The sequence below is a fragment of the Urocampus carinirostris genome, chromosome 19 (assembly GCF_059441175.1).
Source record: "Urocampus carinirostris isolate Australia breed hairy pipefish chromosome 19, RoL_Ucar_1.0, whole genome shotgun sequence".
Taxonomy (NCBI): Eukaryota; Metazoa; Chordata; class Actinopteri; order Syngnathiformes; family Syngnathidae; genus Urocampus; species Urocampus carinirostris.
The window spans coordinates 26,971,619-27,043,471 of record NC_142367.1 but is presented as its reverse complement, the minus strand read 5'-3'; the positions used below and the strand labels follow the sequence as shown (position 1 = coordinate 27,043,471).

At 43.0% G+C, this 71,853-nt stretch overlaps 2 protein-coding genes across 4 annotated transcripts in view; both read right to left on the bottom strand.

The window, feature by feature from the left end:
• LOC148347877 (dnaJ homolog subfamily C member 7-like) overlaps positions 1-13,553 on the bottom strand; it is a 14,051-nt gene extending 498 nt beyond the window's left edge. Inside the window, exons 1-14 of the mRNA XM_088323822.1 lie at positions 13,427-13,553; positions 10,932-11,020; positions 10,404-10,528; positions 9,189-9,302; positions 9,043-9,117; positions 7,798-7,916; positions 6,359-6,512; positions 6,122-6,286; positions 5,076-5,167; positions 3,513-3,586; positions 2,311-2,457; positions 2,084-2,239; positions 1,877-1,951; positions 1-124 (exon numbers count right to left, since the gene is read on the bottom strand). The exon at positions 1-124 is cut by the window's left edge and continues 498 nt beyond it. Coding sequence (XP_088179948.1) covers positions 87-124; positions 1,877-1,951; positions 2,084-2,239; positions 2,311-2,457; positions 3,513-3,586; positions 5,076-5,167; positions 6,122-6,286; positions 6,359-6,512; positions 7,798-7,916; positions 9,043-9,117; positions 9,189-9,302; positions 10,404-10,528; positions 10,932-11,020; positions 13,427-13,533 — 1,530 coding nt within the window. The 5' untranslated portion in view covers positions 13,534-13,553 and the 3' untranslated portion in view covers positions 1-86. The remainder of the gene's footprint in view (positions 125-1,876; positions 1,952-2,083; positions 2,240-2,310; positions 2,458-3,512; positions 3,587-5,075; positions 5,168-6,121; positions 6,287-6,358; positions 6,513-7,797; positions 7,917-9,042; positions 9,118-9,188; positions 9,303-10,403; positions 10,529-10,931; positions 11,021-13,426) is intronic.
• Positions 13,554-16,521: 2,968 nt separating this feature from the next.
• On the bottom strand, positions 16,522-71,498 carry LOC148347876 (zinc finger protein 385C-like). 3 transcript variants are annotated; one of them, XM_088323869.1, is made up of 9 exons: positions 71,401-71,498; positions 46,371-46,610; positions 36,305-36,456; positions 35,148-35,255; positions 31,299-31,446; positions 26,145-26,462; positions 23,731-23,939; positions 21,960-22,064; positions 16,522-20,444 (listed from the first exon to the last, which is right to left on the bottom strand). In XM_088323869.1, the coding sequence occupies exons 1-9, from the start codon at positions 71,441-71,443 to the stop codon at positions 20,214-20,216; spliced, it is 1,554 nt and encodes a 517-aa protein (XP_088179995.1). In that variant the 5' UTR covers positions 71,444-71,498; the 3' UTR covers positions 16,522-20,213. The 3 variants fall into 3 exon arrangements, with proteins under 3 accessions (XP_088179995.1, XP_088179996.1, XP_088179997.1); XM_088323870.1 differs by lacking the exon at positions 46,371-46,610 and having other exon boundaries at positions 23,731-23,942; positions 71,401-71,489; XM_088323871.1 differs by lacking the exons at positions 46,371-46,610; positions 71,401-71,498 and adding an exon at positions 44,034-44,253 and having other exon boundaries at positions 23,731-23,942.
• Positions 71,499-71,853: the final 355 nt, after the last annotated feature.

Sequence of the window (71,853 nt, the reverse complement as noted above, 5' to 3'; positions counted from 1 at the left end):
GTCTTGAGAAAGGTAGGGAAAGTTTTCCGAGGAGGCTGTACACGGGGGAGAGCTGTGTTTTCAAATTCCAGGCACCTAGTTTATTTTCAGCCGAATTGGAAGAAAAAATTTCCGGGTCCGGAATCTTGAGGGGGAGGCAGAGTAAAACAGAGTCGAGTTTAGGGCATACACGTGAGAAATTGGCAACACGCAAACAAGTTCAAGGTTCATCAAGAAATTATAGACAGTGGCTTGCCAAACTATTTGGTCCCCTTGAACTTTGTGACCTTTTGCCACATTTCAAACATCAAGATATAAAACTGTCATTTCTTGTGAAGCATCACAAGAGCTTTCCTGGTTTTCCAGCATCAGGACCTGCCTGGTATGTTCCTCGATCTTCATCGTGTTCTCTGCGCTTTAAACGGACCTCTGAGACTATCGCAGTGCTTTTTCGTTTATTTCTTTGTTAAAAAAGTTGAAAATATCCAACAAAGTGATTGTGTCCCACTTATTGTTGATGCTTCACAAGAAATGTTTCATATCTTGATGTTTGAAATGTGGCAAAAGGTCCCCAAGTTCAGGGGGGAGAAACAGTTTCGCAAGCCACTGCGTTTTAATCCAAAGTTAGACTTAAAACAACATACTGCACTAGAATGAAGTAACATTTTCCCTTAAAGCCTTAGAACAATTTGCTTCACTCTTAAAAATCATCCTGTTGCCGGTGTTGATTGTATGCTTCAAAATTCATTTGATAGTATTTTTTTCTGCAAAGCAATAGATAGCATTTTGAATGAAACAGTTGAAATAAACCTTATAACGCTAGTGCAAAGAAAGTTATGGAAGTTGGATGGTTTACACTAGAAAAAAAAATTGTGTCAAAAATATTTTTGTGGTTGTAAATTTCAAAAATAAAATGTTTTTATCACTTTAACATTAAAAGGGACGGAATGTATTATTTGACCACTAGATGTCACTGCATTGTGTAGCGCAAGAGAAAACGAGTGCTAAAAAGCACAAGGAAGACGACAAACTACAGAGACTCAAAACCGAAGCGCACTATTTTCCTTCTATTTTCTCTGCCCATTCGAGGGCTGCAATGAACGATTCAAATGGGTCATTTATTTTGTCAATGGATCTGATTTTAAAAACATTTTGAATTCCCTCCTATTCATTCAAAGATATGTTTTGGACAGATTGAAAAATACTACGCAAAACAAAAGAATGTTCAATAATACAATACAAAAAAAACATGTGTTTATCAAGTGCCTTAACAAACAAAATCTATACAAACATATGCTATACACCTGCAAATACGCAAGATCCTTTTTTTTTTTTTTTTTTAAATAAAAACTGTCAAGGTGCCCTCAGCTGGACCAAAGTGCTACTACAAGCATGTCCCCTTCAACTCCACTTCTATTTGCATTGAATGAACTCGCTAAGTGGCGCATAAATCGCACGACACAACGAATTGGGGAGAACATTCGTTGCCAGCACTTTTAATGATCGATTTGATCCATTCGTTGTTGGAGCCCAAGCTCAGCCTATCAAAGGTTTTTTTTTTAAAATTGATTTACAAGGAAATTATTATTATTATTATTATTATTATTATTTCAGGTGGAGCTGTAGTAGCAAGATGACTGACAATCGTGTCAGCTCCCTTGAGGTGAGGCCCATGCCATGTAAAGGAACTAAGAATTCCTCAACCTTTGAGGATTTAAAAAAAAAAAATGCACGTTTATGTGATAGTTCATGTATTTTTTTACTCATCTTTCAAAATCAATCTTGCCTTTTTCACAACTAGGAGGCGCTGAATAATACACAAGGTCCCTTTTATGAATATTTGATCAAATTTCGTTGATTTCCCTGAAAATACTCAAAAAGAAAAAGAAACCCATACCTGCATTGGACTCAAAAGGAAATCCTCCACCATGGCCACCAAAGAAAGCCCTGAAGATGTAGTTTGCGTCGACATCTGTGGAGAAAAATGCACTTTTAAAAACAATAGCCGGACTGAGAATCACGGCTCCGCCAGGGTGGTAGGGTCAATGAACGAACGATACGGCAAGTGGCGCCACCTTGTGGCTAACCGCCATTACGGACGTACCTCCGCCGTCATATGTACCGTCGTCCCCGAGGTCGTGGCCGTTGTCGTATCTGGTCTTCTTTTTGGGGTCGGACAATATAGTGAAGGCCTCGCCCACTTCTTTGAACTTCTCCTCCTCCTCCTTTTGCACCTCCGGGGTGGCCGCACAGTGGCGATCTGGCGCAAGAAGAAAAGGGCGCTTGTCGAAAGAAATTTCCATTTGTGTCACGAGAAAAGAAATGGCCTACCTGGGTGGTGCATGAGCGCCCTTTTGCGGTACGCTTTTTTAATCTCGTCGTCCGTGGCGTTTTTGCCCACGCCCAGCACTTTATAATAATCTTTCCTCTTGCTTTTCTTCAGCGCCAACTTGGCCACCTTCAGGAGTTCCTTGTGGTCTGGACGCAAAGGTGGAGGTTTAGTACCTGACCTCACTGGTTGTCAAATTTTCAGACTTGAAGCCTTTGGTCGGACAACTTCAACACTGCGACCTATGTAGCAGTGCGGCTAGTCTATGGTTTATTATCTCCTTTATTATCAATGTGTCGCTACAAAAAAATCAGGGATGCACTTCAGTTGGCGGTATATACGGTATAAAATATAATATATATATAACGTATTCACCTCTAATATTAAGTAATGACATGTCAAGTTTATTTGCCACACCCTTAATCACAAGGAGTCTCAAAGGGCTTCACAGATCACAGACTATTGAAGACTACACCATCCCCTGATCTGCAACCTACACGAGGGCAAGGAAAATCTCAAAAACCTCAACATGAGGAAAATGAGGAAACCTTGAGAAGGGACCGCACGACAAACATGAGATGATTCGTCACTTTGATAACACAAGCAGCACCTTTTTCTGAAGTGAGTGAAATGGATCAAATGTGTGATACAAAATCACCTATGAGGTAAATGGCCTTCTTGCAATCGGCATTAATCCCGAAAGATGAGAGCAATGTGCTTATGACGATATTCTCAATGATTTTGCATCAAGGAAAGCCAGAAAGTCAGGGTTTAGTTTGTTTTCTTTTCATCACACAACTACCTCTAAAACAATATATACACAACCGGGGTATTGCACTTTAAACCGTTTCAAGTTTCTGTGCGGGGCGCTCCAGCAGAAAATGTAAGAGTGAGACGGGTGGCGTCGATGAAGTCACAATATCGGAGCGTTTAAACGCACGGTAACTCGCTTTGTAGGTGAATACAATTAGCATTAACTGACCCTCATCGCGGGATATACAAATAGAAAATGATACGACGCAGCATTCGAGTGAAAAAGACGGAAACGGCTGCTGCACGTCAACTTGGATGGTGAGACGATGGAATAGCTCGCGGGAAGAACTGGAGTAATGTCTAAGTCAGAAAAAGCTTATGTATGTATATTTGAAAAATGAAATGGGTGCAGCTTATAGTCCAGAAATGAAGTGAGTCCACAAAGACTCACCTGAGGTTTTTTCAGTCTGGTACACTTTCTCGTAGTCTCTGACGGCATCTTCATACTGCTCGGTGTCCATGAAACTAAGAAACAATACACATAACATGGTCTCAATCAAGGTACTCTATTCAACATGTACTTGAACTTGGGCTTATTAAAACTATCTTGCCAAAATAATCATATTATAAATTCCATATAATGTCCTCTCTTTTGAAATCCTTTATCGGTTCATTTTTCGATTCGCAAACATAGACAGAAAACTATTTAACCAAACATTCCCAGGGACAATTAGTCAACCTGCCACGCACGTTTTCGGAATGTCAAAGGAAAGCGGAGAGCCCGCAGAAAACCCACGCAGGCGAGGGAGAACATCTCTGAACCGAGAGGCAGATGTGCCGATCGTTGAAACACCATGCTCCCCCTATAGGGATCAGCCCTGGAAAAAGCTAACCAGGTATTTTCCCAGTTCTAACCAGTTGGACAAAGCTTCCATTTTAGGGGACGGTAGGTTTTCTGAACTTTCCATTCATCAGGGTTCCCACAGCTTAAGGCAAATTTAATTCAAGACTTTTTAAGACTTATCTAAATCCAATTCAAGACCAAGTCGACTAAAAAACACAATTGAAACGAGCTAAACCAAAATCCATAACTATTTCTTCCACACAAAACGTGGAGCCTCGTGCACATGACCCGGCATAGCTTTTAGCCACGGCGAAAAACGTTTGTTGGACAGCCACTTCCCATGAAACGGACACTTTCCGGGCATGGTCCAAAGTAAATATCTCTGTCCAAAGCTTGCTATGTGTACTGTGGTTAGACCCAGGACACGAGTCTCCTCCGAAAGGCCCGACTGAAAACACATCACCGTTTTGACGGTTCGATTATTGTGATCTCACGATGTAGCCGAGAAAAAAAATCAGTAAATTATCAAAAAAGACAATTGGGAAATGTTACTCAATCTTTTGAGAGTTCAAATCAAAATAAATCTTAATAATGTCGCCATGTTTTTAAGACTTTTGAAAATTCAAGAAAGCCAATCAAGGCCTTATTTTTGGGATAGTAAATTCACTCTCTTTTAACATTTTTTGAAGGATTTGCGGAAAGCAAAAAAACCATCATGTGTTAAGAAGTTAATAAAATCCCACCATCATTTTTTTAACAACTTAGTAGATTTCTTTTTGTGTCAAAAGCTCAGTTTAAATGGTAAAACATTTTGAAGGGGTACAACTGTACGTTTTTATTAAAAAAATGAATGAAAAAAGCTTAGTTTTGCAGAAGTTTTCTCCTATCTGATTTAGTCTTATCTGGAAAAAACAGTGTCTCAAACATTTCTTAAAGTCATTTTTGAGTTGGAGAGAAAGCTTCTCAAATGGAACAAATCAAACCACCACGTTTGGATTACATTGATTTTGGGTATGACGTGATGTCATTGGCACTCAAATGTAAATAACGTTTAAGCAAAAAAACAAACAAACACGTGAGATCAAAGAAAAAGCCATTCAAAATAATAACACACGCCTTCAAAAATCGAATTAGAAAAGGAAGAACGACTGAGAAACTTTGAAAACGCACCACTGCGCTCTTCTTAAGTAGGCCGCGATGAAGCTGTCGTCTAGCTTGATGGCACTGGTGCAGTCTTCGATCGCCTGATTGAATTTTTTTACCTGTGGTGAAGCAGGACAGCAATGAGAAGGTAATACGTGTCAAGTTCAATTTCCTCATCTAATACATCGAAAAATCAGATATTCAAAAAAAAATATATATATATATAAGTGTTTCCCATAGCAAAAATCAAGAAGCTAGATCTATGACAAATGTGTAAGCAATGAGGCAGCAGACAAGTCACACCCACAGAGCGAATGAGAGAGGAGTTTGAGATCATTGCTATGAAAGGATACCGGTTCTTCTTCAACGGTTCACAGGAGGTTATTGTAATGCACAACTTAAGAGCTCCAGTTAGGGCCTGTAGTCACAAAAGTGCTTTCCTTCTATGAGCACATTTTTTCAATCGCCTGCAGTGGCAGATTTTCTGCACAGCACACTGGGCGCTAAACCTTTTTTCTGGCTTAAGAGAATTGAAACAGATCCATAAACATTGAACTTGGGAACTTGCCACACCTGTCAATGTCACATCTGACCCAGCCGTCTAATCACAGTGAAGGCGGGGTGGGACAAACACCACAACAAACCAATCGGTGTGCGCTGTGCACTTTGGAACGGAACCAAGGTCTGTATGACACGGTGTTTTTATTTTTGTATCGTGACAAACAAACCATTCATCACCTGCAATTGTGTGATATTATTTGTATATCATCTATAGTTGTTATCATGTTACAGTCTTATACTCTCAGTCAGCCGTGTAGAACCCCTTAGGGGGCTTTGATGAAGGTGCGATACGACGTACCGGATTTTCTTTTTTTGTGTGTGATTGTGGGGCCCGTTAACTGCAATAACTGAGGGATCACTGCATTTAAAAATGGAATGTTTTTTATAACACAAGTTTATGGGCACCAGCTAAACCCTGGCGGCCTGCCAAAATCTCCTTATGGTATGGGAAAGTAAGTTGAAAATAGGATTTTTTTTAAACAGGCTCGGATAGCGCGCGAGGCAAGTGTTACCTTGGCTCCCGCTGCCGCTCTGTTGTAGTAGAGTTTGGCGTTGGTCTTGTTGTTGTTGGGGTCTATCCTGAGACCTTCGCTGTACAGCCGATAGGCGGCTTCGTAGTTGTTATTCCTAAACGTTAGGTTTCCTTCCTTCTTCTTGGCTATTAAGGCTTTGGCGTTCTAAAGAAAAACACATTTCTTTCAGGCCTTTCGTCGGGAAGCTAAAAAGAGAGCCGTCGGCCAAAATCCTACTCTGCACGCGAGTCGGGCCTTTTCGTGGTCCGGCGCCATCCGCAAAGCCTGCACCAAGAACTGCACGGCTTTGTCCGTGCAGTCCTCGTAGTAAAGGCACAAACCTCGGACGTAGAGCGCGTCGGCGTTGGTGGAGTCCAGTCTCAAGATGTCGCTGCGGGATAAGGAAACGCAAAGTCACGGGATTATATCCAGGATTCCTACACCTCTTTCCCCCACTTGGAGACAAGTGAAATATTTCTATTCATACTGTCAAAGTTTGCATTGCAGTTTTTCAACCCCTTATTATTCCAATGGCCTGACGGCGGGCCATCAGACTCTTTATCAAGTCTTGTCTTCACAAAGTCACCAGTCACTAAAATTGCTCATGCCTAAACCCTTGGGATTCGAGATATGATGAGCCATTTCAAAATAGAAAAAAATTCGGACCATTCTGAAACATGAAATCCAAAACTAGAAATCCGGCATTGCCGATTGAAGTATTCCCCGCAAATATGGACTCGATACATCCAGGACCGTCCGGTAAATCCAACCGTGTAAAAATAGTCACTTCAAAACGCCAACAAAAAAAAAATCCACCTAAAAGAATATCTGCTTCGTTAACGTGTGTTTTTTTGATATCAGTTTGTTTTGGTCCATTATTCCCCTTTTAAAATAGACTCTTCAAATGATTTCAAATATGCCTGTCAGATTCTGTAACATGTTCCATTTCTGTGTGTTCCAATTGAAATGATTCAATGTTAGTAGATCATTTCAGTTTGGGACTAAACTTCAGAGTGTTACCTTTCAAAAGAAACCAAAATCAGCCTTCTATCTACTTTGGTCCCGTCTTGGATAAGGATTTTAGGCTCATTTTTAAGGGGTTCATGGAAAAAACATGTTAGTAAGTAAAATATTTGCGCTGTATTTAAAGTGGTAATAAACTCAGTCGACGGGGAGGGTTCAATTATTCATCGATGGTGACATTTCCTAGCAAAAAGTATTGTATTCACGCGTGTGCATTTATCAAGACGTGATTTTTAGATCTTGAGTCAATCGTGAATATATTTGTTTTGAGACAAATCCGCACCCATATAAGTGTTGAGTCAAAACAACAGTAAAAGATATTTTTACAATGAACCACTTTTCTTATTTTTTTGCATGGCCCAAAATAAATGTGCCTTATTGATACGTAATCTTTGCTACAATACACATGTAGCATAAAGCAGTCTCGTAGGGAGCCCGTTAGGCTTCGTAGGACTGCCGTTCATCACGAGGGAAGAAGAAATGCTATGGCAAAGTCAAGCTACCAAAGAGCAAAGTTGGCTTCATTTCTAAGCAGAAACAGGGCAACAATTTCAAGAATTTACAAGCACTTTAATATCCTTAAAAAAAAAAGTAGACTCAAATTCAAGCATTTTCAAAGAATTCAAGTCTTTTGTGCCACGAATATGGTTTACCTGGCGACAGATTGGGCTTCGGGGTAGCGTCCTAGCAAAGCCAAACATTCTGCCTTGAGGATTTTGAAGCGATGACAGGCAGAGGCCAGCGCCAAGGCCCGGTCCATGCAATACACCACCTGGTTCAAGATGAGATGATTGCCATGAGTTCCAGAACCATCTTGGTCCATAAAACATGAATCAAAATAGAGAAATGTTGGATTGTTGGGGTCAAGAGTGGCACCAAAACCACACATTGTCATGACGAGAACTAAAACGAGGCCTAAGAATTACAGACCGACCCCACCCGCGAGTATAAAAGCCCGAACCCGACCGAGGAACATTATTTGAGGGGCCGAGCCCAAAATAAAGCCTAAGTGCGCATTGGAGTATGAGTTGTACCCGCCCAAAAATGCATAATTAAGAAGGAAAAAACATAAATCAACGTGTGAAAAAGGCATTTTGGGGATAAATTCCAACAGCAAAAACATACTTGGTATCTTGAAAGTCAATTGAAAACGAAAAGAAAATAGAGAACAACAGGCCGTATGAGTGTATGGTATACCAACGTTGACATGATTGACAGGCCCGGTAAAGTCAGTAACGAGTTGTTCAGACAACACTAACATACCAAACTATCAGTTTCCCATTTACTAAATCTAATAAAATGTTCATCCTCTGTCACTTTAACCAATAAACCACTCCCCCAAAATTTGGTCTGACAAAAACTCCAAAGGCAAAATAAAGGATCAATGTATTTCTTTAAATAACATGAAATCATTCTCAAGTTAATAAAATTGTTTAAAAGCCCAGGTATTAAAAGTGCTTGAATGAAAACTGAAGTCTTGATTTAAGCTGCAAATTGCTTGACATTCATTTGTGAAATGAAAGTATTATTCAGTTTTTTTTCCTGTATTTTTATGACTGAATGATTGAGATAATAATAATAATTCATTTTTTAAACTTGTTTACAGCCATAGCACCCCGAGAATACCCTATCTCGGGAAACTAAGAAGGTCGGGCCTAGTCAGTACCCGGATGGGAGACCGCCCGCGAATACCGGATCCTGCGAATCGGTCATGAGGCGCACGCTCTGCTGCGACAGCACTGACTGTACCTCGCCCAGTACGATCAGTGAAAATGAATTGCCCCGAGGGGATCGAAACAGTTGAATTAAATGATAATAAGTTGAGTCATATCGGTGTTGTTTTACAGTCACAACACGGGTTAACGACCAACAGTTCTATGTTTGAAGATAATAATGACCTTTCTGAAGTCTCTCTTCTCAAATCCAAAATCCGCCAGTCGTTCAAACTCCAGCAACGCCTCCGCGTTCTTATTCTGGAATAAAAGAAATACGTCGGAGCGGCCGAGTCAGAAAAAAATCGAACCGACAGCCGAAGCGGTCTCACCTCTTGCTGCGCCTCTCTGTTGCTGGGCTCCAGGACTAAAACCTTCTGGAAGCAGCGCGCGGCAGCCATGGCGTTCCCCAGAGACAAGTGGCACTTGCCCTCGCGTAAATGACCCTTAAAAGGGATTAGAAAAGAGCATTTTTGCTTTCAATTCGGCACACGTAATAGCGTCTTTGGGTATGTTTCCCTGCTGAAGTTACAGCGTCCGTTCCTTTTTTTTGCCTTCGCCTCCTTTTAGGTAGGTGATTGTAATATTTCCTTTGTGGTTTTTCCCCGCGTGTCTCGCGGTTGGTATACCATTATCCAGTTAGCTCCCTGTTAGCGCCGGAGCCGCCAAAGGCTTCCTGTTTTCTTTGCTCCAGGTGAGCTCCCGTTAGTGAGCGGCTAGTCCATTGGTATATTCCCGACTTGGTCGGTGTTTGTCGTCGTAGCCGCTTTTCATTGTCGGTTCCCAGTGAACCTGACCGCTTTCTCCGTGTTTCTGGTCCGCCGGTCTGGTGTTCATCGTCCCAGTTAGCACTCATTAGCAGTCAGCTAGCCCGCAGTGTCTATTGCTTCAATCCCGGCCGGATTAGTTTCTGTCAGCTCTCCGTCTGTTATTTTTGCCAGTTAGCTCCGTTTTGGCTGGTCGCTGTTTAGTGTACCATTACTGCATCCACCGGCGACCTAACGCCTTTGTATTCTACACAAAAACTATCAAAACTTGCCATTAAACACTTTTCTACGAATCAACACATAAACCAATATGGTGACTGCAGTGTTTGTGTGAGACCCCGGTGGGTGGAAAGTCTAGAGGGGTCACGCTAAACCAGGACATTTTTTTTTGCACATTTTAAATTCAACCGGCTGACAGATACGTCGCACAAATACACACAATGGCGTTCGTGATCCTCTTCACAAGAGATCTAAAAGGTATTTTGATTCACCTCACATCTTAGAGACTCTGGTGGGACCAATTCAACTCTGATGGTCCCCCAGGATCTTCATACGGTATGGGAAACTGGCTTACTCTGATCACATCGCAGCTCAGGAAGTCAAAAAAGAGACAGGCCGTTGGAATATAACAATGAAGCATATATGCGTGTACAATTTTCTCACATTTGGCACATTTTAGAATTTGGGTATACCTTTAAGGGACGAGACAAAGGAGTCGGCTTGGAAACGACTCCTAAGATGGGCTATTTTTTTTATTTTCTTTATTATTTTATAACCGACCTTCATGAAGCAGTCGTCCAAGCGCACAGCCTGCTGGGAATCTTCCAAGGCTTCCCGGAAGCGGCACAGCATCATGAGGGTGGCTGCCCGGTTGCCGTAATAACTGACATTTTTGGGACACGCGTCTGGGAAACCCAAAAGAAACACACAATAAGATTGAGAAACGGTTGGGAGTTTTTTTGCATACAATTCAAACACTTGTTAATAGAAAATGATGTTTGAATACTGTGGAAGAATACTAGCATGTATTTGTATGTATTTTTGTTTATTGTGAAGTTCATTTACAAACAGTTGGATTCTTTATTTTTGATAACATAGAATATTCTGTCGTTTCTATCCGTTCAAAACTTCAATATTTGAATAAAGAGCAGGAATTTGAAATTGTCTTCAAGAAATCCAATTTATCGATGATAAAAATAATTGTTAGTTGCAGCCCTACAAAAGATTATTCTTGGGGAGTGCGCCTTATAATACAGCGCGGAAGATAGAGTACATCCTATTTGTCTTCAACAGTTACTATGACCTTACCAATAGCCTTGGTGTAGTAATTGAAGGCCTCCGAGTAGTCTTTCTTGCTGTAGAAGGCGTTGCCTTGCTCTTTGAAGCCTTCCGCCTGACTGGAAAGCAGAAGGAGAACCACAATGACAAAGGTGAGTGGAGGTCGGGAACACTTTGGTAAACAAGAATATTGATGTAAGGCAAATGATGGTCTAAACTTGCCTTATACACTGCATTTGACTATGCGATTCCTGCCTGAACCAGAATGCGCTTATGTGCCCGGGTTTTACGCTATCCCCTAATCAACGAAACCGTATAAAAAGGAGGCTCACGCTCCAGTCTGCGAATGTATTTCGTTTCAATTCAAGAACGCAATTTTGCCTGGTTTTAATGCGCTTGCTTTTCTGTAAAAATCAAGTTTGATTGTAACTCAAAAGTTTCTTATTTCGCCCAGACATGGGTTTGAACCTGACATTGAATCACAAATTCAAACGCAGTGAGCGCCGGCCCTCTAAAATAAGAGGGCCGGCATTCACGTCCAGTAATTCTGTCGCCGGAGTCGAGTGATAATTGGCAGCAATGTCCAGTGACACCGAGCAGGAACTACCCGCTACGCTGCTCCCTGAAATATCACATCGCAGCGTACCCTCGGCCATTCTGGAAGTAAAATACGACTCGAACGGCCATTAAAGCAAAATATTTGGATGTTTTTCAGTTAGAGCCTACCATATCTTTTATGACTAATTTAACAAAGCCACCAAACCTGAACTCCAGAGAAAAGCGGATTTTCCAGACGGCACACTCACAGGTGTATTCTAATTTTTTTTCAAATCAAACCTTTGCTTTATTCTGATTTCAAAATGTTCGTTCGGTTTGGAGATTACGGTTCGTTTGGCAATTTGCATACTCTGCAGCCAATAGGAAGCCCGCATCGTGTTGTGTTTCTGGACTTTCCCGAGCCATATAAGGTCGTGCATTTGCATATCGTTTTCCAAAGTAGACGCAACCAGAACACAAGAAAAAAAATCGATAAGTGGTTAGGAATCAAGCCGAAACCTCAGCCCCAGAAGAAACATTAAAAAGAAGCTAACACAATTTATGACGCTACAAAACGTAAACGTACATTAAAAGCATCGTGCCAAAGGGAGTTGACGTGGCTTGGAGCAAACATTGAAGGAATGAAGACGAGTCAATACAGGTACATACCGATGGCAGATGGAAAACAGCCATGTCGTATACATGCAATGAATGTTATAAGTAGATTTATAATAAACTTAATTTTAAAGTGTTCTCCTGTTATATATTCTTATGATCAATCCTTAATACTTTTCAACAATTTTTTTTTTTTTTTTTGCAATGAGTCGTCTTATTGCGTTTCAAGTTGTGAAAAATGGGACAGGCAACTTTCTGGCCGGGCAGGCAACTTTTCAGAGTGGTCTGCCATGCTGTCTGCTAACTTTTTGGCACGCGTTTCAGACACTAATTAAGCTCACATATTCTCCATGTAATCATTAGTTGACATGAAAATAAACACATAGGGTTGATGCCAATCAGTCGGCATTAGCTTAGGAGGTAGAGGCCGAGCGCTCGTCTTGGGATCAAGAGGTTGCAGGTTCGATTCCCGGCTCCTTCGTGTTATATGTCGGAGTGTCATTGGCCAAGACACTGAATCCTAATGCCCCCAACAAGCAGGTAGGCTGACTCCCTATTGGTGTGAGTGTGTCTGAATGGGTAAGTGTGAAGCACATTGTAAAGCGCTTTGGGAGCTCTTCATTGACTTGAAAAGCGCTATAGAAATGCAGATCATTTACCATGCCAATAATGTGGACATAAAGGTATTTGAATTTGCCAATTTTAAGCATATTTGACAACAAAAACTGTGAGAAAAAGGTGAAAATCATGTCCGAAATGTGTTTTTGGGTTGATATCATTGAGACAATGTCACGGAGACATCAGACGTCGTGTGTGAGGTCACAATGAAGAGAGGAATATCTCATTTCAGTTTCACCAATTGGTCAGACTGACCGTTACAGTTGTCCCCGGTTTCCCTTAATGCATCTTGAGACCTTTTTCTTGCAGTTTGGTAAAATCTCTTCGGCAGATCAAGTAGAAATGTTTTGAAAGCAAATCCACTAAACGTCGATTGAAATGTGTTCTTTATTTTCCTAAATGAGTTTTTTTGTAAAACCTCGAGGGACAGAAAAGGCAATCTGACGAGGTCTTCGCCTCGTTGCATAATAGAACAAACACACTCGCTTCACTTCGATCCATGAGAGAATATAGACTTACGATATCAAGGAGCGATGACCTATTTACAATAATACTTCAATGAAATGTTATTTGTTAGATTCACAATTTAAAAAACAAATCCACTGCGGTAAACACGATCGAACGCGAACTAGGCTAGCTCAAAAGATAGCGCGGTTGTACGGGAAACTTGTACGTCTGCTCTTTCGTTTTAACCGGATTTTATGAATTGCGGCGTGCGTAAAATGAACTCCAAAAGAAATCATGATTCTCCCTACCGTTCCAAATCCGCCACATTGTGGAGTCGAGGCTCGGTATCCACCGGCATGTCGATGTCAACAGCAGCCATTCTTCTCCAGAAAGGACGAACTGGCTGTGACGTCATTTCCGGCTAACGGAAACGGGTTTTTAGGTCATCAAAAACTGGGGCCATGTCGGCTACCGTAGTTCTTCATGGACGTATAAGAAGGACTGAGTAGTCAAGTCATGTTGATTTGTGACGCCCTTAATCACAAAGTTGATTAAAAGGGCTGCAGGATGGGAGGAAGAAAGAAATAACAAGAGCAAGAGAGAACTCAAGAAATACAGGACTAAAGGAAGAGAGAAAAAGGACAGGACGCAGGGAAGACAGAAAGAGGACAAAAGGGAGAAAGAAAGTAAGAAGGAAGGAAGGAAAAGGGAAGCAAGGAAGATAGTCGTTTATCTGTTTTTCCTCTTCGAAAATCCTTATTACATGTTTACCTCGGATAGTGATGTCCAGTCTCTTTGCAGGTAATGTTTTACAAGACACATCAATTCAATTCAATTTTAGATTTCATATATTTCAAGGAAGGGCAGCACGGCAGCGCAGTGGTTAGCGCTTGTGCGGCACAGTTCATGTCATGGGAACCTGTCGTGGGTTCAAATCCAGCTCCAGACTTCCTGTGCGGAGTTTGTATGTTCTCCCCGTGCTTGCGTGGGTTTTCTCCGGGCACTCCGGTTTCCTCCCACGTTCCAAAAACATGCATTTCAGGTGAATTGGCCGGTCCAAATTGTCCCTAGGTGTGAATGAGCGAATGAGTTGTCTGTCCCCGTGTGCCCTGCGATTGGCTGGCAACCAGTTCAGGGTGTCCCCTGCCCACTGCCCAGAGATGGCTGTGATGGGCTCCAGCCCCCCGGCAACCCTAATGAGGATAAGCGGTACGGCTAATGAGATGAGATGAGATGAGATATTTCAAGGAAGGACCTAAAGCTTCTTTAAATTCCTGCAAAGACATGCGTACAATTTCGACACATTTTTTTTTACGTATAAATGATTTATTTGAAAAAATTGCAAACAATAGAATATTTTCTGTGATACACTTTGTGAATTTCTGTTTGGCACAAGCTCCGGCGGCAGAGGCGTCCTTTATAAATACTGTGAATATAGTAAATGGTCTGCATTTCTATAGAACTTTTCAAGTCAATGAAGAGCTCCCAAAGCGCTTTACAATCTGCTTCACATTTACCTATTCACACACACACACTCACACACCAATAGGGAGTCAGCCGTGCAAGGCGCCTACCTGCATATTGAGGGCATTAGGGATTCAGTGTCTTGCCCAAAGACACTTCGACATATAACACGGAGGAGCCGGGAATCGAACCTCAAATCTCTTATTTAATGTCTTCTTGTAATCTACCTATGTCAAAAATCATGTTTTTTTTGGATGATTTATTAAAAGAAGGGCTATCAAATTTAGTTTACTCGGGAGCGAACGGAGCTAGGGTCTTAGTGAGGTTGGAACAAATCGGATTTTGCATTAGAAAAGCTCCAATAAAATCCTCCCATCCATCCATCATCTGCACCGCTTATCCTCAGTAGGGTCGTGGGGGTGCTGGAGCACACAGAGACAGACAACTCACTCGCTCATTCACACCTAGGGACAATTTGGACCGCCCAATTAACCTGCCATGCATGTTTTTGTGGAAGGAAACCGGAGTGCCCGGAGGAAACCCATGCAAAAACGGAGAGAACATGCAAACTCCAATATCATGACTTCAGAACTGTGCCGCACACGGGCTAATCACTGCGTCGCCGTGCTGCCCTCCAGTAAAATCGTAACGATGAAAAAGGAATACAAAAATGCGTGGGTTGCACTGATATTAAAGGGACAGTGTGTTATGTATCACTAGACATCGCTGTGTTGTCAGGTGCAACCAAAAACGACTGCTGAATAGCTCAAAAGTTTGGTAAAAAAAATTGCCCGGCATTCGATGGAAGGAAAAGAAGTAAATAAAATGGAAAAAAAGAAGGGGACAAAAGAATAAAAAGGAAAACAAAATGAAGAGAAAGGGGTGAGGGAATAAGAAAAAATAAAATGGGAGAACACGAGAAAAAAGGAAAATTAGGAAAGAAATAAAAATGAGAAAAAGGGAAAAAAGCAAAAAAGAGGGAAAAGGAACTAAAAAAAAAAGCATAAATAAACCTTTTTTTTTACCCAGCACAAGACGAGATATTTTTTTTGGATCTGTAAACTGAAAATGAGCTCATATGATGTCAATTAAACAGATTTCTCGAGATACAAGTATTCAAAAATCATGCACGCTTATATCAGTTTGTGTACAGTATTTCTAACCTGTTTTTAAAATCAATTAGTTTTTTCCAATGCATTCTTTTTTCCACCACTAGTAGGTGCTACGTAAAACGAACTGTCATTTGAGCTTTTTATTAGCCAAATAGCATACAGGCATCCTTGAATTGTTTTATTTCTTTGGCCACGAAAAGTCAGTGTTATGAGTGATTGATTTTGGCCCATTTTTTTTAGAACAAGCCAAATTTTCAATATCAATCATGAATATGTGTTAAGACAGCTTAAAATGACAAACAAAACAAAACAAAAAAAGACTTTTTTCAGAATCATGGACCCTTTCTATCAAAACAAATGAAGTCATGTTCTAAGGATTGAAATATGTTTACATAGGTTACAGATAAGCAAAAATGCTTTACAAAATGCATTACTGTACTCATGCTTTGTCTGTGTCACTTCTTGCCTGTGATTGGATCGTCGCCACGCGTGGATGCCAGTCAGGAAATCCATCGTGTGCCACTTTGTGCGTGTTCTGGAAAAATACTCTTGAGTTTGAATTGAAGGGTTATCCCTTATATTGCCACAACGCCCCGTCTTCTCTTCTTCCAGGAACCCTTCTCTTTAGTTACGCCAATTTCGATAGTGCTTGTAAAACGGGGGCGCCGGCGCTCCCATGGGAATAAGAGGGCGCGGGCCGCCGGTTTCGAGATTCTGGATTTAAAGTGTGTCCTGAATTATAAAGGGAGACCTATGAAGTATGTGATTTATTGTAGTTCATGTGAAAGTTGGATGTGGGGGTTTAAGGAGTGAAATAAGAACAATAATCATAATAACATCATTTAATTGAGTGGTTGTTTCAATGCAGGTGAAATAAAGACAACCACAACTCTGAAATACATACAAATGAATACATTATACACACTTGAATACATTTATCACTTTATAGTCCACATTATTGCACTTGATGAGCAGGTATTCTGGGATGGAAAACGCAAAATATGTCAAAAAGATTTGACGTATATTGGGTGTTCAACATAGAGCAATCCAAATGACATGACAGTATTTGAAGATATTGAGAAAGCCCTGCTTTGATGGCTCAGGTCATATAGACACTTTCTAAGCCGGAGGCCAAAAAATACTTACGCTGGTTAGAAAACAGAGGAAAAGAAAGCTGTCGACGTTGCTAGTTTTCGTTATGTTGCGCGTTTGCGTGCCAGAATCGGAGAAAAATGTTAGTGATTGTAAATTGGAGTTTTACTGGATCCCAGCGGACACGCGGGGTCAAAGAAAAAGAAGAAAGGTCTGGTCAAATGCGTTAAAGTGAAAAGATTGGACCGAGGCACTCATCGAAAATGCTTGGGTTTGCTGCGCACACTTCATATCAGGTAAGAGAAATGAAAGGTTTATATTTGTTGCTTTGGGGTCCAAATTAGAATAGAATAGAATATACCTTTATTGTCATTGTTACAACATGGGATATATTGTGACAAAGAAATTGGACGACTCCAGTGCCACATTTTACAGTGAGGATAAGGAAAACAAAGAGATAAAGGAAGAAAGAAGATGTTTTAACTGAATTACTTATCTCTGCAGAGTATCTAGTTATTTTCTTAGCTTGTGCTAACCGTTAGCGTGTAACCTAAATGTCAACGGTAGGCTTGCGTGCATCTGGTCAAAAATAAAAACAAGCTCATTTATTTGATTCATCGACATTTTTCATGTTTTTTTTTTGTTTAAAAAAAAACAATATTGTATGTCCAACAAATTTTTGCTATGCGCGCCTGTTTTTAACTTCAACCCACAAAGTGTTAACGAGGCTACCGTTGGCATTTAGGCTACTCGCTAACAGTTAGTGTTGTGGATTAACTGTAAGTCAGTTTCGAGCTGACAAAAGACATCTGACAGGATGTTATAAAACAACGTTGATACAAGAAATCACAAGTCGCTGACTAAGCGAGTCGATACCGAGAAAAAACACTTTGGAATCCGAGAACAACGTCACGTGATCACTGTGTGAAAAGCCTAGCGTCTCCTGGATGAAATTGAACGTGGACGAATGAACGGATGCGATAAACTGCGTTCCCTCTCTGCCATATTTCGTCTCTGTGTATATTTTGGGGTGACACCAGACGACATCCTCTCCAAAATTAGCCGAAGCTAAGAAATTAAGATATTTGCCGTTGAAATAAGTCATATGGATTCGATACAATCATAGACATGAAATTTCTTACCCGATATGAAGCGTGCACTGCAAACTCGAGCATTTTAAATGAGGGCCTTGGTCCAATCTTTTCCCTTTAATGCATTTGACCACAACTCTCTTCTTTTTCTTTGATCAGGAGTGTTTGCTGGGATCCTATCAAATTTGAGATCACTGATGTTTTTGTTCTCCGATTCCGGCACACAAACGCACAACACGACTACAAATAGCAGCAACGACGGCTTTCTTTTCCTCGGTCTCCTCACCAGCGCAAGTACTATTTTGCCTCCGGGCTAAGCCCCGCCCACCGGATACATCACAATGTTTACAAATAAATAAAAGGGTTTATAGTTGAAACTGTTTTTTTTTTAACACAAATGAAAGTTCTTGGCTCGAGTTGAATGATGGCACAAGTCACAAATAAATGAGAACCCGTTTCAAATGATTTGGATGAAGGCCATAGAATGAAAAGCAACTGCTTGTTTCTTTTTGCTTTGTGCTTAGTAAATGTCATTTTGATGTGGAAACTAATCCAGGACAATGAGTACAGGGTTCATATCCATTTTTCAAGGCCAAATTCAATTTTCCAATTTCTCCAGTCCGTTCAAAGAAGAAATCTGCTGTGAAATTGGTATTTTGCAGATCCACAAATATATCTTGCATGTGAATTTATCAAGACATGATTTTTAGATCTCGAGTAAAAAGTGTTTCGGAGACAATCGACTCGCCATATAAGTGTCGGGCAAAAACCACATTTTCGGTTGCAGGACGTTCTTCTCGTCACGAGGCGACGCCGTGCAAACTAATGCCAGTTCCCGTGAACGATGAGAGAACAGATGCAACGGCAAAGCATTGTCGGTGTCATTTTTAAGCAGTCTTGTTTCTTCACAGAGTCAAACTGCTTTGTAACATGGCAACAATTTCAAGCATTTACAAGAACTTTACCCAGAAATCATGCTGTTTTAAATCCTTGAAAAGTTAACAAAAAGTTGAAGCGTTTCCAGAGATTTCAAGCACCTTTACGAACCCTGTACCAGTTTCCCAATGTACTCTCAAATTCGCCAACAGAACCTGATATGTTTGTTTGTAGATTGTTATCAAACGTTAATAAAACATCTTCACCCTTATGGCTTCCAATTCAGTTCAGACTAGGGCTGCACGATGAACCGAAATCAAATGGATATCGTAGTGCGATTGTAATCGCGAGACACTGCGTTTTTTCCCCAAGGATTCCATGTTTGTGAGTGATGGAGTGTTTGGCCATCAAGAATTGTCACAGTTCAGGTTTTAATGACGCTGGCCAATCGGAGGCAAGATTTAACGGCACTAGCCAATAAAGGTGAGGCAATGTTTGCAAGCATCATGCTATGCTGCACACTGTCTGTGTGTGAAATTGTGATAGGCTGGTGTTTCCCGTCAGTCAAAGAGTCAGGTCCGGCAGGCGCACAACTGGTTACCAAAACACACGGAGAAATGAGACAGCTCGTAGCTTTTAGCAGCTCCTTACATTGAAAATGATTTCAATTCAATTGGACTCTGAGAAAAGTCAGAAGAGGGCTGCTGATCACCAGCGGGTGCTCTGTGGATTGTTATCACCTCTGGGAGGAGAACAGGTGGCGTTGGGGGGTAAAAGCAACTCCTTGCCCTGAAGAATTCTCGTGCCAGCGCGATGAGGGGGGCCCTGTCGTAGATGCAGAGCCGAAGCTAAGGCTAAGCGGCTATCAGCGTTATAAGTCTTCCGTACCGTCCGTAATCATGGTACCAAATAAGACAGAGGAACTGGCTGTGCAGGTGAAAACATCAAAGCGTACAGGAGTGCCGTTTGCTGTGTTTTACAGAAACGCGGCTCACGTCTAGCATCCCGGACGATAATGTGGAGCTACCCGGCTTCAGCGCTGTTAGGGACAGAGACGCAAAAGCCTGCAGGAAGCGGAGAGGAGGCGGACTCGCTGTCTACATGATCACGAGGTGGTGTCACCCTGGGCAAAAAGATTTTCATCTGCTGCAGGGACGTCCAACTTTTGGCTTAGCGTGTGACGTTCTCCTCCCCGCTGTTGCTAAACTACAACACAGCACCCCGAGGCCATCTTGTTCATCTGTTAATAAACAACACAAGGATACTGCTGGAAGTGTGAATTTCCTTACGGGGATAAATAAACTATCCATCTTTCTTTTAAAATCAAAATTCTCATCGAAATTGCAATACTGGTCTAAAAAGTTTCCATTTTTTTCCTTAAATCGCGCAGCCCTAGTTCAAAAACCGTCGAACAAACAATGAAAATAGTTGAGTGCATGTCGCTGGAAGGACTGTCAGCGTCAGTAAGGAGAGAAAATAATGGGCGGGTGAGCGGGCCTGAGGGGTCCCGGGGCGGGTCTGAAGAGCGCGGGGCTTATAAGGGGACCGTGAATGAAGGCGGCGGGACCCTGCGGCAGTCGGAAGGCCAACGGGGAGGACGCCAACGTGCACAGGGCGGCCGGATTGAGAGCGCCGGTCAGGAACCCTGCCGGCAGGGCCTTGCACAGCTGCTTCTGCGAGGCCAGTTTGCTCTGCAACCAATGAGGGGCTTTATTCATGGTGGACAGCAGGGGGCGGTGGGTCTCAAAAAAACAGTCTACGGCAGTGGTTGGCAACCACCGTGCCTGTGGTTCGTTTGGTATGGAGTCTCACAAAAGGAAAAAGAAGTGGTAAAAGTGTCTGAAATAATGTCGTCCCGGACGCGCGGGGCGTGCATTTTTTAAGTCAGGCGTACAACCTACACGACGTCTCTGACCGGGTGGCCCACGACTTTAAGAAAAAAAAAAAAAAAAACGTTTTTTTTTTTTTTTTTTCAAATCAAACCTTTGCTTTATTCTGATTTCAAAATCTTCATTAGTTTGGAAATTTCGGTTCGTTAGGCGATTTGCATACTCGGCAGTCAATCGGAAGCCCGCATCGAATAACTTTGTGCTCGTGGACTTTCCCGAGACTTATAGGGTCGTGCGTTTGCACATAGAACACACCCAAAAAATGGACAAGTGGTTCGGAATCAATCCAAAACCTCAAAATAAGCTAACGAAATTGATGACGCTACAAAAGGTAAACGTACGTTAAAAGCATGGTAGAAAGAGGAGTTCACCTGGCTTGGAGCAGACCACGCAACACAATACTTTGCAACAAGGTTTTGTTTTTTTCGACGAGTCGTCTTAATGCCTTTCAAGTTGTGAAAAATGGGGCAGGCCGCTTCATGGCCGGGCAGGCAACTTTTCAGAGTCGTCTGCCCGCTTGTCCGCTAACTTTTTCTCATGAGTTTCAGACACGATAGAGTTTTTAGTACATAATAGGTTGCCAACCACTGATCTACAGTTGTCGTGTCACCTAGTTCCCAATTCACCGAAAAGATATATTTAACCCAAATACATATTTGAAATGAGTCATATCAACTGAAAACACAATTATTTGAATTGTTTGACTGCATTTCTTTCTTAAAATGTCTAACAAAAAAAAAAACGACATCCCGTAAACACATAAATAAAATAAATTCATGTTTGTCAACATCTCCACGACACAGCATCTTCTCCAAACAGAAAGCAGCTTCAGCGACAGACTGCTGTCACAGTCTTGTTCCATGGACAGACTAAGGAGCCTCATGCCATGAGGCTCTTGAACTCCACCCGGCGGAGTAAAAGACCACATGAAACCCCACGCCTGCATTTGCATATTACACTATTCTTATGACAGTGTGTATTTTCCGTAACACTATTTAAATACTCTATAGCAACACGTTATATTGGGTATTTTTGTAATCTATATCTTTATTCTATTATTTGACTTTTCAACACAAGGATACTGCCGGAAGTGTCAATTTCCCTACGGAAATGAAGAAAATATCTATCTATCGATGGTATCTATCCATCTATCTATCTATGGTTTCTATCTATCTCCAAACCACTTTTCTTGACATATAAGAGTGACTGTCGTGACTCTTATTATCGGCAAAATACTTCCATATATTTCATGTCCTAGTAGCAGTGGTAAATCAAGAATTCTTCTGTTTATTGCACGTGCGCGTTTGAATGTCTTACCGTTAAAGGCGCGCCTGGCTGCAGTTTCTGATAGGGTGCGAATTTGGCCTTCACCTTGACGGGCTTTCCAGCCAAATGCTCTTTATGTCTCCTGCTGTTCACGTGCTGTTCGACACAATAATGATGAGGCTTTCAAAGGTTTTGTGATCCAAGGTGGGCGGTCACGCAAACTAGGGCTGCAACAAAGGACGCTTTCGATCATTACTTTTTTGATCGATCGACGAATCGGATTTTTTAAAAACACCGTTTTAAATTTCTCTTTTTGTCACGATTACTGATGGGACTCAACTATGGACCGCTCATTTGGCGCGGGTTCTGATTGGCTCCCTGTCACTATTTAAACCCACTCCTATCTGTCCTCTTTGTCAGTCCGTCTGCAAACCTCAGTGAACACTAGGCGAGCCTTTTCTGACCCCGACTCACGCTTGTCCCATTTTTTTGCTCCCGTTTGTCTCCCGCTACGACCGGTTTTGATCTCGGCCACGTCTGCTCTCCCGTCCCGGCTTACGACTCGTTTCCAACCCCGACCGCGTCTTCCTCTCCCAGACTTGCGAGTACGTTCAGCGAAGCGATCAGAAAAGCCAAGCTATAAGTATAGATAGTAAAGATAATGAAGTTGTTGGGGCAGGGAGGAATAACATTTGCCGCACAAAAAAATCATGCGATCGCTTCAACAGAAACATCCGGGGCTGAAAAGTTCTTGCAAAGTTCATGCATAAGTTCAGTGTTTTTGCAGTAAACTGTGGTCATTGAAAAGATTTTTTAAATATTGCAAAAAAAAAAAAAAACACTGAAGTGAAAGTTCATTTTAAGAAATGCATCCTTTCATAACAATACATTTAACTTGGGAATTTTTCTTGGAAATAAGTACTTTCAGGAAACTCGGCGATGTTCGACTGCTGTTTACTCAACCATGGTAAAAGCTAAAAACTTAAATATGTTTTTCTAATGAGTGACGAGCTTTCTTTGTATATGTCCTATAAATATGTAGCTATAGAAGTCAATTTTCTTTAAGCCTTCAAAAATGAGTCAAAACGGCAAAAACAATTCTTGGATGGCTCTCCCCGTTGGAGAGAAAGGTCTGGCACTGTGTCAGGAACCAAAACAGATACAGGACCCAATCGCGTGACATTTCTCACTCAAGCCTTTTATTTTACAGGAGGAAGCCAGTCTGGCGTGGAAGGACAGGAAGCCAGAGACCGACGATATTGATACCAATCGTCAGATGCGATATCGGACAGATGGGGTCGATACGGACAGGAAGGGACGGACAGGTTTGACAACAAATCAGGATATCGATAACTAACAGGAGAAACTAGACAGGAACAAAAACTGGAGAAAATAACAAACGGCACCAAAATAGACGGAAACAAAACTGGAACCTGAAATTAAACAGGACAAAAATAAACGGGAACAATACCGGACTGAAGAAATCAACAGGACACCAGGACCGAGTCAGAACCCACGTCTATATAGAAAGAAAGCCAATCTCTCAACAAGCCGCAGCTGGCGCCACACGAGCGGGGCCAATTGGGCACCCTGGCAACCGTGACACACACGGGTGCGGCCAGTCGGGCGCCACGGCAACCGTGACACACTAAATAAGTTAATAATTGATTTGATTGATTTGTTGTTGCAGCCCCAATGCAAATGACTTTATATTTGTTGTTTGCAAAATGCAAAATACATTTTCTATGATATTTCAGAGTGGTGGTAGGACACACTCATTTTGTTTTAATGGCATTTTTGGCAAAAGCGGCGTCGTCTTTACCTGTTTGAGTTGCGACTCGGAGTTGACGGCCACTTGGCAGAGCTGACAATGAAAACGCTGGCCGACGGCCCCCGACGCCGCCCTGCTCTTGTTCCCGCCCGTCCGCTGCTTGGTGATTCTGCTCGGCCGCCTGGGCGAGGAGGTCCGCTTGGCCCCGCGGGACCGATGGCTGCTGTCGGGGCTGTGCAGCATCTGCTTGTGTTTGGAGCCTGCTGAGACCGGGGTGAGAAATGATTCTCAGGGGTGGGAAAAACCACTGGCCCCCAGGGGCCAGTTACAATGACCTGCAGTTTTAAACATGTCACCAAAATGAAGTGCCAATCCCAAAGCTGTATTTGTGTTATAAATACTGATGCCGGGCCCCAGAGTCCGCTTCCTTGGCGCCAACAGCCGCGGACGCCGATTGGTTGCTTCCTCTTTTTTAAAGCCCCGCCTTCCTGACAACTCGTCGGATCGTCCGTGAACCTACGCTACACGCTAGGCAAACTTTAGTGACTCCTGACTCTACCCTGCCCTGTGGTTCTGTCCAATCTCCGTTGGCGACCTTTTTTCCGGACCCGTTTATGTTTTTGCTCCTCCGTCCAGGCCATTGACCTGTTTTTCCTGGCTCTCGACATTCCCAGCGATCTGATACCCGTGGCCGACGATCCCCGGTCTCAGGATCTCCTTTCCTCCTTCTAGATAAAACTGAGAAAACGAACGTAATAGGGTCCCGTCTCCGTTCCTGGTTCAATTTGCTGTGTACCATTTACAGGGCTTGTGCAATTTTCATGGCCAAATTCAAGCACCTTTTGTAGACTCTCAAAGCCAAGTTTCCAATTTCTCCAGTACTAATGCATTATTACATTGTTAACACCAATAATTATTATCCGTCATTATCATTGAGACAATTCTTCTTAAGTTTAACCCCTTAACATTCATTTCTAAACTAACAACATATAATGGTATTAAGTTAGCTTGGAAATTCACGTACTAGCACACACATCATGAATGAGCTGACTGAGGCTGTGGTCATGACTCTAAGCCAGGAGATGGCGGCTGACGTTAGAGCAAAGTTACACATTTTGTACAGCTCTTTTAACCCCTTACCGTTCCCGGATTCGCCTAAGATTCAAATTGAAGGTAACCAAAGTAAATTGAATGGTGTTCTTCAACCGTTTTGAGAGTATGGACACTTTTGGTCTTTTTTAAAAGGTAATACTCTCATGTTTTGTCCCTAACTGAAAAAATCCCTGCAAGTGCTACTAACATTGAATCATCTAAGTTTGAACACACAGAAATGGTTGTTTTCTATTTTTCTTTGCAATCGCATGCCTGCAGAGTGTAGCATGCGCATCTTAGCTGGAAAGCCGGTGAGACAATAGCTTGAAGCCTTACCTAATACCTTACTAAGTTTGATCACAATCTAAAAAAATAAACATTGTATTTTAAACATTTTCCTTAGAGTAGGTTTAGGCGTTTCCTGAAGTGGCCGTTTGGAGACAACCAGTTTACAGCTCTAAAACCTCCGCAACAGTTGAGTTTACTTGCGCAAACTTAGTAAAGGATTTTATACATTTGACTATAAAGGATTTTATACGATTGACTACAAGTTACATGTATTCAGTTTATTGCAATAAAGATATTCACTGACTGTGCTTTAGTTCAATGTACAATAAAAGGTCAGGTCAGGCTGTGTGGAATGCATAAATGGCAGTTGTTTTGTCTTGGACTTTTGATAACAGGATTTGTGGGCGTGCTGATGGAGAATGAGACCAGACATCAAGGCGCTGGGGTGTGAGATTTGTGAGCGCAAACAACTTCCTTGGCACACCCGTGGGAGGAGCCGACACGCCATCATGCGGGGAGAAGATAACCAATAAGAGAAAGCCAAAGTTAACTGCAGATGACACATAGCCAATTGGGGAATAGTGGGATGTCTTTGATGTGTTTGTTGAAATGTATGAATGATCCTGGGCAACTCGGATGGGGGTTGTCTCCTATTGGGTACACTTAGATCTGATGTTAGGAATAATAAACATCCGCCCCCGTGTGGAAATGCCGGCTCCAGGTCATTTTCTCTCAAGAAACGAGCGTGCATAATTGTCGGACGAATGTAGGTCGTGTTTGGTTAATGGAGTCCGATAACTCATTCGAACAATTTGGTAAACGCTACATTTTGATATTGAATTCCTAACATTAGACACTGTGAAATTGTTCGCCATCTGCCGGACCAAAGGAGAACTACAACTTTACGACGAGATCCGATGCACTTGTTAGCATCGATTAACGGGCTTAGTGGCTCATAAATGACACAACGCGACCAATCAATGAGGTCCTTAGTTACCAACGCTTTGAATTCACGATTTTATGGAATCCTTGTTGCAGACCTACAGTGAAGCATTGGTTTGAAAGCATGACCATGCTACACTCACCACTACAGTGCGCTTCCAGTTGGGAACTGGAGTTAACCGTCACTTTGCACGTGGGACAGTGCAGCTGATTCTTGTTGGCCTCATTCTCCTCAGACTGGACCTCCTGGTCTTCCTGTTCCTTAACAGCAGGGGGCGTTTGAGGCTGGAGCTGCACCGTTGAAGCAGGAGGTGTTCCGCAGGTCTCCGGAAGGGTCTCGTCTTGCGTTGCGAGGGGAAGCTGAGGGCTAGCAGGGAATTGCTGCGACGGCTGAGAAGGGGAGGGAGTCTGGGCGAGGGGGCTCCCTTGGCACTTTTCCTCTTGTGATAATGTGCTTGAATCTGATCCCAAAAAAAGACACAAGCATTAGAAGTATCCGGGCTTGAAAAGAAGCGGAATACATAAAACTGTCAGAGACCAGAAACGGAGACAAGACCCACTTGCGTTCGTTTTACTCTGCTTTATTTACAAGAAAAATAGGGCTCGCGCCCACCATCCGGTGATCGTCGGTCACGGGTAGCAGATCGAGAAGGCAGTGTCGTGAGCGGAAGAGAACAGGTCGATGGCCGGGACGGGGGAGCAAAAACGTAGTCGAGTTCAGAAAAGGGGTCGGAGTTGGGAATCGGGACAGGAGAATGTCAGGGTCGAAAAGAGCGTGCCTAGCGCGGGGCTGAGGTTTGCAGACGGACTGACCACGGACGAGAGGGGTTTTAAAAAAAGACGGGCAGCCAATCGGCGTCCGAGGCTGTTGGCACCAAGGAAGCAGACTCATGTGCCTTGCATCAATAATCGTGACAAAAAGTGCATGGTGTAATTAGGATGTTTCCCAGATTAGGGTGCAATTGCACCTCCATTACACGAGTGGGCAGAGAGCTTTTCTTCTTCTGGGGGGGGCATGTGACAGAAAATAATTGAAGCACTGCGTTACGGATACAGGAAAAGAGACATCATCAAATGATAGGTAGTATGGATTCATTCACATTTCTGCCCTGTTGAGGTGTAACACGCACCCGTCTAAAAATGAAACCCTTGATCAACAGTTCCCTCTTCTCGTAAATTTCAGACTTGAGGAATGGCCGAAGTGGAAAAGTCAAAGTATCAACAGGGTCCGTAAGAGTACTTGAATTCCTTGAAAATGCTTGAATTTTAATGTTGCGTTTTCGAGGATTCAAAAGTGCTTTGGAGTCAAGCGCTTGAAATGCTTGTAAATGCTTGAAATGGTTGCCATATTTCACAAATGACGCCTGCACTGCTCAAAAAGCGTTGAGGAATATGGCTCTAAAGAAGGCCACCTTCTTTTTCAGCAATCGAGAAGTAAAAAGTTTTAGTCGTGTTTTAGACATCGTTATTTTTAAGTGTTGATCATAGGTGTCAAACTCAAGGCCCGCGGGCCAGATCTGGCCTGGCTTATTGTTTGTTAACGCAACATCCATTTTAGCCTGGTCATCCTGGAAGGGGGATTAACTCATTCATGTGCGGTCCGTTCTCAAGGTTTCTTCATTTCCTCATGCTGAGGATTTTGAGTTTTTCCTTGCCCTCATTTAGGTTTTAGATCAAGGGATGCTGTCATAATAGTCTGTGGTTTGCAATAAATATGTGCGCCGTGCAGCCCTTTGAGACTGACCCCTCTCAAGGTTTCTTCATTTTCCTCATGCTAAAGGTTTTTGAGTTTTTCCTTGCCCTCGTGTAGGTTTTAGATCAGGGGATGCTGTCATAATAGTCCATATAGTCTTTTGAGACTCCTCATGATTAAGGGCTAATAAATACACATGACTTGACTGTCTTCATGACAAAAGAAGAAATGCGATCACAAAGCTAAGACACCAGAAAGCAGCGTTATTTTTAAGCAGACTACTGAGAAAAATGTCCAAAATTTTGGCATTAACAAGCACTTCACCCAAACTTCAAGCACATTTCAAACCCTGAAAACACAGTATTAAAATGTAAGCCTTTTCAAAGATTTCAAGCACCTGTAAGAACCCTGTATACCAGAGGTTGGGAACCTTTTTGACCCAAAGAGACCATACTAGTAAAATATTTGGATTTTTGGGGGTGAGAGAAAAAGACCATCTATTTTAAGACAAAATTCAGCAAAACCACAAAACCTGCTCCCAAAAACAGAATGGAAGCTGTGCTAAAAGTAGGAAGAGCAAGAATTGATGCAGAGCTGCTCAGTAGCCTAGATGGTAAGGCGCCCGCTTTGAGACTGGGAGGTCGGTGGTTCGCGCCCCGGCCGAGTCATTCCTAAGACTTAAAAAGTGGTCGGCGGCGCCCTCTGTTGGCTGCGGCTGCATCGGCTCGCTACAACGGGTCAGGTGCAATCGACATTTCGTTCTGTGTACATTGTTACACAGAATGACAATACAAGGAAATTATTATTATTATTATTATTAAGTGCTAATGCTACAAATGCTAAAGCTAAAAAAAAAAAGAGAAAGGACGCAGGAAAACATAGCGTCTCAGATCAGTCATCCTGAACCTCAAGACTCCCAGTGCTAATGACAATGGTCACTGAGGTGAGACACGAGCGACGTGGAACGGATCTCACGTTTCAGATCCAGAGCATCGGCCAAAAAGCAGTGAGCCAAATGATCCTAATCATACACCTTTGATCACGAGAAGGACACAACGGACTTCAAAGGGTGAAAGAGGTGCCTTTCATCGGACATTATTGTCACTGTAGGACTCCTGTGCAATCCAGTTAATGACTACAAGGAAACAGTCAGCTCAGACAAGACAGGAATACTCGAAAATGCCAGCCAGTCTTCAAAACCAGAACAGCCGCACTATCTGCACACCTAAGAAAAGCCGAGGCATCAAACATCTCATTCACCCAAAGCAACTCGACGATCAAAGACAACTTGTCCGCTGGATGTCACAAACCAGGAACGGAGACGGGACCCGATAGCGTTCGTTTTACTCCGTTTTATTGAGAAGGAGAACAGGACTTGCATCCGCCATCCGATGATCGTCAGTAACGGGTAGCAGGTAGTCGGAACGCAGAAGTGGCACTTCAGTCTCGAGCGATGGTAGTTGTTGACAGCGAAAAAAAACACGTCGATGGCCGTGACGGGGGAGCAAAACAGAAACGGGTCCAGAACAGAGGTCGGCAACGGTAATCGGACGGAAAACAGGGCAGGATAGAGTCGGAGAGTCACAAAAGCTTGCCTAGCTGGGAGCATAGGTTTGCAGACGATCTGACGGGTTCTTTCAGGAAGACGGGAGTAAAAAAAGGGTCCGACAGCCAATCGGGGTCCGTGGCTGTTGCTTCCCCCGTGTAAGAACGTCACGCGTTTGGGTCCTGATCCTGTTCTGGTTCATGACAAAATCAATATATACATATATTTTTTTTACTAGGCGAAAGTATTTTTATGCCACAAGGAGGCAGGAAATATTTGATACCATCCCTTTAAAATCCAGAGTGATTTATAATCCCAAAAATACGGTACTTTATTTGTTTGAATATTTGTGTTCTCATTTACAACATATGCCAGGTTTTTCAAAGTAAAACTGTCAGCAAAGCAAAGGTCACTCCCGCAAAACTCTTAAGCAGATTAAAATAACAAACTTGCTCCAAAATAAAAAAGGCATCGCTTTACGGGTGCTATTGACGTGTTCCGTTTCTTGATGGGAGTAATTAGCCGCATGACAGAGGCCACGATCGCAGGGCGGGTAATAACCGCTAATCAGTAAGTAGCTACAAACTAAAGCATCTTATAGTCGACTACCTTAATTACGACTCATCACCCACCGGATCAAGAACGGGCTATTTCGGAAAAGATGGCGGGTGCACTTAATACGGTTCAATGCTTAATCTATTCCACCCTGTTCATCCTGAAAGGGGGATTACCACTTATGAGGCCCCTTCTCAAGGTTTCTTTTTTCCTCACGCTGAGCTTTGGAGTTTTTCCTTGCCCTCATGTAGGTTTCAGATCAGGGGATGCTGTCATAATTGTCTGTAGTTTGCAATAATCTGTGGTCTGTGCAGCCCTTTGAGACTGTCCCTTCTCGACGTTTCTTCATTTTCCTCATGTTGAAGTTGTTGAGATTTTCCTTGCCATCACGTAGGTTTTAGATCAGGGGATGCTGTCATTGTAATCCTGTGCAGTCCTTTGAGACATTTTTGTGATTAAGGAAGGGCCAAACAAATAAATGGGGCTTGACTTGGTTCATCCCATATCCCCGTTTATTCATGTATTATTATTCAGCACAAAAGCAGAAAGGGAAAACATTTGGAAAATAATCAACACAGACCAAAAGATTACCAGCTGCTCTGCCTGGCCTAGGGGATATTGCTGGCTTGCGATACCATGAACAATATAAAAGACAATTTCCACCCTGGCTCCCTCCTATATGCCCTCTGGTAGGCGCTGCAGATCCTTCAAACCCGGGACGAACAGGCTCAGAGACAGGGCCGCAGCTGGCACCACACGGGCGGGGCCAATTGGGCACCACGGCGACCGTGACACACACGGGCGGGGCCAATTGGGCGCCATGGCAATCATGACATGCATCTCCTGTGTGAACGCCACAAGTGTCTCCCTTGTGCAAAATCCACTGTTTGCGGAAGTAATCACGGATGCTAACGGCGTAGCGTATCAAGCAATGGGAAAGTTATTTTTATCGTCTTGGTGCTTTTGTTTCATGAAACGGTGTCCCTTTAGACATTGTTAACAAGTTGTAAATGTTTGACCTCTCTGTATAGAAGTCGATCAATTATTGCGCACACTTGCGTGTTGAAATGGTGCACAGGGCCAGAGTGGGAAACTTCCAGCGCATTATAATGAAAAGAATGGATCGGCGACGCTTAGGCTAATGTGTCTGCCGGGGCTGTTGTTTGAGTTTTCGCAAAAGCTGGCATTTCGGAGAAGCCGGATGGCACGTCAAGTGACTCTGAAAGTGAAAAAAGTGAAACACGGGACAAGGATTTTGACGGTTTTGTTTGATATGGATTATCGGTAAAAATATGGATACCAAACTCTGTTTTGCACCACCCCTTTATTTAAATTGAGTTTTATCAGTGTGCGATTGGACGATACTGCGGCTTTTAGCAATCCGCCCTAGGTTCAGGATAATACGGTACAGACCTGGAGTGCCACGTCCAATTTCATTGCATACAATGTTAAACAACGTTAGTTCGAATGACATTGAAATCAGTTCAATTTGATTTCCATCACCTGTTGCGTTGTTTGAATCGACGTCCGCTTGTGTCTCACTCGCTCCCGTCGTCTCTTTGTGCCTGTTCTTCTGCCGGTTCTTCTGGTTCTCCATGGCCTTTAGCTTGCGAGTGTGTTTGTGACCCTTGTAGTGGGCCTCAGCCTGGTTCTGGTCATAAAACACACACACACACACAAAGCAATCCACGTTTATCTTTTAAAGATGGAGCTTTTGGAGTTTTTCCTTGCCCTCATGTAGGTTTTAGATCAGGGGATGGAGTCATAAAAGTCTGTGCAGCCCTTTGAGAGCCTTTATGATGAAGGGCCAAACAAATAAACAGGACTTGACTTGAAAGATCCACTTACATCAGTGACATGCAGTCAGTGTGGAAAATGTTGAATTAAAAACATATGAAATGATTATATTTACTCAATGTTAAAGTTCTCAGTTAACTTGACAATTTCAGGATTTTTTTTTTAAATGGCTGAATTTTCACATGATATCAAAAAAATATTTTTAAAACATTTAGTATGTAATATATTACTGTAGTGAGCATCTGAAGATGCAGAGTGAGGCTCGCTATTCTCTTATTTACGGATCAACATTAAGTCGCAAAGTTTTCCAACTAACTTGCAGCCGCCGACTCGATTTCCCCCCGAACGCCAAGTAGTCCGCGGTGTATGCTGGGATTTATTTACCGGCGTTTCATTGGCTAACCAATGTGTCAATCATCATTTGAATCGATCACTATTGGCTAAAGTTATTCGGAGGTCAAGGGGCGGATCCTTTTTATCATTTACAGGCTGGCATAGGCTTAAACGGCAAAACAAAGCCTGCGATTGGCCGAAAAAGATGAACGTGTTTAGCACGTGGTTGACGGCATACAAAAAGCATTTTTTTACTATTCTGTATTTGTAAATATTTTATTCTCCTGGATTTACTAAACTCACGGATATAAGAGGACCATGGCTGCACATTATTATTGAACACAACGACTTTGGTGAGCTACTCCAGCTATATATTTTCCCAGTATCTTGTTTTAGAGTGATCTCGACGTTTCTGTGATAAGCGGTGCAGATAATGGATGGAATGGAGTGTCTATTTTTAAATTCAACTCAATTCCAAGTGTTTATTGTCATATGCACAGTAAAGTTGCGAGCGAAAAAGAAAATAGAAACTAAGGAATGGTTGGCATTTCTTGAATCCCAAGACTTCAACCTTCCGAATGATATTTGGAACGATGCATTTGAGTGACATCGTACGGACACCGCATCGGCACGTGTTCTCGACGCGTATTTGCGTCTTTGCAAGCTTTCTAAATGTTAAGGGGGTAATCAGTTGGACTGAACTATCTGACTGTTTTGTCCACGTTCCCATTGTAGCGCCTTATAATCCGGTGCGTCTTATGTATGTCAAAAATAGGACCAAAAACTATTTTTTCGGGTTGCGCCCTATAACCCGGTGCGTTTTATAGTGCGGAAAATACGGTAATGATAATATTAGCAAGCTAACAGTAAGTCAAGCTACATAGTATTTTTTTTTCATTATGGAGGATTACTCATCTATTGATACTTTTGTTCCAAAAAAAAAGGATCACATAAACTTCATTCAAAAGTAACGTAAGCCAATCAGCTTTTTTCTATACTAGAGTGGTTATCATGTCAGGACCTGAAAAGACGGTAGACCCAAACGCGTCATGTTTTCACACCAAGCTTTATTTTACGGAGACGGGGCAGTCGTGCGTGCGCCGGAAAACAAATGCAAGCGATTCGGCGATCGCTGGGCAGAAGAAGTGAGACGGAGAAGTCAGGCGCAGGAAAACAGGAAGCCAAGGGCAGAAGAAATTGAAACCGGACAGGCGGGATCGATACCAGATACAGGATGCACGAGCAGATACCGGACAGGATGAAACAGACGGGATCGATACCTGATACAGGATGCACGAGCAAGATACCGGACGGGACAGGCCAGACGGGATCGATATCAAATAGAGGATGCACAAGCAAGATACCGGACCAGACAAGACAGGCAGGATCGATACTGGATACTGGAGAAAGATACCGGACAGGACAGGACAGACAGGAGTGATACCGGATACTAAATACTAGAGCAGGACACTGGACAGACAGAATCGATACCGGATACTGAATACATGAGCAGGATCCCGGACCGGAGGGGACAGACGGGATCGATACCGGAAAGGACGGGACAGATGGGATCGATACCGGATACACGAGCAGGATACCGGACAGAGTCAAAATGCATGTCTCGCAAGTGCAGAGGTTTGTTGACGGACTGACCAGGAGTGAATGAGAGCACTGAGTTTAAATAAGAGGGGAGCCAATTAGGCAACGAGCGGAAGCTGGCGCCGAACGAGCGGGCACAGGTGAGGGCAATGGTGACAGGTGAAGGGATCCAACCCAAGTTTAACCTTATCAAGTACAAAACCAGAATGCTGGGAGTAAATAGGTTTGTATTTTGTGAGCCATCACTGACACACAAACATAGACAAGTTTATACTGGGGTGATTTCGTGAGCGAGAGGCAGAACGAAATCAGTAAAGTGTAACGGCTCCATCTGTTCCATCTCTTGGGCTCGGCTCGCTAGCACGCGGCCGGGAGAGCGACGCCGACAGTCATCGGCTTTTGACCGCGAGGGAGCCCCGGCCTGGCCGTCCCCATTATCACAAACGAGTGCCCCCTTTGGAGCCGTCGCGTCCCTCGACCGGGGTCCCGAGCTCATTTGCTCATCTCTCCGCTGATTCGGCGCGACACAAATTGGCCCGGCGTCCGCACGGACTCGTATGACCTCTTAGCTCATCTCTGCGAAAGCGTGCAAGGACGCCTTACTAGCACATGCTAACGCACCGGAACACGACAAGCATTCCTTCGATGCCGACTGATGAGCCGTTCGGCATGATGTTGAGGCGGGGGTCAGGAACACGTGGCTCGGGACCCGCATGCAGCGGAATAGACACATGACATCGATGGTGCGAGCTGAACTCAGGTGAGTTGCTTCTCCGCTTAACTCTCCCTCTCCAATGTCCTGAGCTATGGGTCTCAAGCTCCGCCCCTTTGCAAGAAGAGACACTAGGCAGGGCACGGGGCGGTTTTCAACCGCGGACCTGAAGGATTTGATATATTTGACTATCAAGGATTTGATACGATTGAATACAAATGACATTTAATGCAAAAGATATTCACTGAGCGGGCTGTGGTGCAAAGTCAGGGCACCCTGGTCGAAAATGTCGTTTTCAGGAACGGCGGGAACGGGACGTACGGCTGATAAGATAATCAGCACAGCAGGACGCCGTTGACGCAGTTAACTGCTATTTAAGGTCAACAAAAACATGGTGCCAGAAAACATCCATAAATGATTCATTCGGAAAGAGGGAAATGATCATTTAAGGGGCTGCCGTAAATTCATCATCCCGAAGGTGAGAACCGCCAGGAAAAGTATACGCGTGTCTGTGTGCGGAGTGAAACTTTGGAACAAGTTACAAGACGAGATGAAACAATGTCCAACGATTGACTTGTTCAAATTGAAATAGAAAAAAAAACATTCCTGGCGGAATACAGAGATGAAGAAAATGGGGTATGAGTGATACCAGAGATTGGGAATAGTGCGTCTACAACTATGCTTAACTTTATTGTTATTGTTGCTATTGTTATATCAAAACTGTTATTATTAATATTATTACTATTGTTGTTATCATTGGTGTATTTCATAGGGAAGATAAAGAGGCAGAGAAAATAAGCATCTGATTCTGACAAGCCCTTTTCAAACATATTATTTTGTTGTGGAGTTCTTGTTTTTGTCCTGTTTTTATTTTCATGTTGGAATCATTCATTATTGAAGACGGCACTTACGGTGGAGTTGAAACGCAGATGACAAATATTACAGGTGATGGTTGTTCTCCTCTTGGGTGGAGCGATACCGAAGGTGTGGCTGATCACCGCTTTTTGCACCGGATCCATCTGTGGAGAGAAATGCACTTTTACCCTTTAAATCTCAAAAAGTGGGGATTTGTTACAATGAACCCTTTTTTTATAAAACTTAATTTACAAGAAATATTATACCTTGAAACCAAACCCTTAAAGGAGCTGTACGGAACTTTTTACTCATGACTGCCATCTACTGGCAAGCTCCTTATGTTGCGTGTGAAGGTACGTGCTTTTGTTAGAATAAACTCTTCTTTTTCATCTTTCTTGGTGTTTGGGTTAGCCTTTACTCACGTTCACCCTTTTTATGCGACACTAACAAATAGAAATAAAAAAAAAACTGCCGGGATGATCTTCTCTGTTTGTTTAGTTTAAAAAAAAACAACAAAGACAAGCTGTCAGGACCAGAACGGAGACAGGACCCACTTGTTTTACGTTTCTCTCAGTTTTATTGGAAGAAAGGAAAAGATTGCACCCACGATCCGGTGATCGCCGGACACAGGAAGCAGGTCGCTCCGAACGCAGAAGTGGGACTTCCGTGGCGAGCGATGGCGAAGTCAGGAACGGAGGAACGGGTCAGTAGCCGGGACAGGAGAGCAAAAGCGTGGTCCGGGTCAGAAACGAGTCGAAGCCGGGGAACAGACGGGAGCAAAAACGGGTGGGAGTCGGGGTCGAAAAGGCTTGCCTAGCGTAAGCTGAGGTTTGCAGACGGACTGACAAAAGAGGACAGATAGGAGTGGGTTTGAATAGGGACAGGGAGCCAATCAGTGTTTGAGGCAGTGGGCGCCAAAGGATGCCTTGCATCAGTAATCATGACAATAGGTATGATAGTTCCTATATTTTCGCTAAGTATTCTAATCTACTTTTCTTTCTACCTAATACTATACACTGTCCCTTTCTAAGTATCCCCCAAAACCTTGTGAAAGGCACAGCAGAAAACGCTGTGGTCCGACCACTTTGAGTCTCCATAGTTTGTAACCTTCTCTGTGCATTTGTAGAACCAGCTTCCAATCCGAAAAGGAAAGGAAAAAGGAGCAAGGGTTCACCGTATTGACATCGGGGCTTCACGTGGGAGCGAATCTCACCGCATTGAAATTTGGGAAAAAACTCAGCGGCGAGGAAGCGCTGATCCGGAGAGGCAAGAAGTGCTCCAAACGGTTGTGCGCTTGGAGGCTCGCTCGGCCCGACAGCGCCACCGAACCGAGGAGAGGGTGGACCGGGGCGTGGGACAGCGCACCTACGGGAACAAAAACAAAACACAAAATCAGCCTATTGAAACTAATCATACGAGACAATGATTGTATCAAATCGATACATAATGTAGATTGAGGCAAATTGAATCTATTGTCAGGGTTCAAACACCTTTTTTTGATGCCCAGATTCAAGCACTTTTTGACAAATGTCACGACCAGAAAAGAATCAGGACCCAATTGCGTAACGTTAACCAAAAGTTTTATTGACAGAGAGAGGACGATCCGGTGTTCGCTGGACGCAAGAGACAAGCCGCTCGCACGATCGGATCTTGATCCGAATACGAAAGTGGTTCTTCCGTAGCGGGAGATTGCGGTGAAAAGGACGGAAAAACAGGTCGATAGCCGAGACAGGAGAGCAAAAACGCGGTCGGGATCAAAAACGGGTCGTAAGCCGGGACAAAAGAGCAGACGTGGTTGGGATCAAATACAGGTCATAGCTGGAGACAAACGGGGAGATCAGGAAGGGACAGGTGGAAAAACGGGTGCAAAAACAGGACAGGCAGGAGTCAGGGTCAGAGTGCTTGCCTGGGTTCGCTGACGGACTGACAACAGGACTGGGTTTAAATAGGGACAGGGAGCCAATCAGATAGCCCGCAGTGGCTGGCGCCAAATGAGCGGGCACAGGTGATGCTAGTCAGTAATCATGACAATGAACTTTCAAAGCCAATTTCAAAATTTTTCTCAGACTAAAAAAAGAAGAAATCATGTGTGTCTCATGTATTTTGAAGAGCCACAAATATATCTGCAATTGACATGTGGCACTTATCAAAACATGATTTAGAGATAATTATGCAACACCTACTCTTCAATTTTTTTGATTTCTGCCGAATACATTTGTTCTTTTCACAATTGAATTTCATATGATTTTGATTCCAAGAACATGTTTTGAGTTTTTTATCTATGACTTTGAAACCTTGAGAGCACTGGGCTTAAATAGAAGGGAAGCTAGTCTGTCAGGTTCGAAAAAGGATTGCCTTGTAAAAACAGAGGTTCGCAGACGGACCGACCACAGGGGATTGACAGGACTGTGTTCAAATAGTGACAGGGAGCCAATCAGAACCCGTGGCAGTTGGCGCCAAATGAGCGGGCACAGCTAAGTCACAATCATGACAACTTGTTGAGAAAAAGGGCGACATTTCAAATATCTACAAGCACTTCACCCCAATGCAAGCACTGGAAAGCACTACATGAAATCTGACTTCAAGCACCCATACCAACCCTGTATTGTGCATAAGAATCTGGTCACAGCCCTTCGGCCTGGACGCCATTAGACAGCTCATATCTTCCATGCGCTGTGACCTTTGCTAAAACTTCAGGCAAATATTAGCATGCTGACATTTAGGAGGAGTGCATCTTAATGTGTGTGTGTTGCAGATGGTGGTCATCGTTGACCTACATAACTTGTCTTGAAGCAACCCAGTGTCAGGACCGGAACACACACAGGACCCATTACGTTTCTCACAAGTTTTATTGAAGGAAAGCGGAAGGGCTGCGTTCGCCGGACGCGTGAAGCAAGTCGCTCTCGTACTCCGATCGAGATCCGAACACGGCAGTGGATCTTCCGTGGCGAGCCATGGCGGTGTCAGGGGCGGAAAACTGGTCGGTCACCGGGCCCGGGAGAGCAAGACGTGGTCGGGGTCAGAAACGAGTCGTAAGCCGGAACGGGAGAGTAGACGTCGTCGGGAACAGAAACGGGTCGTAGGCCGGGACGGGAGAGCAGTCGCGGTCGGGATCAAGACAGGTCGTAGCCGGGGACAAACAGGGAGATCTAGCACGGGCAGGTGGAAAAACGGGTGCAAAAGCGGGACAGGCGGAAGTCAGGGTCAAAAAGGCTTGCCTTGTATCAACAGAGGTTCATAGACAGACTGACAACAGGTGATTGACAGGACTGGCTTTAAATAACCAAATGAGCGAGCACAGGTGATCCAAATTGGCAATCATGAAAAAAGTGTTGTCTGTGAACTTATCAACATACACCCGAATTTCTTCCAGGTAAAAATGCATCAAAGGAGCTCGCTGCTGTTCCATTGTTCAAATTCCCCCTCCATAGCCAAGTGGGCCAGATTTGGGTAGTAATCGCCCAAGCTGAAAAAGGGGCCCACTCTGGCCCTGCGCACAATAATTGATTGACTTCTGTATAGAGAAGTCAAACATTTACAACTATTTAACAATGTCTAAAAAATGTTGGGATGTTTATATTGCGGAAATGGTGTGCTTGGTGGTTAAATGTCACCATCAGTGGAAAGCAAATGAACCAAAACCATGAAAAGAAAAAACAAAATGCCCATTTAGGAAGACGTTACAACTGTCAAAATACACAAACACCCCGACTCGTCCTCGACGCTAATCTGCACGTGTCCTCCTTTTTAATTCAGGAAGGATCCTTTCTATAGAGCGTAGCTTTCTCATTTTGAGTGGGGATAAAAGATCACCGAGAAAATAAAGTAGCGCGGAAAAGAAAACTGTGAGAAAGACTTAATCTGTATTATCTCGGAGATTAGTCTCCGTGTGATTCGACACGGCGGACGGAGAAGACGGAGGAAATGAAAAGCTTTCACGGCATCGGAATAGAAGGCCGCTTTGCTTCTTTTCACAATGATCATCCATCAGGGTCGGGTTCGCCGTGACTTTCATTTCCTCGTCATTTTTTTCTCTTTGGGACTTCTTCGGGAACGTCCCGTTTTCTCTTAGCGGACTTCTTACATACCTGGCAACCTTAGCCAATAGCTCCCCTTGTTAGTGACTGCAATTCCCCTTATTGAGCGATAACAAAGCTTACAAATGACCAGCTCGGTGGCCTTGGGGGTAAGGCGTTGGCCCCAAAACCGGGAGGTCGCCGGTTCGAGCCTCGGCCAGGTCATACCTAAGACTTACAGCATTGGTACTTGGCATTAGGGGTTGGAATTGGGGGGTTTGGCCACCTAATGACTCCCCACATATCAGTTCGGGTGAGCGAGGGGGCTGGAAATCCCCTCCTCTGTATCAATCTCCCAGAATGAGTCAGAAATGTGAATGTGTTCTTGACTTTGGCCCTGCGCACCATTCTAAAGCCCAAGTGTGCACAATAATTGATTGACATCTGTATAGAGAAGTCAAACATTTACAACTATTTAACAATGTCTAAAACTTGTAGGGCCGTTTATATTGCGGAAATTGTGTGCTTGGTGGTTAGGGGGATATGGCTCTGTATGTATATGCACAATGAAAGCAGCCCGACAGTCTGAGCACTCTGAATTCACATAGAATTAAGAAAAAGCTTGCAGAATTGAGCACGAACGTTCAATCGGGGAAAATCATTCGGAACCCGTGCTGCGTTATCAAGAGCACTTAAAAGAAACCGCCGCCATCTGTTTGAAGGAAGATAAGCCGGAGCAGTCAAACATCCTGAATGACAGCCGGCATTTTTTGTAAGACTTCCAGCCTGCTCCGGAAAGCTTTATCCGGCCCGTGAGCCGGCTAATTAAGCTCTTTACAGAAAGATGTTTATCGTTATGATTTCATTTCGGAAGCTTATCGTTTGCTATGAGCTGAAAATTCCCGTATTTCTGCTTGCACTACAGCAACATTGACGATAAAAATATTTACTTTATCGCAGGGATGTCAAAGTGAGTCCCGACCCTTACTTTCTGTTCTGAGGCCGGTTGGATCAGTCAAAGTATGTCAGTGTCAAGACCAGAACGGAAACAGGACCCACTTGCGTGACGCTTACCGCAAGTTTTATCAAAAGAGAGAGGAAGGGCTTCGCCCACCATGCGGTGTTCGCCGGGCACGGGAAGCAAGTCGCTCTCGTACTCGGATTGTGATCCGAGCACGGAAGTGGATCTTCCGTAGCCGGCGATGGCGGTGTCAGGGGCGGAAAACCGGTCAGTAGCCAGGACCGGGAGAGCGAGACGTGGTCGGGGTCGGAAGCGAGTCGTGAACCGGGAGAGCAGACGTGATCGGGATCAAAACAGGATGTAGGCCGGAGACAAACGGGTTTTTAAGTATTATCATTTAAAATTCAGCTTACATGAGTAACCTAACCTACATTTTATAATTACGTACGTCAAGGGAACTTTTCTAAGCATAACACATTTATTCACAAACAATGGGCAAAAAAATGATTTATGTTTGACACTGAATGCATATACTTGTTTTTTTGAAGTTGAGTGAATGCAGTTTTACACCTGTACCAACTCAAAACGCTATAATAACACAAGCGAAAGCTATGAAAAAAAAATATATATATATATATATATATATTAATATATATATATATATTAATATATATATATATATATATATTAATATATATATATATATATATATATATATGTCAGGACCAGAACGAAAACAGGACCCAATTGCGTAACGTTTACCACAAGTTTTATTGAAGGAAAGAGGAAGGGCTGCACCCACCATCCGGTGTTTGCTGGGCGCGGGAAGCAAGTCGCTCTCGTACTCTTATGGTGATCTGAGCACGGAAGTGGATCTTCCGTAGCGAGCGATGGCAGTGTCAGGGGAGGAAAAACGACTGGGAGAGCATGGCGTGGTCGGGATCGGAAAGGAGTCGTAAGCCAGGACAGGAGAGTAGACGTATTCGGGATCAAAAATGGCTTGTAAGCTGGGACAAGAAAGCAGACGCGGTCGGGATCAAAACGGGTCGTAGCCGGAGACAAACGCAAGTGGGTCCTGTCTCCATTCTGGTCCTGACACCGATCGCATTTGTTGCAGGAAAATTTGCTCCGCATCGCGGTCCAGATTGTGAAAATAATCATCAATAATCAAAGAGAGTACAAATTGTTGTAACAGATTAGTTTTGTCTGTTGTTTACTTGAAATCCAGGAATCCTACATTTGAAACAGTCGCAGTAGCTCTTGATTTCAAACATTTTCCACACTTCTGCTCTTGAAAGTATTCTAGATATGGTACATAAAGAGCTCCAATTCGGAGACGCGAGTGTGAACTCCTGCTGCCGCCAAATCAGAGTCACGCTTGTCAACACGCTGCTTCGTCTCCATTTGATTGCGGCTTTCGGGACCCAAACTGCAGGCCGGCTTCGACTGCGGAAGCACTAAGCGCATTTAAAAGAAACACAATCGAACCCCCCCCCCCTATTAATCTGTATGCAAATGATATTCAAATGAGCTCCCGTAATCTGATTGCGTGAACGTACCGAGCCGCTCAGATCACGGGTTGTGTAAGGACCTGGCTAATAATGCTTACGCTTGCTTTTCATGAGCGTCCTGATCAAAGATGATTCAAAGTCATGAAAATAGAACTGAAATCAGTCTTGTATTACGCATGTAAAACGTTCCCTTAAACTGAAATCTTACAAATGAAACGGATCTCTATTGACAGTAAAAGCTTTTATACATTTGACTATAAAGGATTTTATATGATTGACTACAAGTTACATGTATTCATTTTCATTATTTATTAGGGGCGGCAGTAGCTCAGGAGGTAGAGCGCTCGTCAGTTCGAATCCCGGCTCGTCCGTGTTACATGTTGAAGTGTCCTTGGGTAAGACACTGAACCCCTAATACCCCCAATTAGCAGGTTAGCGCCTTACATGGCTGCAAGGCCGCTTTTGGGAAATGTGGAGCACATTGTAAAGCGCTTTGGGAAGTCATTGACTTGAAAAGCGCTATATTAATGCAAATCATTTCATTTCATTTTAGAGCAATAAAGATATTCACTGACTGTGCTTTAGTTCAATGTACAATATAAGGTCAGGGCAAGCTGTGTGGAATGCATGGAAGTGGTTTTGTCTAGGACACTTATGACGCAGGACGACCAGAGATTGTTGGGCACAAAACAACTGCCTTGGCACGCCCATGGGAGGAGCCGACACGCCATCACGCGAGGAGAAGATAACCAATAAGAGAAAGCTAAAGTGAGCTGCAAATGACACATAGCCAATAGAGGAATAGTAGGATGTCTTTGCTTTGTTTGTTGAAATGTACAAATGATCCCGGGCAACTCGGATGGGGGCCGACTCCTGTTTACACTTGGATCTGCTCTTAGGAATAATAAACATCCGCCCCCGTGTGGAAATGTCGGCCTTCCTCGTCATTTCTCTCTCAAAAAACGAGCGCGCATAATTTTTGGATGAATGTAGATCGTGTTTGGTTAATGGACTCAGATAACTCATTCGAACGATTTGGTAAACGGTAAATTTTGATAGTTAAATCCCAACAATTTTTCCAACATTGATAAAGAATATTCAACTTTCACCAATTACAAGGACACCTCAAATGATGCACACTGGCCTTTAAGCTTGCAAACTCAACTAACTGTATAAAGATTGCCAATGTAAGGTAGTTCTAAACATGAAATTGAATTTGAATTCCATTCCAAATGCACATTACATACAAACTAATGCAGAAACCCCCACACGCTTGCTCCTTTTTATCTATAACAGGCTCCAATTATTCAAGCTAATCTGGGCACATTTCCCTTAGGGAGACGTTGGAATAATTAGCAGTGATCTGCTTTGACATTCTTGCCTTGGCACATCTGGGAAACGGCAATCTGGGGTCACTGGCCCCCATTTGGCTTCTAGAAGAGGGGACAATTAGTCCAAAGAGCAGACCTCACTAGTGATGGAATTTCAGCAGGAAAGTGGCGGATCCACGGACGGACTGAGGAGATCGTTTCTTCCTCATGCCACGAGGCTCTTTAACTCCACCCGGGGGAGTAAAAGCCTGCATTAAACCCCACCCCCACATTTGCATATGACCCTATTCTTATGACAGTGTGTCATTTCCGCACTATTGAAATACTCTATATCAACATGTTATTTTGGGTATTTTTGTATTCTATATCTTTATTTTATTTTTCAACAGGACGGACTGTGTTAAATATGGTGAAATGACGTCTTGAGCCCTTTAGTGTTACCTGTGGTGTTCCCCAGGGTTCAGTACTTGGCCCCCTTCTTTTCAGCATTGACATGCTTCCATGAGGTGATAGTATTCGCAAGTATAATATCAGTTTTCATTGCTACGCAGATGACACTCAACTCTATCTTCCGTTGGAAGAACTCTCTCACACTAAACTGTGGATATTTGGAGGCCTGCCTCACTGAGATCAAAGAATGGAAGCCACTCAACTTCTTGCGCCTTAACTCTGAAAAGACCGACATGTTAGTTATCGGTCCATCTAAATGCCGCCACTTGTTCTCAAAAACGTCTCTGAACATTGACATACGAGAGCTTTTTCCATTCGGGCCCCGTTGCGGTGGAATGCTCTTCCCCCGGAGATTGGATCTGCAACCTCAGTGGAAATGTTTAAATCTAAGCTTAAAACACACTTCTATTCTATAGCATATGAATAACCTAGATTTTATGTTGACAATATTTGTGTATTACTTGCCCTCATGTAGGTTTTAGATCAGGGGAAGGTGTCATAATAGTCTGTAGTTTGAAATAGTCTTTGATCTGTGCAGCCCTTTGAGACTCTTTGTGATAAAGGGCGTGACAAATAAACAGGACTTGACTTGACATGAGAAAGGAGAATAAAGAGAAATTTCCAAGGAGAAAGTGTTCCATCCCTAACAACCGCCGCAGTCGAGTAAGCTTACCTACTAGCATCTCGGTTGATTCCTCTTCTGTCCCTTCAACTCCAAAATCAGGAAGTTTAGGCAACGAATATTCTCCCGGGATGAAAAAGTCAAGGACACGCTGGGGCTTTCATCTCCGGAAGCGAGCGCTACACCGTGCCATGAAAAGGCACCGCGCTCCGTCGGTCCCGATGCCCATTTTTTTCCCCCTTCCGAAACGGAAAGCGAGAGTGTACTCTTCTGCGTTGGTGAGACCGTAATAGAGTGAGGAAGCGGGAGAGGAGAGGGAAGGAAGATCTCCCTCCTCCCCTTTCTCTTCATTGGCATTGAGGATTCCCACCTGCACGCTCTCCCCTGAGGACACTCCACCATCGTCTTTGGCATTGGCGGAATGACTTCAAGACAATGGAAAAGATTGATTATTCTTCCCTGATTTCTGTCACAGACCAGGAACGGAGACTGGAACCCATCGTGTTCGTTTGACTCGGTTTTATTTAGAACAAAAGTGTCAAACAGGCGGCTCGCTAAGGGATTGAATCCGGCCCTCGAGAGAACGCTCAGAGAAGCGCAAGAGAAAAACCGGCTGCAGGTTGAAATAGGTCCACTTGATGTTGCCAAAGCCAGGTGCCTCCAACAAAGACACTCTACTTGTATTTCTTTCTCTCTCTCTCTTTCTCTTTCTTTTCTACCCCTTTTCTCCTACTCTGTCTCTCTTTTTCTCTTCCTTTGTCCCTTTCTCTCTCTCTGTCTTTTAACCTCTTTTGCTCTAACTTCCTTTTTCCCTTTTCTCTTTCTCTCTTCCTACCCTTTGTGCTCCTTTTTCTTTTCTCTCCTGTCTTTCTCTTTCTCTTTGGATTTCTTTCTTGCTCTCGCTTTATTTCCCCCTCTCATGACTTCTCTTTTTATCTCTTTTGTTTCTCAAGCTCTCTCCCTCTCTCTATCTTTTTTTGCCCCACCCTCTCTCCTTTTCCCTCCCTCTTTCTCTTATTTCTTTATCTCTTTTTCTTTCTCTTTAATCTACTAGTCTGGCCCCCGGCAGAATGTTTGTTCTATGGTGTGGCCCCCTGAGTTAAAATGAGTTTGACACCCCTGATTTAGAAGACGAAAAGGACTAGCACCCACGATCCGATGATCGTCAGTCAACGGTAGCAGATCGCCGGGACGCGCAAGTGGCACTTCCGTGTCGAGCGAAGGTAGTTGTTGACGGATAGACAAAACAAGTCGATGGCCGCGGCGGAGGGGCAAAAACATAAACGGGTTCAGAAAAGAGGTCGGCAACGGGAATCAGACGGAAAACAGGGGAAGATGGAGTCGGAGAGTCACAAAAGCTTGCCTAGCGGGGAGCCTAGGTTCGCCGACGATCTGACGAGTGTTTTCAGGAAGGCGGGAGTTTAAAAACAGTCCAAGAGCCAATCAGGGTCCGTGGCTGTTGGCACCAACGGGGCAGACTCACTGTTTACGTCAAGTGCATTTGAGGAATTCACAAGTTAAATTGATTTTGAGTTTACCTTGCCTTAATTGGCTCGTGCCGTTAAAACTTGCCTCTGATTGGCCGGCGTCGTTAAAACCCGGGTTGACCAGTCAAGTCATGTTTATTTGTGACGCCCTTGATCACAAGGAGTCTCAAAGGGTCGTACAGACCACAGACTGTTATTACAGCATCCCCTGATCTAAAACAGACATGGGGGCAAGGGAAAACTCAAAAACCTCAAGTCAAGTCCTATTTATTGGTGATGCCCTTAATCACAAGGAGTTTCAAAGAGCTGCACGGACCACAGACTATGATGACACCATCCCCTGCTCTAAAACCGACATGGGGGCAAGGGAAAACTCAAAAACCTCAAGTCATGTTTATTTGTGACGCCCTTAATCACAAGGACTCTAAAAGAGCTGCACAGACCACAGACTTTTACAGACTACAGCATGTCAGGTTTATCGGCAGATTTAAATTGTCCCTAGGAGTGAATAAGCGGGTGAGCTGAAAGTGGCGGACAAAAACGTTTTCCTATTGCTAAAGGCATGCTGGCTTTGGAGATGTACTACATTTTGGTAAAATATATACACGACTTTGCATTTCCTTATTTAACGGCTGAGATCGCTTTGGCTATTACCGTTCCCTAGCCAGTCAAAATATATGTTTATGTATTAAGTACATTTATATTGTTCTTGAAAATGTAAGTCAAAATGAAAGAATCTTAATATGTTTCACAATTTGTATGCTATTTTTCAGGAAATGCCTTTTTTCTTTCAAATACACATACTCCGTGAATCACGAACCGGGAACCGTTAGCCCTTGAAAAAAATCGCGACATCGATGAACGGCGCAGCCCTAATAGATTCCGTTCCGCACACCTTTACCTGTCCCGACGACTTTAGCCAATCGGCGCAGCCTTCTTTGGTGCGTCTTGCCCTTGTAATGGATCTGGGCCTGAGCGCCAGAGTTGAGGCGGATGCTGCAGACTTGGCAGACGGTGGCGCTGGCGCCCCCTTGACGCCGCTCCCGTTTTGCCCTCGGCGCCACCTTCTTCTTGTCTTCGTTTTCATCCCCTTCTTCTTTTTTCTTTGGACTCTTGGCAGGAAGGCGAGGGCACTCCAAATCTGGGTCAGGGAAAACGGACATTCTTAAAGTCGGATTGTGCGCGTGTTCAGGATTTTATGTGGCCGCCAGACGATGCCGAGAGAAGACCGAGAGAAAAATGAGCCAAATAATGACCTGCAGTTTGGAATATGTTCACTGGATGTCGCCAAAACCAGGCGCCACGGGAATACACCCACTGTAGATGTAGTTGCTGATTACCATTAATGAACCAGAGAACATTCAGGAAATCCGTTATTATGTTATTTGATTTAAAAAGGCAAAATAAAAATGGCACCTAGATATCTTTGTAAACGAAGCTTTAGACCGCTTCTCTAGAAGAAATTCACTGAACACATACTCAGGTCAACATTTTTGTAGCAAAATTAAAAAATACAAAGTTTTAAATGACAGTTTTATGCTATTTCTATCACTTTCAAGTCTACATAAGTTCCCACAGTTAAATAAATGGAAATGAATTTCATTGATTTTTTTGGGGGGGATTTTTTTTTTTTTTTTTTCAAAAATGCAGTTTCTTATTGTACTGATTTATATTGTTTATAATGTATTTATTTATTTTATTCTGTGTACAGCAACCTGTGTCCTGAAAGGCGCTTCAGATCAAATGAATGATTAGTATTAGTATTAATATTAAACACTAAAAGATCAAATCAAAGAAGGTAAACATATTGCGGGAATCATTTTTTATAATCAAATCTTACGTACTGTCAGGACCAGAACGGTAACAGGACCCACTTGCGTGACGTTTACCACAAATTTTATTGAAAGAGAGAGGAAGGGCTGCGCCCACGATCCAGTTTTCGCCGGGCGCGGAAAGCAAGTCGCTCTCAGACTCGGACTGTGATTTGAACACGGAGTTGGATCTTCCGTAGCAAGCGATGGCGGTGTCAGGGACGGAAAAACGGGTCGGTAGCCAGGACTGGGAGAGCAAAAAACGGGGTCGGAAACGAGTTGTAAACTGTAACAGGAGAGCAGACGCGGTCGGGATCAAAAACAAGTCGTAAGTCGGGGCCGGAGAGCAGACGCGGTCGGGATCAAATTAGGTCGTAGCCAGGACCAAACGGGAGCAAAAACGGGACGGGAAGGGCTGCCTCGGACTCTGATCGGCTCCCGATCAGTACTTGTACCCACTCCTGTCTGTCCCCTTTTGTCAGTCTGTCTGCCAACCTCAGTTAAAACTAGGCAAGCCTTTTTCGACCCTGACTCCCACCTGTTTTTTGCTCCCGTCTGTTCCTTGGCTTCTACCCGCTTTTGATCCTGACTATGTCTACTCTCCTGTCCTGGCTTTCGACTTATTTTTGTCACCAACCATGTCTTGGTAAATGGTCTGCATTTCTATAGCGCTTTTCAAGTCAATGAAGAGCTCCCAAAGCGCTTTACAATGTGCTTCACACTTCACACATTCACACATACACTCACACACCAATAGCGACCATGCAGCCATGCAAGGCGCCGACCTGCTTATTGGATGCATTAGGGATTCAGTGTCTTGGCCAAGGAGACTTCGACATATAACACGGAAGAGCCGGGAATCGAACCTGCGACGACCAAGACGAGCGCTCTACCTCCTGAGCTAATGTAGTTTAACATGTTTGACCTGCTGAACATTCTTCTCTCCTATTCTGGCTTACGATTCGCTTCCGACCCCGCACACGATTTTGCTCTCCTGTCCCGGCTACCGACTCATTTTTCTGTCCCCGACATCGCTCGCCCCGGAAGATCCACGTCTATGTTTGAGTATCAGAGCAACCTGCCTTCCGTGTCCAGCAATCACCGGATCGTGGGCGCAACTCTTTTTCTTCCAATAAAACTTGTGAGAAACGCAATGCAAGTGGGTTCTGTCTCTGTTCTGGTCCTGGTTGAGACTCCTACTTGTGATGAAGGGCTATTCAAATAAACACGACCTTACTTTCAAATGGAGTCTCCACCTTTTCAAAACAGTCAAGAATCTTCAACTAGAGTCCAATAGCAAGCGCGTGATGACCGTCAATGGACACATTGTGTAGATGTGTGGTAGGTGACTCCAGCCCCCACAAGGGGGCAACGTGACACCGCAGGACTCCAAAGACGTCATTGCCATGATGAAGCATGCTCATGGAATCCGTTTGGACCTCAAATAGAGATATCGCACAAGAGCGATCGCTCAAGGCTGAGGATTGATCTGCAAATAATCCGCGGTCGGCGCCACCCCGTGGACAAGGAGGCCGGTGGACATGAACTGCTAATAAAAGACCTCTATAGTATCTGTGGCCCCTGTCAGGGCGATATATCGTAAACAGATGCAGGGCAGGGGTATCCCCAGCCCCCCACAAATTGCTGATTCAACACTTTGACAGATTGGTTTAATGCTTGGATTTGATAAGAATCCCATCTGCAACCTCAGTGGAAAAGTTGAAATCTAAGCTTAAAACTCACTTCTACTCTATAGCATACGAATAACTTAACTTCTTATATGTAATAACTTGTGAAGCCCTTTGAGACTATTTGTGATTAAGGGCGTCACAAATAAAAATGACTTGACTTGAATGACTTGATAAAAAAAGTGCATTTTGAATCGCGGTTTTGAGGGAAGAGGAACAGGACAAAAAAATTCTTAAAAATAGTCCAGAACCTATTTATGTGGAATTATTTGTCAAAATAAAAACAGATAGCTAATTATTACTTTAGAAAAATAAAATGACTTATTTCTTTTGTACAATACCATCCCATTTTTAACATGATCTGCCCCGCTTATCCACAGTAGGGTCCCGGGCGTGCCGGAGCCCATCCCAGCTATGTTCAGTAGGCAGGGGACACCCTGAACTGGTGGCCAGCCAATCACAGGGACAGACAACTTACTCGGTTATTTACACCTAGGGATCATTAGGTTAGGCCAATTCACCTGACGTGCATATTCTTGTGGGAGGAAACCAGAGTGCCCATAGGAAACCCACAAAGGCAGGGGGAGAACATGCAAACTCCACACAGGAGGTTCGATCTCATGACTTCAGAACTGTGTCACACACGCGCTAACCACTGCGCCGCCGTGCTGCCCCCATTTTTCACAATTGACCTAATTTGGTATTATTTCACAACAAAATGACCCCCTTTTTGCAAGTTCTTATAACAGATTGAAACATTGAAGACAAAAGAATTTTTGTATTGACACAAGAAAACATTTTTGTGCAGTAGTCATTCAAAAAATGTCCCAATTTTGGGGGCTCTTAAGCAGAATGACCAATAGGTTTTTGTTTTTTTTTTAGAAACAAAATTTCCACAATTTAGTGTGGGGGATTCCTCCATCGGAAGATAGAGTTGAGTGTCATCTGCGTAGCAGTGGAAACTGATATTATACTTGCGAATACTATCACCTCATGGAAGCATGTCAATGCTAAAAAGAAGGGGGACAAGTACTGAACCCTGGGGAACACCACAGGTAACACTAAAGGGCTCAGATGTCATTTCGCCATATTTAACACTGTGCGTCCTATCTGAGAGGGAGGATCTGAACCATAAGAGGACGGTTCCTGAGAGACCGATCCATTTTTCCAACCGTTCTAGTAAGATATTATGGTCTACAGTGTCAAAGATATCACTAAGGTCCAGCAGCAGCAAGAGTGATGAAAACAGCATGCAATAATAGTCAAAATAACAAAAAGGCATCCTACGCAATCTCCTTTGTTGGTGTCCAACATTATAAACAAAAAAAATATCACTCGTTTGGATGAGTAGTACCAGAAAGTATTTTTCAACACCCCCATTAAAGAACAAGATTTTTCTGCCCGTCACGTTCATCCTAACATTTGTGAATTACAAGAACCTTTTCATTTGTCATTAAAATATTTGGCAATGTTAAATGCTTGCAAATATAATCGTGTTTTGAATACAATCTTCCCAATCGGTTGATATAAAAACATCAAAGCGTACAGGGAGTGCAGTTTGCTGTGTTTTACGGAAACGTGGCTAGCATCCCGGACGCTAACGTGGAGCTACAGCGCTGTTAGGGCAGACAGAGACACGAAAGCCTGCGGGAAGCGGAGAGGAGGCGGACTCGCTATCTACGTGAACACGAGGTGGTGTAACCCTTGGTACAATGATTTCCAGCTGCTGCGGGGACGTCGAACTTCTGGCCTAGCGTGTGACTTCATCCGCTCCGCTGTTGCTAAACGACAACACAGCACCCCGACGCCATCCTGATAATAATCAACAAAAGGATACTACTGGAAGTGTGAATTTCCCTACGGGGATGAAGAAACTATCCATCTATCTAATCTGAGCAAGAGCAAATTTTCACCAGGGCTTGTCGCTAGTAAGCTTCCACATCCTCCGTGCCCCAGTGTTACCCAATTATTTGTTTTAGCACTCTTCGTGCGATAATAGATGCAATTAAAAGCCAAAGCCCGTTTCAGATTCCCCCCGGTGTTTCTCTTCATTTGCCTTCCGCTCCCCTCCCAAAAATCTGTTTGCAAAAATTTCAATTTGTCCGCCGGAGAGATGAAAGCGGAATGGAAATCTACGGCTGGAACGGATCTGCCTGCGAGCGGCCACGGCGACTTCAAAGCCGACAATCCTTCACCCAGATTAATTTGTGTGATGCCGTGCGCCGTTATCAGACGGGCTACAAAAAAGTCTCGGTTGCTAGTTTGGATCCCAGCAGGTCCGGCTGGGCTTTCAGACCGCGGGGCCTTTGTTTTGGTTTTCTATCCCAACTATTTCATGGGTCAAAGGTGAGTCGGAGTCATCATCAGCTCTTTACTAATTCACATCGTGCACATGTTCTGCATTCTGATTGGTTAAATAGTTTCGGTGTCAGGAACAGAAGGGAAACGGAACCCACTTGCGCGACGTTTACCACAAGTTTTAAAATAATAAATGTGATGTAACAGGTATTTATTTAAGTCAGGGTGCGTATTATTTAGTGTCTCCAAGTGGGAAAAAACAATACTGAACGTGCATTTTAAGAAATACTTACCATAGATAGATGTCTAGATGTCTGAATAGATAGGTGTTTAGATAGATAGAGAGAGATAGATAGAGATAGGTAAATAAATAAAGATATAGAATACAAAAATACCCAATATAACGTTTTGCTATAGAGTATTTAAATAGTGCTACAGAAAATACACACTGTCATAACAATAGGGTAATATGCAAATGTGGGGTTTCATGTGGGCTTTTACTTCCCTGGGTGGAGTTCAAGAGCCTCATGGCATGAGAAGGAAACAGTGTGTTTAGATTTTTCCTTGTTTTCTTTTACGGTTGCACTACACAATACAGCGACGTGGAACAGTTAAATAGTACACGGTGTCCCTTAAAGAAAGTTTCAATGAAAAGTTTGCTCATGTAAAAAAGGCATTTATAGCTTATACCTCACTAGCTTTAGTGCCATCATTAACTAGTTAGTAACTAATAGTGTTTGAGAACCAGGGTTGGGTAGGGTTACTTTAACTGGATTACTTTCAATTACATTTGGTTGACTCCAATAGCAAATATGCTCATAAAAGACAAAAGAAACTAAATATGAATCAAATTACTAAATGTTGTGCAGGCTTGGGGAGTAACGGAATCCATGGAACGGCAAAAATGATGTCGGCAAGCTGTTTGGGTTGATTTTCATTTTGTTCCCGTCGCATTTGATGTTCGTTTTGCCGGAGATCAAAGCGATCAAAGCCAGGAGAGAAAGCTTACCACGTGTTGTGAGTCATCATTTTATTCCTATTTACTTTCTTTTGTCTTTTATTAGCATATTTGGTGTTGGAGTCATTCAAAAGTATTTGAAAGTAATCCAGTTAAAGTAACCCTACCCAACCCTGGCCAGAGCTAGCACCAGCTCTGAGTAACTCAAATTAAACTTTTAATTACTGCAGTGGATTTCACATTTTGCATCATTTCCAAATATTGTGTTTTTTTTGAATGACCAATTCATATAATGGGGTGTCCTGTCCTTAAAATACAGAGATTGAACTGGATTTTTGGATTGATTCGCAGGTTAAGCGAATATAAAACAAATCGTTTGGAGTAGCCCTAGTTTTAAGGCATTTGACCTTTAAAGCACCCGTGCGTGCGCCGGATGCCTACTGGCACGGCCGCGTCTGTAAATACCGGACCAAAGCCCGTCGTAAAAAAAACGAGCTCCATCAAATTTGATTTACGTCTCTCGCTGCCATTCGTGAGTGTCACCCGGCAGCCTCGATGGCAGTCAGAAGTCGCCGCAATATCATAGAATAACCATCGTACCGCAAAGTGTTCCATAAAAAGCAAACACGGAACAGACCATCTCCAGACGCAACAGTCAGAACGTATACAGAGAAGCTTGATGAATGCGGACTGACAGTCGGACTATCATTAAAGTTGTCGCTAGGCAACCCTGTGTCTTTTGTGAGTGGAAAACGCCAGTCACACACAAATGGCGGCTCAATTATGCCCTAATTTGAGCACAAAAGGCCAAGAAACGGGACGCTTTCTGATGAATGCGACCGGCACGTACTGCCGTCACTATGAAGAGGGCTGCGGAGCTACAAAATGGCTGACTTGGTGACATCAATGAGCATTTTGTTAGCATAAAGTACTTTGTTGAATGCAAAATGAACAAAAATATGAATTGGAGTTAGGCCTGTGCGATAATTATCATGATACGATTATTGCCACGATAAATAGAAGTCAAGTCATGTTTATTTGTGACAAAGAGTCTCAAAGAGATGCACAGACCACAGATGATTGCAAACCACAGACTATGATGACAGCATCCCCTGATCTAAAACCTACATGAGGGCAAGGGAAAACTCAAAACCTCTGCATGAGTCAAGTTAAGTCAAGTTTATTTGTATAGCCCTTTAATCACGAGGAGTCTCAAAGGGCTGCACAGACCACAGACTATTGCAAACTATTATGACAGCATCCCCTGATCTAAAACCTACACGAGGTCAAATAATACACAGATATTGTCAACATCAAATCTAGGTCATTCACATGCTATAAAATAGAAGTGTGTTTTAAGCTTAGATTTCAACATTTCCACTGAGGTTGCAGATCCAATCTCAGGGGGAAGAGCATTCCACAGCATCAGGGCCCCCAATGGAAAACACTAAATTTCTTCTTGGCTCTTGGGATCACTAGTAGACTGGTGTTTTCAGAGCGAAGGCTCCAAAACGGAACATAGGGGGAAATGAAATCTGAAAGATATGAGGGAGCAAGTCCATGCATGATTTTGTATACTACCAACGGAACCTTCAAATCACATCTTAAGCTAACATGGAGCCAATGCAGGTTAGCTAAAATCAGGGTCATGTGATCAAACTTTCCTGTCTTAGTTAAAAGCCTTGCTGCAACATTTTGTACCGGCTGAAGGCTATTGATTTTGGACTTCGGGAGACCGGAGAGTAGTGCATTATAGTCATCAAGACGGGAAACACGGCAGTGATTCACACTGTCGGCACCTACGACGTGAGCAACCTTGCCAAATAAGTTGATTGCTAACAGTTAGGGCTGCGTCGATACATCGATTTTGATAGTGGACCAGTCACCGACTATCGAAACAATGAGTCGAATAACTGCATCATCATAGAAGAATAAATACATTTGGCATGGAGTCGATATAATTATGTGGAAAAAGATGAGAAGAGAATTGCATCTTTTTATTGAACATACTGCACCTTTTACAAAAATGGAATACAAATGCAAATTACGCCCAGAGCTCAGTCAGTGGAGACATAAATCCACAACTAAATCTCTGTTCCTTTTTAAGGACAGGCAAATAAATAATAAACGAAAATCAAGTCAACATACAACAACAAGCGACCCTAACAAAAGTCCCCAGAAGAGGGCACTGTTTTCTTAAGGTTGAAGCATGTCAACATGATTAACCCTTATGTTGTCTTCATGTTACAAGTGGTGTGCGTGGTTTGAGGTGTCCTCAATGTCACGGTTGCCATGGCACCCAATCAGCCCCGCCCGTGTGGCGCCAGTTGCAGCTCATTGACAGATTGGCTTCCCTTCTATTTAACCTCAGTGCTCTTACTCGCCCTTTGTCGGTCTGTCGACAAACCTTTGCACCCACAAGACAAGGTTTCGACTCTGTCCGGTATCCCGTTTGTGTATCCTGTCCGGTATCGATCCCGTCTGTTTTGTCCCGTTTCGATTTCGGTCTCTGGTCTCCAGTGCCTGGTCTTGTGCCTGTCATTCTCGTCCAGTGTGATATCTGTCTCCAGTCTCCTATATCCGTTATCAATCCTTTCAATCCCGTTCTGCCCGGTATCGACATCATCTGTTCATTATCGGCTCGTGTAACCGGTATCGATCTTGTTGGTCTCTTGTTTTCTGTTGTTCCAGGCCAGACTTCTGTCTTTCTTCTTCCGCCCAATGATGGCCGAATCACCGGCGTTTTGTGTTAACGTGCATGACTGTCCCATTTCCCGTCAAATAAAAGCTTGTGTGAGACACGTCACGCATTTGGGTTCTCCTCCTGTTCCGGTTCATGACAATCAAGGAGTTTAAAATAGAATATTTTCTCTGTTTAATACGTGATAACAATGCCCAATCGAAATTTAAAAAAACAGATTTTTTTTCACTGCGCCTATCTGCTTTTATCTTACTTTTATCGAGGAAAGTAGGGGGGTTTGGAGTAAACTCGCGCACGGGTTCACAGATTTCTTTTATTCGAGGATAAAAATGGTAAAGGTTAGAACAAGAACTGTTTAAAATATAGTCTGAATACCAAACCAAACCCCAAAAAAATTTAAGGGTGTCACGTACGTGCAAGGATTCTTTCAGCAAGAAAATGCTGTCAGCAACTATTTTGATATTACAGACACCACCTTTAAGGACCTTTGTTTTTTACCATTTTATACATCTTACATGCAAATATGAATAAAAACATTTCATTTTTCGACTGTTGGGACCAATTTAGGAAAAGTCAGAACACTTCAAATATTTATGAAGGCGATTTTTCTGGGTTTTCAACAACACAGTGGTGAGTCATTTAGACATCAGGGGAGTTAATAGTCACATGATACTCATGATTACTGATGCGAGGCACCTGTGCCAATTGCCTCGGACTCTGATTGGCTCCCTGTCACTATTTGAACCGCCTTGCTGTCACCTTTTGTCAGTCTGCTGCGAATCTCAGTTTACGCTAGGCAAGCTTTTCGACCCCGAGTCACTCCTGTTGTGGCTCCCGTCTGTTTCCCGGCTTCTAACCGTTTTCTAAACTCCTGTTCCGGCTACTGACCTGTTTTTCCCGCTCCCGACACCGCTCGCCACGGAAGTACCACTTCCGCGTTCAGAGCAACCTGCTCCCCGCGATCACCGGATTGTGTGTGCAATCCTTTTCCTTCATCCCAACAAAACTGAGAGAAACGTACGCAAGTGGGTCCTGTTTCTGTTCTGGTCCTGACAGAAATACAACTAGCACAGAAAATGCACTGTTCTTTTATATCAAAAAATCAAAATACTTGTCCGAAAAATCTCAATTATTCTTTTCCCAATATCGCTCTTCCCTACTCCCGATCATTAGAAGTTTTGGTGTGTGTACTTGATATTGTTTCTGTTATCGCTTGAGACGGAGACGCTCACGTCATCATATCTATCGGAAAAACGTATCAGGCGACAATAGAAGAGTTCATTTTTATCGTTTTTTTTCTGGGCGAGAACATCGAGTAATCGCTGCGGTGTATAAAACCACACTCACGTCTCAAGACTGGAGTCTATCGGCGTCGGACTGCATCCGTCCCGGCGTGACATCCGTCCGGCAGACACCTCGCAGTAATCGGCAGATAACACGCAGCACTGTGTAGCTCCAGATTAGCCGGAGTGTTAAACAAAGAGACGGAGCGGGTTTGGGACATGCCGGCTCTTTAATTAGACCCTTGCTATCTGACAACAGTCACAAAAACACACCGGCGTGCAAACACACTCTTGCTTTACTTGAAGCACGACGCGGTATTGAATCGGAATGGCATTTCGTGGGACGATACGTAGTAGTAAGAATGCAAACACTAAAGGAAAACAAATAAAAATAAAATGACATTAAAAAATGACAGAGTAGTAACATTGTCAGGACCAGAACGGAGACAGGACCCACTTGCGTTACGTTTCTCTCAGTTTTTTGGGGGAAAAAAAGGAAAGGATCGCACCCACGATCCGGTGGTCGCGGGGAGCACTTCTGTGGCGTGCGATGGCGGTGTCAGGATGGGAAAAACGGGTCAGTAGCCGGGACGCTTCACAGGTTATTTTCACTCTACACTGCAAGAGGACGCCCCAGGCCTGTGTTGGTCATTTCAAGAGAAAGTTAAGCTTATTGTCTTGGAGGAGTTGTTAACCTGCAAAAGTGAGTTTAGTAAGCATGTTATTTATGCTGAAGTTATCTCTATATCTCTTAATATGTTACGCCGTTACTGACGTATTAGAGTGCCCCTAAGATGTGAACATATGTGTCATGGTTGCCATGGCGCCCAATTGGCCCCGCCCCGCACCCCGTCAGTATTTAAACTCTGTCCTGTCAGTCTCCTTTTGTCGGTCCATCTGCGAATCTGTGTTTTTACATGGCAGGCCCTTTTTTTGCTTGTCCCGTTTTTTGCTCCCGTTTGACTCCCGCTACGATCTGTTTCGATCTCGATCACGTCGGTTCTCCTGTCCCAAATAACGATCCGTTTTTCATCTCGACCACGCGTTAGCTCAGGAGGTACAGCGCTCGTCTTGGGATCAAGTGATCGCAGGATCGATTCCCGGCTCCTCCGTGTTATATGTCGAATTGTCCTTGGGCAAGACACTGAATCCCTAATGCCCCCGATAAGCAATTTGTTGCCTTGCATGGCTGACGGTTAGTTAGATAGTATGTGTAAAAGGGAAAGTGTGAAGCACATTGTAAAGCGCTTTGGGGAGGTCTTCATTGACTTGAAAAGTGCTACATAAACGCAGACCATTTACTCTCCTGGCTTTCGACTTGTTTCCGTTCCCGACCACGTTTTATCGCGCTCCTGTCCCGACGACTGACCTGTTTTTTTCTGCTCCCGCGTTCAGAGCGACCTGCTCCCCGCGACCACCGGATAGTGTGTGCACTTTGTTCCCTTCTTTCCAATAAAACTGTGAAAAACGTTACGCGAGTGGGTTCTGTCCCCGTTCTGGGTCCTGACACATATGTGTAACGTTAGTATACCGTGTTCTCCATTTTCTATTTATTTTTAAATTGCCCTTTATGATGACATGTATGTTTTTGGTGTTGAATTTGATAAATTTCCCCCAAAAATGAGACTTGTACACGTTTTTTCCTCAATTATGCATTTTTGGCTGGTGCAACTTCTACTCCGGAGGAGACTTCTAGTCCGTAAAATACAGTCATTACATTTTTCAGTACTGCGCCCAACGCAGTTCATAACAGACAGGGTTAAATGGTGGTGAAGAGTTCCTGGCGTGCTGGCTACCCAGTAACAGGACACACAGCGGGAGAGTTAAAGGAGCGGACACCTCAGGGTGGCGCAAAACCCTTGGCCGGCATCCAGTGGAGTAAAGGACGCAGCATTGAGCCAAGGACAAGAGCGACGTGGCGGCAGAGGGGAGATAAGAGGTTACCGAGGTAAAGACCACAAACTCGGAGAGAAGAATGTCTTTATCTGCGGATAAACACAGCCAGGGAAGAATAGGAGGACGAAGCCCGTGAAGGGGATTTCAACCGCAAAGCAGGTATTCTGGATAGTCGTCGGTAAAAAAATAAATAAATAAATAAAATGGGAAAAGAACAAGAGAAAAAATGTAACATTGGAGGTTGTTTTTTTTTCGCCGCAGGGAAGCACGGCAACCCAACCAAGGACAACAGCAATTGTGGGCATCTGTCAGGGACCATCTGGGTGGACCCTAAGGCTGCAATAGGGATGTGACCTCCGTTTTTAGCAGAACAGAACAGTCCTTAACCTCTCATTAGCCACAACAACAGAAACTTCAAAACAAAAGCTTATCGGATTTCACACTCGCTTTGAGAATCATTCACTCTCCTCACAATAATAGATAGATACTTGATTCATCATTGTAGGGAAATTCACACTTCCAGCAGTATCCTTTTGTTGTTTATTAACAGATGAACAGGATGCCCTCGGGGTGCTGTGTGTTGTCGTTTAGCAACAGCGGCGTGGATGACGTCACACGCTAGTCCAAAAGTTCAACGCTCCTGCGGCAGATGGAAATCTTTGTGCCCAGGGTGACACCACCTCGCGTTCACCTAAATAGCGAGTCCGCCTCCTCTCCGCTTCCCGCAGGCTTTTGTGTCTCTGTCTGCCCTAACAGCGCTGAAGCCGGGTAGCTCCGGGTAGCTCCACATTAGCGTCCGGGATGCTAGACGTGAGCCACGTTTCCGTAAAACACAGCAAACTACACTCCCTGTACGCTTTGATGTTTTTCACCAGTACAGCCAGTTCCTCGCTCTTATTTGGTAGAGAGTTACCATGATTACAGACGGTACCGAAGACTAATAACGCTGCTAGGCGCTTAGCCTTCACATTAGCTCCGGCTCTGCATCCACAATAGGGCCCCCTCATCACGCCCTCGCTCGACGGGGAAGCGCCACTTCCGCGTTCCTGCCATCAGCTACCCGTGACCGACGATCATCGGATGGTGGATGCGAGCGCTGCTCACTTTTTAAAAATAAAAACAGAGTAAAACGAACGCTATTGGGTCCTGTCTCCGTTCCTGGCTTGTGACAGTATCGACATTTCAAAAGTGCATTTTGTATCTACTTGGTTGTTCTATGTGTGATACTCAAATTGTTTTGATGCTCTGAAACCTTTTTGAGGGATAAATATGCATAAAACAGAGAAATCAGAAAGGGGGCAAATACTTTTTCACGGCACTTTATATGAAGACAATACGAATGACACGGAAGAGTACACTTTTTCTTAGTCATTGTCGTTATCATAGGCGCCAGCAGCTCGCTGTTATTTCGCTCTTTTTGTGATTTATTGTTTTAAGTGTCTGCTTCTATCTTCGCTACACACAAAGATTTCCATCTGCCGCAGGGACGTCCAACTTTTGGCCTAGCGTGTGACGTCATCCACTCCGCTGTGGCTAAACTACAACACAGCACCCCGAGGCCATCCTGTTAAACTTAATAACAAAAGGATAATGCTGGAAGTGTGAATTTCCCTACGGTGATGAATATAGTATCTATCTTTCTATCCATCTAACACAGAGAAATTAGGAAGGGGGCAAATACTCTTTCATGGCACTTTATATGAAGACAATATAGATGACACGGAAGAGTAGACTTTTTACGAGTCATCGTCATTGGTGCCTCTGTATTTCCTTCCACCCACCGCCGATCGCTCTGCATTTACAAGGTGAGGAAATCTGCGCCCGAGGGCCAGTCGGAGCGTCCCCGGTCAGATCGTGACAAACGCCGAGCTAGCGTCCTCGGCGTGGAGCGTTAGCCGTGGCTTCCATTCCGGGAGCTGTCAAGAAGCGGGCAGGAAGTGTCATAAGCCCGCTATGCCAAAAGATTCTTTCCAAATGTAAACGCTCGCTCGCAACCTCGGATCCGTGCCGAGAGCACTCCGATAGTCCTTGTCGGAAATTCCGCCCGGGGCTTTTTATAGGTAACTCTCTGTGGGATTTACATATTCAGATCTAATAATGGAGCTGCCGGCTTTTGACATTCGGTAGTGTGATGTTTGGAGCGTTAATGTTTCTCCTATTAATAATAGGAGCTGTGCTCACCGGCCGCAGAGTTACGCCGCTCAAGGTAGCAGAATACAAAAGACGACATAGACTAGATTTACGAAAATGATTCGGATTTATCAATAACCGAATAATTGGTCAAATTGATTTGGTAAATGGCCTGCATTTCTATAGGGCTTTTCAAGTCATTGAAGACCTCCCAAAGCGCTTTACAATGTGCTTCACACTTACCCATTCCCACACACACTCACACACCAATAGCAGCCATGCAAGGCGCCGACCTGCTTATCGGGGGCCAATACAATAACAATGCCGTACAACTAAAGCCAGCTGCCATTAAATACAAGAGCCAAGAGTCAGCGACATTTTCAAGCACTCTCATTTTTAGCATTTACCCCAAATTCAAGCATTTGAATAATTTACTGTATAGAGGAAAATAAATCCCTGAACTCTTTTATTATTTAAACAATATATACTCTCAGAACATTTGACTAATAGCAGTGTAATGTTAGTTATACGACATCCTTTGCAATCTGGTCATCCTTTTTAATTTTCTTTTTTATTTTGCATTTTATATTATACTTTAATTATTTTTTTTCTAGTGTTTGCTAATGCAACATCCATTGCAGCCTGGTCATCCTGGAAGAGGGATTAGCTCATTTGCGTATCGGGACCAGAACGGAGACAGGACCCAACCCACTTGCGTTACGTTTCTCTCAGTTTTATTGGAAGAAAGGAAAGGGTCGGTCGCACCCACCATCCGGTGGTGGCTGGGCGCAGGAAGCAGGTCTCTCTGAACGCGGAAGTAGAACTTCCGTGGCGAGCGATAGCGGTGTCGGGAACGCAGAAAACGGGTCAGTCGCCGGGACAGGAGAGCAAAAAACGTGGTCGGGATCGGAAACGAGTCGAAGCCGGGGAACAAACGGGAACCAGGGTCGAAAAAGCATGCCGAGAGTAAACTGAGGTTCGCAGAAGGACTGACCAAAATTGAATCAACCATAAATACAGATTTTAATTTCCACTCGGCACCAAACAAGTTTTTAGGTGCAATAAAAAAAAATGAAATGATTTAGAAGTAGATTAAAAAAAACAGCTGATTAACTGTTGTGCCTAAAGCGTATGTGTCGTATGTCAGCTTTTTCTAAACCAGGATGAAATGGCTTTACCCTTCAGCAAAAAACGCATCGCAAAGGTGAATAAATCCAATACCAAATCATCCCAACGCCAGATAAGATCGCTCACGTTCCCAGAAAGCCATCCGTCCTCCGAATGTCTTATCTACGCCCGGTCCTTTTAGAGCCCCGACATGTTAAAAGTAAATTGATTTTTTTTTAATTAGGTTCAGTCTCTAAGTAAATGGGCTTAATTGTCTGAATGATCGCGCCGGCTTCTTAGGGCGCTACGGGTTAAGCGCAAAATACATCCAAAATCTGCATTGAATACATTCTTATCAGAAGCCAGCAGATCATTGTCAATTTTAGAGGTATGGAAAACCGTGGAAGGAATTTTGTGGATATCAATATTGTATCCACAATAAGATTGCTTAGTTTTATTTGTGTACAAATAACAGCGAGTAAAGACTTCATGCCAACGATAAATCTTCTGTTTAGCGAAAGGAGTTATACATTAGATCTGAGAATAGGACACCACGGCGGATTTCATACTTCTTTTCGTGTGTGTGAGCCTTTTGCAAGTTAGTTTTTGTGAGCGCTTTCAGGAAACGTATCAATCAAACACAACTTTGATTAGCCACGCATCCATTATCTGCACCGCTTATCCTCAGTAGGGTCGCGGGGGTGCCGGAGCTCATCCCATCCATCTTCATGCAGTGGGCAGGGGATACCCTCAACTGGTTGCCAGCCAGTCACAGGGCACACTTTAATTATCTTGAGGCTTTTTTCAAAGCGATTTGACTTAGAATTCTGTCACCATAATGGATTAAGGCAGAAGCAAATGAATATTTTATTTTTGACATTTTTATTTTATTCGTCACTGAAACAGATACAATTAAAATATTTTCAATTCAAACTGTCAAGGTTGCCATGGCGCCCAAATGGCCCCGCCCAAGTGCCGCCAGCTGCGGCTCATTGACAGATTGGTTTTCTGTCTATTTGAGCTCAGTGCTCCGACTCTCTCTTGGTCAGTCCTTCAACGAAACTCTGCCCCGCAAGACGTGGGTTCTGACTCGGTCCTATTTCCTGTTGGTATTTCCTGCCCGGTAGAGTTCCCGTTTATTTTGTCCCGTTTAATATTGATTTCCAGTTTCGTTCCCGTCTATTTTTGTCCGGGTTATTATTCTCTCCAGTTTTCGTTCCCGTCAAGTTTGCCCCGTTTAATTTTGATATTACGTTTCAATTTCGATCCTGTCTGTCCCGTCCTGTCCGGTATCGACCCCATTTGTCCAATATCCAATCAGACAATTGGTATTGATCTCGTCGGTCTCTGGTTTTCTGTCTTTCCACGCCAGACTGCTACCTAACGCGCATGACTCCCCGTTTCCCGTCAAATAAAAGCTTGTGTGAGAAACGTCACTCGTTTGGGTCCTGATCCTGTTCTGGTTCTTGACACAGTGTATTTCCAATTTTGTAAGAAACATTCATTCAAATCACTGCTTCGCCCTACAAATGATGTTGGTAAACAGGGAAATGTGTTGATTATTACCATATTTTCCAAATTAAAAAGTCACTAACATATTACAAAAATAATAACTTTTGGTATTGACCCTCAAAATAGTTGATAAAGTAATCCATCATTTTTTAGTATTTTGTAAAAAATAAAACAAATACGTGTTTGGACTCACTACTGATTTAGTATTCTAGAAACAAGGATAATGCAAATAGTTGGTGAATCGTTCATTTATCAATACTTGAGTCATTTCAGCATTGGATATAATTTAGCCCATCTACCAATCAGAAAAGATTGTGCCCAAACAAAACAAATGATAATGAAGGCAGAAATGATCAAATATGATGTGAATATGCTATTTGAAAGTTTTTTCCTCCAAGAAATGGTATTGGATGATAATACCAGTAATTCCAGGAAAGATAATCTACAATAAATACTGGAAATTGATCTGAAATCGACACTTTTGGTTTACATGCGAGAGTTTGTGTGTGTGTGAAATTTATTTATGTCGTAAAATAACATTCATTTTCTGTTTTTTCATCAATATTCTAGAACTATATTTAACAGATAAAACCAAATATATGAACGATATCTGTCGTGTTGTCACTGCTCCTTTGTTTTTACATTGTTTTCTATGTTTAGCGAAGGTAAACCCAAATATCACATTCTATACATAAGAAATGTGTCCTTTGACATCAAATGTAAATTCAGCCTCAGACAGATGAGAGGTGATTATAAGCGGGCATTTAAGCAAATGGCCTACCTGCAGTGGGCCCCCCCCCCAGTTTGTTTCAGTCACGGTCGGGGAGAAACAGGAGGGGGGGAAACGTCACAAAAATCAGCGGAGCATTGAAAGCCATAATGGCTACCTCATTTAACGGCCATTTCATTTGGTCTGCAGGGTGAGTCTTTTGTGTGTGGCTGGGGTCCATTTTAAAAAGGCAATAGGACGCCGCCGCCAATGGAAAAATCAGTCAATAATAAAGGGCACCTGCCCCGTTTTTTGCTAGGCGGAATGCCTTCGCTTATGTTCATGGTTTTTTATGTTTTTTAGACAATAAGGTACCACAATTTCCGGCCCAACTAAAAAACTGTCCCTTATAATCCAGTAACATTACTGATGAAATTGAATATGCATACCAGTCAATGACAATATTTGTGCAACTATGAACCAGCTCAGTAGCCTAGATGGTAGTGTGCCCGCTTTGAGACTGGGAGGTCGCTGGTTCGCGCCTCGGCCGAGACATACCTAATTGGTATAATGGCGGCGCCCTCTGTTGGCTGCGGCTGCATCGACTCGCTACAACGGGTCAGGTGTATCGACATTTCGTTCTGTGTACATTGTTACAAAGAATGACAATACAAAGGAAACTATTATTATTATTATTATTATCAGTCGAAAAATATTAATGTATAACAATAATGGCAACGGGGTTCGAACCCAGGTAGTGACACTGAGAGGGCCAAAGCCTAGCCACCAGAGAGAGCGCCGGGGACATAGATGCTGTATGAAAATGCATTTGCTTTTATCTCTGTATCACACTATTTCTAATCAGAGTACCAGGTATAAATGTTAGAGAATGGAGAAAAAAGAAAGTGGTTAAAGGTAAACCATTTTGTTTCACTTGATCTCAGCTCAAACTAAGCATTGTAGTGACGATCATTGTTGAATATGTGCGGCAATGATTAAAATCATTTATTGACATTGTTTATTTGTATAGCTCTTTATCACAAGGAGTCTCAAAGGGCTGCACAGACCACAGATTATTGCAAACTACGGACTATTACAAACATAAAATGATGGCTTTTTCTTGTCTCTCCATTCTCCATGGTACCATGGCTAAAAGTAGTTTGATGACGACATAAAACTTGTAAGTCCTATTTAAACCAATATAGAATTGAATAGAATATGCCTTTATTGTCATTGTTACAAAACGGGTTGAACATATTGTGACAATGAAATTGGACGTGGCACTCCAGTTTCACATTTAACAGTGAGGATAAAAGAAAACAAAGAAGATAAGAGAAGAAAGAAGATAAGGTTATAATTTACACACTATGAAGGAACAAAGAAGAGAAAGGTTATAATTTACACAATATATACACAAGAAATTTGGGCATGTAGGATGTTACATACAGTTTTGTGATGGTATTAGGGCAATATGCGTCAACATTGTGCAAAGTAAGCATAAGCACGAATACAATTTGACATCTGTATGAGGTCGTGTGTTTGCAACCTCAGACTCTCTCAGACTCCCTCTCAGTCTACCATAATTAACAGGGGGTTTGGGGTTTTTAAGGGTTATTGTTCTATCTTCGTTATTCATTATCCATTATCGGTCAGTTCATAATACGCTACAAAGCCTAGGAGCCAGGACACTTACTCTCGGCCAAAAGGCCAAGCTAAGGTCCTAGCCCTAAAGCCTTGCTGCGAACAATTTGACAATCAAGGCATCCAGAACCAGATTTATACTTGCAATTCTAGATCTACAGCGCTCGATTTCAGCCAATCAGAACGCGAGGGAGAGGACAGCCCGGCCCCTTTTGTATCAGAGACGAGCGTGGCATGCTAGCGGCTTCACCATCAACTCAACGTGCATAGGATCGATGAAAATGGAACAAAGTGAGTTGTTCTACAGTAAGTCTTTTGTTTTCATGGCGCTGCTGTTGGGTCGGTTATTTGTCACAAAGAGACGTTAGTAAGTTACTGCGGCCACTTGACTTGCACTTTCTTCTAGTATTGTCACTGCAACCTTGTTAACATATGACAAAAACAAATACCATCGAAGGTGGCATTTCGTAAATGAAGTGAAACTAAATTATCATATTCTCTTATATACCGTTATCTCTCACCAATCTGAATCTATTCTATGCGTAGTAGGTACAGGGCTCCAGGTATCCTCATAGATCGCCAACATTTTGCATCCACTCTTACAAGGTTATTAGCATCTTTGGACAACTTGATGCAATGAATATAACAGTGTAAAATAATTGAGACCCCCTTTCTACTGTCTCTTGAAAGTTTACATAATAAGGAAGAAACGGCAATGCTATCAAGAATAGCAACTTAAGAGTCACTCGCTGTTGTTTTGGCTGCCCGTATGATACATGGACACTGTAACTACGTAGGACCTGGCTTAGTGCTATCCGTCACTTCTATTAATTGCTGGTCTGCGCTGCAGGCACATTAAATTACCGTATATGGCAAAACGCAATGCCTTTTCATATGTCATTTGTATCCCTTGTGGGCTGATGGATTGGATACGGCACTCTACCCCAGGGTTTTTCAACCGTTTTTGAAACAAGGTACACTTTTATTGATAAAAAAAAGTTCCGAGGCACACCGTCCGTCGGAAATGTTTGAAAATGAAGTGATGTCAAATATTTCACTGTATTACCTCACAAGCAGATAACTAGTATACAAAATGAAGAAAATGATACTTAAAATAGAAAAGAATGATGTGCTTTATTTATGTTTTTATTTTTTACAGTGCAATCTTAAACCACTTTGTTAAGCAAATTCAGTTATTAAATGTACTGTGCTACCTCATGAGCAGATCATTAGTAGATAAAATGCATATAAAATTCTACTGCCACCTACTGATACAGATGACTGTTACAGTTCCTCGTCTGAAGATAGCAAAAATACTGAATAATGGCCCGATTTTTTGGGAAAGATAAAATTGGGCAAATTCCAGCAGCACACGAGACAAGGTCTCACGGCACACTAGTGTGCCCCGGCACACTGGTTTCAAAGCATTGCTCTACCCCGCTGCGGTCCAGTTTCAAATCCCGTTGCGTCCGACTGATCTAGCCATGCAATCGTTTTTTTGTGCAACCTAAGCCCATACTGTAGTTTTAATTACATGCGTCTTATAGTCAGATCCTATTTACATATAAAAAAAATATCAACAAAAGGGTGCGCCTTGTAAACCGGCGCCCTTTGTAGTGCAGAAAATCCGGTCGATTAAAAAAAAAAAAGGGGGAATTAAATGCATCCAAATTCTCATCGGTCGCGCCTTATTTTTTCCAAGATGGGCTCTCGCCAGGAGCAGTGGTTTGTTTGGGGGGGCGAGCCCCATCCCCCATCCTCGGTTCTATCTCGTGAGCTGCAGAATCAAGATCCCGGTTATCAGTCCACGGGCAGGCTGTCATGTGATTTGTAATGACACAGCCCAAAGACGAGCCATTACCATCACTCTACACAAAAATCCATTTTGCCCGGTCTGGGGTAGGGTGCGGGGGATTCGCCGGTCTGCCGCGATAAGCAAACGCGCCGTCTCCGTTTGTAATTTCGGGAGTCGCGCGTTCCGTTCGAAACCTCGTTTTTTGAGATAACAACGACAACGGCTGGATTTTTTTTCGCCTTAATTTCGGTAATTACGGCTTTTTCAAGACATCTAGGGGAGGGGGAGTACCGGCAAGGATGGCGAAGCAAACGCCGCGATAGAAAATGGCTGCTCGAGTCGCAGGGACGATGCACCATACTTACCGATCGTTTCAAGCGCTCGTTTTTATATGCGTCGAGTCTTTGTTTACTTGATTTAGAGTCAACGCCCCGTTCGGGTCGGAATGGACGTCGAAATAACATATGATGTTTTCACACAAAGTGATCGTGGTCCATATACGCAGCGAGGGGCGGGCAGTGGGGGTCGCGTAGGCGTGTACTGCGGCTCAAGCTGCTCCCGTCGCAATACTGTTCCACTTGGTTAATCTCAATTTCACAGATGATGTTTTTCACCGAGACGGAGGCTGGGAGTCAAACGCAAGTAGCGCGGACCGAATGCGGGAAAAAATTCGGCTCGGCCGCCATTGGTCGGCCCGAGGTCGTCTGGGCGACTTTTGCAATTTCGGTCGTGGCCGCGAGGAATGCCGCATCCCTGATACACGAGAGGACCACTGATTACGTGCTTTGTCTTTTTAGCGGAATAAAAATGAAACGATGAATATTACTATTGAAATGTGTTCTTAGAAAGCTACATACGCACCATACTCCTTATAAACTCATTGTCTTTAGTGTCATCTGTAACAATGTTGTGAACGTAGACCCTGCGATCCAGGTTAAACATGTAAAAAAGACCATAAAGAGAAATAAATAAATAAAAGACTATCAGAATAAAAAGGCAAAACTAATTTACAATGTAGTGATTAGTAAGTTATAATAAAAATAATGCATCATAACAATAGTGCAATGAAAAAGCTGCTAAATCACATTTAGCAGCAACAACAACACAAAAATAAGTCACATGGTATATATTTTCACAGTGTGGTGCAAATCTAAATAAAAAAAATAAAAAATGTAAATTGACATTTTAAAAGACAAGGTAAAGAAAAAAAGGTTAAAAAAAATGCCACACCCCAAACAAATGGCCGACTTCTTCTTGCAGAACCAAATTCTTATTAAAACTGTCCGTCAGTATGTGTCATCTTCCGAAAATAACATTGATATTTACTATTAAATACAGTAGCTAACATCATAGTATGAATCATTAATTGTAATGTGTTTGTGGTCATTTGAATATAGGCTACATATTTTTTACAGAAGTATGTTTATGTACAAATAAGAAAAATGATCTTAAATGCCATTTGGAATTGGAAAAACAAGGACCAAAAGTGCACATTTCTTCAAATGATAGAAGATATGTCAACTGCACAACAAGAGTTTGGAGTGGAAATGTAAATGCAATTTGAAGAGAACGTGTATCCTAAAAATAGCATTGATTATTTACTGATATGCAGACAATATCATAAAAGAAATATTTGAAATGATACATATTACTTCAGGTATAATGTATTTGTGGTCCTATAAATATAGGCTCGTAAATTATGTTTATAGAAGTATATGCAAATACAAATAACAAAAATTCAAGTCATGTGAATTTGTGACGCCCTTAATCACAAATAGTCTCAAAGGGCTGCGCAGACCACAGACCATAATGACACCATCCCCTGATCTATAACCTACATGAGAGCAACGAAAAACTCAAAACCTCAGTCAAGTCATGTTTATTATTTTTGGCCCTTAATCACAAAGAATCTAAAAGGGCTGCACAGACCATAATGACAGCATCCCCTGATCTAAAACCTACATGAGGGCAGGGAAAAACTGAAAAACCTCAACATGAAGAAAATGGAGAAACCTTGAGAAGGGACGGCACATGAGGTCATCCCCCTTCCAGGATGACCAGGCCAAAATGGATGTTGCAATAAAAAGACACAAATATTGATTTTAATATACACTTTGAACTGGCAATATGGACGAAAATTATGTTTTTTTTGGTATCACAAAAAATATGACTTCTATTTAAGGCCAAATTAATTCCTCACCCCTATAAAATAAAATATACAAGACATTGATAAGGCTCAGTAATGTATTAATGAAAATGATTAGTTACTGCCCGATAGAATTATAAGCCAACTATACAATCAAAAATGAGAAAAGCTCTTGATCATGATCTGATTTTATATTTGTCGAGACAAACCAGAAACAGTTGCAAGCTCTTACTTCAGCACAATAGGCAACACACACACACACACACACAAAATTAACAGTGCGACAGTATCCCGCACGTTTTCAGCAACCCATTTTGACACAAATGAGCCGGAAAAAGACCCCGGAGCAGGACTCCCGACATATATTTATCATTTCTGAGCAAAAGAACAGTCACTGTTATCAAATCCACAGTGGGGGGATTTGTTTCAGAATAAATTCCCAGTATTACGCCAACGCCAATACGGTTGCGGTAAAATATTCCTAGCTTAGAAAGAGAAAAAACAACATGACATATGTGTCATCCTCCAGTATTATGGAGCAGGGCCCTCGTGTACGCACACCTACGCCCCAAAAGAGGAGCATCGGGCAGGTGAAAATGACGCTTCGACGAGTGGGTGCGGAATTTGATAAATCGAGAGCACCTTTTCCTTTGTTTGACAAAAGGGGAAAATGCTAAACGAAAGCTGGCGGGCGTCGTTCGGCACCGTTTAGCGGAGTCGGGGGCCGGAAGGTCATTGAAAAGAGGATGATGATGCGGGCCGAGCGGGGCGTTTAAGTGGGCCTCCTTCGGCTTCAATCGGTTGGGAGCTAATTGCAATCAGAAGCATCCTGAATGCATCCAAAAAATGGTCGTCTTTAATGTCTGTTTGCAGGTTCCGGAGTTGAGGCCTTTTATGACCTTCGATAATTATTCAAAAGCTCCTGCGGTGGCCCATGGCCCTTATGTTAGCCTCCACTGCTTTACACAGCTTTTTTTTTAGAATGTATCATTTAGCATTGTTCAATAAATATCACCCATCGTATCTTAAAAAATATGCATTTAAGTTTGCATTTACATTTAGCTTATTTGAATGTTTGAATTATTTTGTCATAAAACACAACTTGGAAATGATTCAAATAACCTTGAGTTAATACACCCCCTTTTTCCTTTGTACTCAAAGACAGGTGCAAACAACTTTCAGGAATTCCATTTTAAAACAATCCTGTTTTTTTAATTATACAAAAAGCATTTAGTTATGTTGAATGTTTATTAAAGTCATTTCATGACAAAGTAATACAACACAAATTAGAAATGAGTAAATGACCCCATTTTTTCTTTTGTAGTCAAAGACAGATGTGGTAAAATATCACGAATATAATTCCATTTTAAAACAGTAGTCCTCTTAATGATACACAAATTATTGAGTTCACTTTAATTTCAATTTTAATGAAGTCATAAAAGAAACTAGAAATGAGTCAACAGCCTTCTTTAAGACAGGTGTGATAAACGATCAAAAATAAAATTCCATTTTAAAACAGCACTCGTCTTTATAATATACAAATAAATGACTTGATTCGAATAGTTATTTATAGAAAATAATTACAAAGTAATAGAACATGAAGTATAAAACAGTAAATCGTGACGACCCCAATTAGAATTCTTCGAGGACAAAGACAGGAGTGAAAAAACGATCACAATTACCATTCCATTTTAAAATAATACTTTATAATTCACAAAAGAAATGTTTGTATATTTGAAGGAATTTATAAATAAAACAAAGTACAATTGAGTGTAAAGGGCCTCCGGTGAAGATTTTTATCTTCGTGGTCGTAGACAGGTGTGATAAATGATCCCAAATACGATTCCGATTTAAAATAATATTCTTTAGAATACACACATTTAAACGAATAAAATATGTTTTCCTAAGATAATAACACGCCATTTGCACCAATTAGCCAGAAGCATTATTAGCATTGTTTTGATAGGAAGGAAAAGACAGTCATAGGTTAAAACGCACTACAGCGTATTATTTGACAATAACTAAATTATATAAATTTTTAAATGTTTTAAATAACAAACGCATTAAGTTAAGGCAGAAAAACAGTTTTATGAAGGAGTTTGCCTGACTTGTGTTACTCCGTTTCCCGTGATATTTCAATTAGTGTTGAGATCATTCCACCCCAAAAACGAGGAATTAAACCCACTAACGAGTTATGCTTATAAAAAAAAAGAAATTTAAAATAAGAAAGTATAAATGTGGAAGAGTAATTCCTACCTGCCGGTTGTGGCCCCTCGGTTTCCCCGCTGCTGGTGTCCATTTCCCGGCTCTCGACCTTACTGAGTCTGAACTCGGCAGCCGCCTGCTCACGGTTCCCCCTCTCTCTCTTTCTCGCTCTGATTGCCACATCCAACATGGCCGCGGCTCGGACGTAGGATTCCGCTCACTACTTGTTGTCCACATAGATGACACGTTTTGGGGATGGTGCGTTAACGTCAGCGCCATTTTCCATTCTAAATATGTAAATTCATAGAAACTGAGAACATATTTATATTTATTTTAATTTTAGTTGTAGAAACAGGAGATTTTAGGTTCAGAGGTTTTTTTAACAAATGAAAAACGAAAAAGTGGGTTCTGCAAAATGATTCAGCCCCTTTACTTTCAGTGCAGTAAACTGTCTAGAAGTTCAGTGAGGATTCCTGAATGATTCGATGTGGATCTAAATGACTA

What these genes read in the sequence shown, in the direction of transcription:
- LOC148347876 (XM_088323869.1), bottom strand. Translation starts at nt 71,443, where the DNA reads ATGGACACCAGCAGCGGGGAAACCGAGGGGCCACAACCGGCAG. An exon ending in GGCTAAAGTCGTCGGGACAG is followed by an intron (nt 36,457 to 46,370) that starts GTAAAGGTGTGC and finishes TTGTTCCCGTAG; the next exon opens with GTGCGCTGTCCCACGCCCCG. An exon ending in CGATTCAAACAACGCAACAG is followed by an intron (nt 26,463 to 31,298) that starts GTGATGGAAATC and finishes TTTTGGGATCAG; the next exon opens with ATTCAAGCACATTATCACAA.